The sequence below is a fragment of the Malania oleifera genome, chromosome 12, assembly GCF_029873635.1.
Source record: "Malania oleifera isolate guangnan ecotype guangnan chromosome 12, ASM2987363v1, whole genome shotgun sequence".
NCBI classification, from domain to species: Eukaryota; Viridiplantae; Streptophyta; class Magnoliopsida; order Santalales; family Ximeniaceae; genus Malania; species Malania oleifera.
The window spans coordinates 46,313,744-46,385,832 of record NC_080428.1 but is presented as its reverse complement, the minus strand read 5'-3'; the positions used below and the strand labels follow the sequence as shown (position 1 = coordinate 46,385,832).

Sequence of the window (72,089 nt, the reverse complement as noted above, 5' to 3'; positions counted from 1 at the left end):
ACATCAATAAAGCAAATACAAATAGATAACGGTGGAGAGTTCACCTCCAACCATGTTAAAATTTTTTTGACTGCACAAGGAATATTCCATAGGTTGACTTGCCCACACACTTCTCAACAAAATGGAATTGTCGAGCGGAAACATAGACACATCCAAGAAATGTGACTAACACTTTTAGCACAATCAAGTTTGTCCCCCAAATATTGGGTTGATGCGTTCCTCACTTCAGTGTTCTTAATAAACAGATTGCCTACCAAAATCTTAGATAATATGACACCTTATTTTTTACTTCATAAAACTGAGCCAACTTATATGGACTTACGTGTTTTTGGATGCGCTTGCTATCCACTCCTTCGGCCATATAACGACCATAAGCTGGCATTCTGAAGTAAAAAGCGTCTCTTCCTAGGCTATTCCAACTATCAAAAAGGATATAGGTGTATTGACTTAGCTACTAAATGGGTATACATCTCACGACATGTCATCTTTGATGAGAATCTTTCCCAGCTAAGGAACTAGCCAAGCTCAACACACCTCGAAGAACAAATCCTGCTACAGGTGAACCACTGATAATTCCTAGTCCAGTTATATCTAGTAACTTATTATCTAACATTTCTGTAGCTGTGCCATCTCCAAATGATCCTTCTCCCCCTTTAGTTCAAATTCCAATTCTTGCGGCATCCAACTTTGCCCCACCATCTCCACCTCCTGCAACCAATGACTATTTCCCTACTCCTACCACTTTAAATTTTGACAATCCCATTGAACCAGAAATTGTCATTCCACCAATATCTCCTTCTCCACAGGTGCCGCAAGAAACCATTAATATTTCCAACAATCCAATTGTCCAGCCTACCTTCACTCAAATTCAAACCCGTTCCAAAACAGGTCACTCTCGACCAAAATCATTTCCTGATTACAAATTATTCTATAATACCCGACATCCTCTGCAAGCTTTTTCTACAGTCATGGATACTCCTGAACCAACATCATACACTCAAGCAGTTTCAGATCCACAATGGCATGCTGCAATGGGAAGAGAATTTGATGCATTGATGGAAAATGGGACTTGGTCTCTATGTCCTCGCGCAATTGATAAACACATTGTCAGGAACAAATGGGTATACAAAATTAAGAGGAGATCAGATGGCAGTATTAAACGTTTTAAGGCCAGACTGGTAGCCAAAGGGTATGATCAAAAGAGTGGTGTAGACTACCACAAAACTTTTTCACCCGTCATTAAGCCAACTACTATTCGATTAGTTTTGGCTATTGCCGTTCATTTTCATTGGCCCATTCGACAATTGGATGCGTCGAATGCATTTCTACATGGATTTCTAGATGATGAGGTGTTTATGGAACAACCAAGAGGTTTTGTTGATGAAACCAAACCAAAATATGTTTGCAAATTACACAAGTCTCTTTATGGTCTTAAACAAGCCCCAAAAGCTTGGTTTCAACGATTATCACAACAACTTATTGAGCTTGGTTTGCAAGAATCCGTCACTGACTACTCTCTATTTACTCTACATACTGATAATGTCAGAATTTTTGTCTTAATATATGTAGATGATATTTTGGTAACAGGATCTGACGCCTCAGAAATTACCAAACTCATTTGACATCTGCAGAGTATTTTTCATGTCAAGGATCTTGGTTCTCTGTCGTATTTTTTAGGTGTGGAGGCTGATAGGAGCTCACAAGGACTGCATTTACGTCAAACCAAGTACATTTGTGATCTCTTAGACCAAACTCAAATGGCTGGTGCCAAGCCACTTGCATTGCCTACGGTAGCAACTACTAAACTGTCCAGTACAGAAGGAGAACTAATATCTGATCCTTCTACTTATCGACAAATCATTGGGGCACTTCAATACTGCACAATAACACGTTTCGATTTTTCTTATGCTGTTAACCAGCTATGTTAGTATATGCACTAGCCAAGAACTCCACACTAGCAGGCTATGAAGCGAGTTCTTCGCTAGTTAAAGGGCACTGTAAACCATGGATTGTTCTACACACCATCTCCTCTACAATTACATACGTACTGCGACTTGGATTGGGCAGGCAATCCAGACGACACAAGGTTTACTAGCGGCTATGGCATTTTTTTGGGCAAAAACCTGGTTTCTTGGAGCTCCAAGAAACAAAACGTGGTCTCTCGTTCGAGTACCGAGCCGAGTACCGTTCAATGGCCCTCGCTACAACTGAAGTATACTGGCTCATAATACTTTTCAAAGAATTGGCTATTGGCCTAGTCCACATACCAACTATATGGTGTGATAACATTGGGGCAATTGCACTCGCTTCAAATCCGATGTTCCATGCACAAACAAAACACGTAGAGATTGACTATCATTTTATTCGGGAGAAAGTATGCAACAATGATATTAAAGTCCAACATATCTCAACCGTGGATCAAATAGCGGATGTCTTCACCAAAGGCCAAACTGCACAATGTCTTCAATATCTAAAGAGCAAACTAATGGTCTGTCAAAACCCCATTAATTCGAAGGGGGGTGTTAGACTATTAGAAACTTCAGTAGAAAATCTAGGAGCATCTGTACCAATTCCTCACTCCATCCATTCTGTTACTAATTCAAAATAATCCAGCTGTTAGCGTGATTTTCTCCTACAAATGTGCATCTGATTATTTCCTTATTTTGCTCATAACTGTTAGCGTGATTTTCTCCTACAAATGTGTATTTGATTGTTTCCTGATTTTACTTATATTTGTTTCCTTATTATACGTTTGATAGTTCAATTGTACAACTATAAATATAATGGAAAACTATACGGCTAAAGTGTGTTAGCCAAGCCAAAGATATCTTGTGTTCATTTTTTTCTGTTGAATTATTAAGGTTTTACAATGAATTTGTCTGAACGCATTGATGCTAAGTATGAGTCTCCTTTAGATGTTGATTTTGATGTTTCTGATTTTTTTTTTTTAGGATCCTAGTGGTAAAATTGATCATTTGATTGGGGATGGAAATGTCTACTATTAAATTATCTTCATGTTTATATTATTTTGAAAAAATTAACTTATGTAATTTTTTATTAAAAGTTTTACATATAATATGTTTGGTAATATTTTTTTTTTTTTATCTTTCCTAATTTTTAAATTTTACTTTTCATTTACTAGATCATAAAAAATAAACTTGATAAAATGAAGGATGACATGTGTTTGGTTGACAGTGGCACGACTCACACAATTCTTCGTGTTAAAAAATATTTCTTGCAATTAACATTAGCTGAAATTAATATTAATACAATATCTGACTTTGCAAATGTAATAAAAGACTCTGGAAGAGTTCATATTATGTTTCCAAATGGGACAAGATTGTATATTGATGATGCATTGTATTCTAGTAGATCTCGAAGAAATCTACTAAGTTTCAAAGATATACGTTGCAATGGATATCATGTTGAAACCAAAAATGAAGGAGATATGGAATATCTTTTAATTACATCTATAGTTTCAAACCAAAAGATCATTGGAAAAATTTTCAAGTTTTTCATCTGCCCTATATTTCACAAAAATAAGGTTGGTTGAATCAAATTTTATGCACCAGAAGTGCTCTGAGCCTAGAAGTTTTATACTTTGGCATGATTGTCTTGGCCATCCTGATTCAATTATGATGTGACGAATTATTGAAAATACACATGGACATCCATTAAAGGATCAGAAAGTTCTTTTACTTGGTGATTATTTTTGTACTTCTTGTGCTCGAGTAAAACTATTTGTTAGACCTTCTCCATCTAAATTACCTTTAGAGTCTCCATCTTTTCTGCAAAAAATACAAGGAGATATTTGTGGCCCAATCCACCATCTTGCGGACCATTTTGATATTTCTTGATTTTAATTGATGCTTCCACTCGATAGTCACATGTTTGTCTACTTTCAAAAGTTAAAAGGAGATTGAGAGTATCTCGGGTGACTTTGTAGTCATAGCTACGGGGAGATTGGTGTTATCTCAAGGTGGCTATATAGACAAAATTACATGGAGATTGTGGTTATCTTAGGATAGTTTTGGGAATCAAGTGTTGGTGAGGTTTAACATAGTTAATGTTAAACTGGTCACTAGTACACCGTTGGTGAATTTAGGTAAACATAGGGTTCCGTTAGTTGTGAGGTTCGTAGATGGAGACTGCACAGGGGGCTTGGAAGATAGGAGGCTTACAACGGGGTACGTTGTGAGAAGGCCTAATTATTGAAATTTTGGGGTACAGTCTCAAGATGTGTTGGTTACAATTGGATCGAAATTCTTGGTAGAGGCTGAGGCTACCAAGGTAGCATTGTGGTTCAGAGGATCGTTCAAGGAGTTAGGTGTTCAGGTAGGTGGAGTTCTTGTTGCCACGGTCAAATTCAAGCGTGGCTTGGACTTGGTTTACGTCTCCAAGTATTAAAGGGGAGACGAGTCTCAATCTACAGGCCCAGGTGGAGTAGCGGTTATGCTTTCAGATTTCCAAGGTGGTGAATATTTGCCAAGGTGAAGATTGTTGGGGATGTGGCTCCTATTCAGAGCGGATCACATGCACCGAAAAAAGCTACGTGAAATAAGGGGCAATGACATAAGAGAAGTTTGCAAGTCAGAGGGCAAACCGTCGATAGATTGGCCAAATCGTCGACCGTTTTAGGCAGAATGTAGAGGGTATTTTTCTCAATACCAACCGTCGACAGTTTTCATCAGTGCAGATCATATAAATTCAAATCAGGGGCCAGTAGATTGGGCTTATTAGAGGGATTTCCCCTGAGGATTGCTACATAAGTGTTTTAGATCAACTATAGGTCTTTTGTGCGCTTTAGATTGCTATATAAATAATATTATGTAACCCTAGATGGGATTAAGGCTTGTAAGCTTCATCATTGATAGTGAAAACAGTTGTTGCTCCCATGGACGCAGGCAAATTGCCGAACCACGTAAATTCTTGTGTTTTGATTGTTGCTTTCATTGATTCTCACTGTTGAGAGGATCATATAGTTTATCATCGAGTGCTTGCATTAGTTGTTTGCTTGATTCGTGAGTGAGTGAGAGTGTGCTTTCACTGCGTATTCGCGAACATCAACAAGTGATTTCAGGTTCTAGTTGCTTGTCACAACAATTGGTATTTGAACTGAGTGCTTGTTGGTGGGAATCGAATCACAACATGATTACTTTTTTTTTTTCTATGCATGGGGTGTAGGGGTGTTAGTGGCTTTGGGAGCAGAACCGACTTTTGGAAAGTCAATTATGCCACATGTTGTTTTTTTTAATACTGAAACCGACTTTTAGAAAGTTGGTTAAATTTAAAACCGTAAATATAGGACCACCTATCCTATCTTTGTGTGTGTGTGTGTGTGTGTTTTTTTTGTTAATATTTTCATAAAAAACTCTCCTTTGTTGAGGTCTGGAAATTAATGTGGAATTTTGTAAATTGAAAAATTGTTCCCTCACTCTTTTGTTTTTTATTTTTACTTTTATATAAAAGTGTACATAGATAATATGAGACTACATAATATTTTAAAGGCTCACATTTAATGCACTCTGTATAAGGTAACTGCACAAAAGTTATTTCCTCAAAAATAAATATGGAGATATAATAGAAGGTGCTTAGCTCAAATTTGCTTTTATTATTGTGCAATTGAAAAACACAGAAGTGACACACTTATTTGCGTTTGCCAGTTTTTATTTTTGCAGTCAATAATCAATATTTAGGGTCATTTAGTTTTAGAAAATAAATTTTTATTTCAATTTTTAAGAAATTATTTAAAAATAAATAATTTTTTTTATCTTCACAATATTTATATGAAATAAACCAACAACAATAAATATTTTTCCTACTATTTGTTTGCATAAAAAATAATTTTATTTTTTATTTTTTATTTTTTAAATAATCATGAAATTTTTACGATGAGAATAGAACGTTATAATTATTTATTTTATATTTTATATCATTTAAATAAATATAAAAATGATATATTGCAGACTATTTTTTTAAAAATATCGCAAACTCAGTTTTCAAAGTTAGAAAATGGGAGGTGAACTCTTTCGCTAAAAGACTTTCCGTGGCGTGGTTGGTTACGTAACAATTGTGGCTTCTTTTTTTGAACGTATTGGAATGGAAACATGCATCATTATTTGGTTGACTTTTTTTTCTTTTTAATCCCTTTTCTTCTCTTTCTCCACCAAAATCATTAATTTAAAACTCAAAAAATATTAAAAAAATAATAATAAATCAAGAATCCACGCTTTTATGCTAAGAAAAAAAATTCATAAATAAAATTTTGATTTTACACATCATTAATGTTTAATTTTTCTTACTTTTTAATGACATTTAAACAAATTTTTAGTTTTGGTAATATTTAATAGAGAAGGGAAATTTAAGGGAAAATGAGTTTCCACCTTATTTTTATTTTCTTTTCTTAAAGAAAATCTTTGATCCCAATGAATTCTAAAATTTTTGGGTGTGTTCGGCACTTTGTGCAGGTTATTTTATTTTGTAATTTATTTAGTAGTTTTTATTACTGATTGATGACCATATTTGATGCATGTGTGCTTGATAAATTGAAATTTTTTTTTCACCAAGTTGATGTATAATTATAAGAAAGAAAAAAAATATTAGGTAAATCGAGTTTATCATGTTATTTATAGACTAACTAAATAAAGAAGTGACAACTCATATATTAGACAACATGAGTAAAGTATTATTAATATTCTTTCCAAAGATAACTAAAAAATTCAAAATTAATTTTCCTTCTTGTGAATGTTATAAAAAAAATCCCATAATTAATAATATTATTTAACAAAAAAATTGAGTTTGAATTGTCAATTTAGTTAGTGATTTTAATAGATTCATTAATTGTGCACTGAAAATGTTTATTTTTTTTTTAATAATTAATACTGCAAAACCACTAAGTTAATTTTTCACAAACAAATTCATGAATTTATTTAATTTTTAGATGTTCATAAAACTATTCAATCGAATGATTATTTAAAATATGTTATTTAGCCTAACCATAAAATTGTAGGATATAAATGAATTATAATGTTTTACTTTTCATACCAAAGAAGTATAGTTCATTATAAAATAATATTACATTCAATTAAAATAATATAGTTTATTTTTTAATGTAAAATTGATTGGACAAAAAATGAATAATAAAAATGATCGATTTAAAAGTATTTTGCACAGATCTCGACTAGTTAGAGAGAAAATTAACTATTTTTAACCATGAATTTTTATAAAATTTATTATTATTATTTAAAAAAAAGGGTAAAAAGAGTTCTAATTACTTTGAAATTCATTTTGGGAAAGAAATTTAATTATGAGTTTTTCTGTTGAAATTTTTATAGGAAGGAAAATTAGTCATAATTTTTTTTTTTTGTTTAGTTTGGAAAGAATATTAATTTTGGTTTAGTTATGTGATATGGTGCATGAGCTGTCACGTCTTTATTAGGTTATGAATGAGACGGTAGAAATGAATTTATTAAATGCTTGCTACGTTTAGATCAAGGACTTTCCATGGCTTACACTGATTGCACCTCTCTCCATTACATAAGTCTCGAGGTAGTAAAATCCCCTTAAATTTCTTAAGATTTATTTATTCAGTATTATCAAAGGATCTTGACTGTAATTAGTAAGCACAATATTAGTAAAATATTCTCAGAAAGAATCACGTTTATATATTTTTTTAAAATACATTAACATTCTTGATTTTGATATTTGTAAATCAAGCCAAGCAATTATAAATTTATAGTGGCATTGTTGATGACCACGACGAGTGATAAGAGTATAATTGTTCATCAGCTGTTTCTGCAAAGTCTTAATCTTTAAAAACATGGCTAATATCTAAAGCAATATGTTAAGCCATCATTATTCACCTCAAGCAATTGGGGGTTATTATTATTATTAGTAATTATATTGATGCTACAAAGTTTTCAAATATAAATAAAGATGGGATTGCCCCCCAATGGTAGCTCAGGTGGTAAACTCAATGTTCTTGTGGCAAATGACTAGGATTCGAGTCTTGGGGACTACGACTTTTCATTTGAGATAATATCTTGATATTTAAGTGGAGAAGGGTATAAAGGAGGACCCATTATTCCGGTGAATTAGTAGAGTGTCTAGAGGGTCTCAGCCACCATCATTTCAAAAAGGGCGAAAATTTTACGATTGGATTTAGGGTTTAGGTTCAAATTAAGCTCCTATTGTTAGATAAAAACATATTGAAAATGCAGCAACTTTTTTTGTTTAAATAAGAATATGAGAAAGAAGTCATGTGGTCCCACAAATATGCCCATAATGAATAGCATGATCCTTTAAAAATAAGTGTAGCGCCCCGACCCTATAGGTGGGTCCAGAGTGCCACTAAACATATATAACATGCATCTCTTTGATACCATACATATACAACCCGCCCAAACAAAGGAAAAATGGGTGTTCTATACTGATATGTATAAACATACACAACGAAAATACATATATCATGTAATACTTACTAGAGTCTCTAACTGTTTCCCATATACATCCATACATAACTAAAACATAATCTACTATTACAATCCCCAAAAGGAGCTACCATCTACAACTCACCGGCTCTGACAAAACAACCAACGATCAACAACCAACCCGGTGGTACCATAAACTCGATCCCTCGGAGGACTTGAAATAACATTTGTATGCTAAGGTGAGACACCTCTTAGTAAGACGGATTATATTATCATCAGTGTGTGGCTAGCATGAGATTTCGTTTGTACATATACTACTAACATTTAAATACATTTAATCGGCATTTTAAAATCTGTATTGCTCTGTAAATCTGAATATACATATTGCTGGCTCAATATAGCCCTTTTTATTGTAAATATGCCCATATATGCCTAGAAGATACAAGCTGGTCTATAGGACTAGAGTCGTCACGCCATCACATACACGTGCGACATGCTCCCCCCCATGACAGGTTGTGCATTCCTGAGGCTGGACCTAGCAAATGGCCGGCCGACTAATGCTAAGTCAAACATAAAGTAGTACGATGGTACCTACTCACTCTATACCCGAAGGCTGAGTCATCCGGAATTAGTACATCGAATGGAGCCTCATAATTTCTGCATCAGGGAGTAATATACCCAAGTCACCAATCACCTTTCCCATCCACACTCTATCTGAGACGGGTGGTTGCACCCCTACATACATATAGCTACGGTACCGTACTCTTACCATGAGATCATTATAACAAGGTTCTAATATTATATATGGCAATTTACATCGCATAAAACTATAATCATAATTCATTTCATAAAGCTGTACATAATTCTATGAAAATATCAGCTGGATACTATCCTGGTAAAAAATTGGCGTATCATATCTGTCATAAACTGTCTCGATAAAAATTGGCATTTCATAAACTCGGTGTTTAGGTGTCATATCTCATCTCTTGACATATAACCATCATATCTCATATCTTAGCATATAGTTGTTACATTCCAGTATTACACAAAACCTACTCGTTTAATGGCAATTAAAAATATACTCATGCCACCCAAGTTTTCATCTGGTAACTCATAAATAAATCATCTGCTTAAGAAAGTAAAGACTGCTGCAAAAACTAGGGTATGAATATCTCCGGGTTATTATTTTACTAAATATAGATATATAACTAAATACGGGAAAAATGGAGACAATCAGTCTTATTGTTTTTGGTTGGTTTTAAAAAAACTGGCCTATAGTTTGAAATAGCAACTTTCCAACTGGTGAAAATGTTCATAAAGTCTAATACTATACTTAAAAAATATGATACTTAAATTTAAACGGTTAGTTTCGAAAATAAAATCAGTTAACCGAACCCTAGGCCTAGAAACCCTAGAAAAGTCGTAACTGTTGATAACTGTTTTAACATTTCATTCCGTTAGAACTTGTTGAACCTATGGGTCATGCCCTGTTTTGATTATGACAAATACTCTGGTATTTAATGTCTATCTAGTTTGTGTGTAAGTTTATATTAGCAAACTAATTGATGGCACATGAAAGCAAAGCATGAAGACCCTGAAAATCAATGATTGTAATATGGGTCTGTAATAGTAACTAGGTATATGGTTTGTAATAATCTTTGCATATCATGCATGTAAGTTTTTGTAAGCTCAACATGACCATAGACTGACTTTAGGGTACCGAATGTCATTAGGGCACCCTTCGGTTGACCTTCGGTCGATTGATGCCGGATTTTTGGGACTATCTCAAAACGATTTCAGTAAGATCATAGTAAGACTTTAGGTCCCAACACTCACACATATCATACACAATATAAAGGTGTTTGAAAATGAGCTGAAAATTGAACATTATTAAGTAAATTGTGAGAGCTTGGACAACCAAACCACAGAAGTTCAAAACTCCTCGGGCACCTGAACTGTTGAGAAGTCAACAGTTGACTCGGGCTCTCAAGCGACCGAACCATTTTGTGCGTGCCCTCCATGGGCGCTCGAACCCTTTGAAAGGGACATTCCACCTACTCGAGCGACTGATCCATTCAGTTCAAAATGAGTCTTGAGAGACTGAACACATGAGTTTGCGTGACCGACCCTATGACCGGGCACCTGAAGTTATGAACAAAGGCTACTGACTTTGATTTGGGTCACCGAAACATGACACGGGCCACCAAACTTATTTGAATATCTTTTAAAGCTGTGTTTGTTGAGGCGACCGAACCACGGTTCAGCCACTCGAACCTCAACGGGTTAAAATTGTTTTAACTGCGGTAAAATCGGGTTAAGTTGGGTTAAGGGTGTTTAAACATGTTGAATCTTTTCTAATAATTCCCAAAAAATCCCAAACAGTTATAATTTTACCCCTGCCTATAAATATGGATTCATTTGTGAGGATTAGGGTGAGATTAGTCAAAATAATTAGTAAAAATCCTCTCTATCTCAAAATTCTATTTTGCCCAAAATACTCTCAAATATTTATTCCCTTGATATATCTTGATATTGTGAGAGTTTATTGAGCTGTCTTGTGTTTATTAGATAGTGCTAATACTCTCATTTAATTGGTTGATTGTGATATTATTTTTGGGGAGTTTGGCTTAGTTTTATCCCACAAATTTCAATATTATAAATCTTGTGTTGGGATAAACTAGCAAGCTTATGATATTTGCATTATTATTGCAAGTGTCCAATAGCTTGGTTTTTTTGTCATGCAAAGATTTTTCAAATAAGAAAAATATTTTCAAACTAGTATTGTGCTTATTTCATTGAGGAAAATATTCTTGAACTAGTTTGATTATCATATTCATATATTTGGAATATTGATTTGTTAATGAACTGTGCTTTGCTTTGATTCCAAGATAATGCTTGTTTTGAACACTCTTGAGCATATCGCTGATTATATCATATTGAATGTTGTTAGCACAACTATTTGCATCACTGAGCTTACATGACCTACATTGTTGATGTGTATGTGATTGCGCGTATTGGGTACATATCTACGTTATATGAAAGCATAATCATTGTACCATTTGAGTGAACATATTTTTGTATTTCCAGGCGTGGTCTGAGGGGGCAGTAATCCAGCCCGGTAAGGATTGTGTAAAGGTTGGGGTCAGCCCTAGGTTGAGGCTAGCCCTGTGCTAATTGACTTGGTTGTATTAGGTGCGGCTCCACCCGTTAAGTGAGCATTAGTGGAATCCTTGGGCTTGTGAGCTAGAGGCGGGGACGTAGGCACAGTTGGCCGAACTCCGATAACATATCGTGTGTCTATTTATATTTATGCACTTTATATTTACCACACATGTATGTTATTGTGTGAATGATGCGCATGATTTAAATTCCATATATTATACTTATCAGCACATTTGGGTAGACTGACCCTAGGTTGTGAATATACTGTTGTTGAACTAGTTGAACCTAGGGGAGAAATTTTTAAACATCAAATTCACCCCCCTTTTAGGAATATACCAAATCTAACAGAACTAAAAAACATAGTTGACATAATATAATCTCCTTACCTATTTCCTAAAAAATGAGCTGAGACGTTTTGAAAATCGAACCCTACCGTTTTTTTCGAGATCAAGAATCCACTCCGCTAGAATTGTAGATATTTGCTCCCTAATTCTCGTGTGTTGACTTGATAGGTCACACCCAGTTTTGATTATGACCAATACTCTTGGTACTGATGGTTGTACTAAGACTTGCATGCAGGTTCTCCTTGTGCGCGCTTTCGAACTAAAAGACATATCATGATGGTGTGCTGTGTTCGTGCCGAAGAATGAAGAATTGTGCTGTGTATTTGTATTCATTATTTTATTTCTTTATTTTGGGATGTAAATTAATTATGGACTATGCACTCCTATGACTTGTAATAATTTGCATCATGCATGGTAGGTAAGTATGCTCAAATCGACCCTAATTGGACTTTAGGTACCTACACAGACCATAGAAATACCTTAGGAAATACCGTCAACCGACACCGGATTTTTTCAGTGCACTCAAAAAGGCCTAAAATGACCCGATGACACTCACTCTTTCCATATATGAATGATCATTTGAAATGAGTGATTGAATGCTTAAAAAAGAACCGAAATGCACAAAACATGCATGTTTGGTAGACCAAACCTTCCAAATCAATATCACCCGGTCGACCGAACTAGGACTGGGTCAATAGGTTGACCACAACCTGGTCGACCGATCATATTTTGAATACCACCAACCTGGTCGACTGAGTTCCCACGCGTGGGAACTCAACAGTCTAGTCGATCGACCAGCTCAGTGCAAATTGACCCCGGTCGACCGAACCTCGCAAGAAGGAAAATAGCCCTTGGACTTACAAGTCCGGTCGACCGACTGAGTTAGTTCATTTTAGTCCTTGTCAATTGAACCTCGCAAAAAGGTTTCGAATTTACAAGTCCGGTAGACCGAACTCATAGTTCATTTTACTCTCGGTTGACCGAACCTCTAGAACTTGGGTCAACCGAACTTGCCCTAGTCGACCAGTGCTCTCGGGTTGCCCCTTATTTTTTACCACGGTTAACTTTTTTAAATGGGGTTAATTTAATTAAATAGCATTAAAATTTTTCTAATTATTCCACCTGTATCCTTAATGGTCATATTTTTGGGGAAGTCTATAAATACCCCCTCATTTGGAATAATTAGCAAGAGATTAGAAAGATTATTAAGGCCAAAATTCTCTTAAATCCAAAAATCATTTTATAGCCAATACTATTTCCAAACACTCATATACTCCACACTCTTGATCTCTTTAAGCATTGTGAGTATCTCTAAGGCTATTGTGCTCAATCTCTCCAGCTAGAACTCTCACTTGTATTATTACTTGATTGATTTTATTTGAGAGTTTAGCATTAAAGTTCTTCTACCGATTTCATTTGATAAATCTTGTGTGGGAAGACTTTGAACGTTATGGTTTTTGCATTGTCATTGCAAGATACCTAAACCTAGTTTTGGGTATACAAAAATCATTTTCAAAAAGCTAGTTTTTCAAGCAATTCCATTGTGTTTTGTATATTGAAATATCCTATTGAATTTGTTTGATTTAACTTGCTTAGCATATTTGAAACCCTGATATGATTTTATCTTATTCACATATTTTGTTTCAAATCTTGCTTGGATATACACTTTAGATCTAGACTGAAAATTTATACTTGATTGAGTGTTTAGCACACATTAGAGCATTGAGCATATTTACATATCGTTCATACTTGCAATATTGATAGAGCTGTATCAGTGCACACATTTGCTTGTCTAGAAGCGTATTTTCATGTACAGACTTTATATACATATTGATTGTATTCTAGACGCTGGTCAGAAGAGGGAGACTAACCCTGTGGAATAGTCCCGAATTGGCTTAGACCCGGTTAGGAAAATTAAGTGCGCTATCATGTTAAGGCGTGTTGGTTGAGGTTAGCCCCTTAAATTGACCTGGTTTGTATAGGTGCTGCTCCACCCGTTTAAGTGAGCATTATAATGGTAATCCTTGTGCTGATATGACCAAGGCGGGGATGTAGGCAATTTGGCCGAACCTCGATAACATATTGCGTGTACTGTTTACTCTCCACACTTTACATTTACTGCACGTGTAGTAACCTAGACAATGTAAAGTGTAGAAATACCCTAGGCCGTATTACACTATTGATAAATCCAGTTAACCTAGACAATAAATTTTAAATACCCAATTCACCCTCCCCTCTTGGGGTTTCACCAAAGTTAACATCGTGGTAACTTCCGATCGTCGAAACGGGCAACAATCGGAAAAAGATCGAAAAGAGAGAGAGAGAGAGAGAGAGAGAGAGAGAGAGAGAGAGAGAGAGAGAGAGAAGGAGAGATATTTAGTTTTCTTAATGAAAAAGCAAACAAAAATCCTATTTATAGACCCCTTGATCTAGTCAAATTTGTCGACGAAATGGTGCCTCATCGACAAACTACAGAAGGCTTTTCGTTGACGAAAGAAAGGCTTCGTTGACAAACTCTAAGCTTGATATTTTCGATCGTTCTGGATCTCTTCGTCTACGATGCTATGAATTTCAGCGACGAACCATAGAAGGGCCTTCGTTGATGAACATAGGATATACGTCGACGAAGCCTACTGAAATCCCCTTTTTCCTTTTTCTTATTTAATTTCCTTATTTTCCTAGTTCAGGTCTCTACAATAAGCGTAAAGTGTTAGTATTCAGTAGTATAATTAGAGTGTCAAGAACACCTAAAGAATTATAATTTTAAACTTTACTAAATTCAAAAACCCGATAAACACACTTACATTTCTCTTTATAAATCTTTTTCCAATTGTTGCATTTTTTCATGTGGCTGCAGATAATTTGTTTAATCAGTGGATTGTAGATAGTCAAATTTGTTCTTCAAAAATTTACAATTATTATAGGAACAAAGGAAACAAAGTCACGTGGCACAAAGAGGTTTAGAAATGTAGTAGCTTACCTAAACATGAGTTCACATTGTGGCTGGGAATAAAAGGGAAACTTTTTACAAGTGATAAACTGCTTGTTGAAGGAGTTGACCAGAATTGTGTATTTTGCAGAACTGATATTGAGACTATTGACCATATCTTTTTTAGATGTAAATTTTTAAAAATTTTGTAGGATCTTGTCCAACACTGGATGAGGTTCACTAGAATTATGTCGTCCCTGAAAGTTGCTCTGAAGTGGTTGCATAAGGAGGCAAATGACACAAGAATTAAATCTATTGGAAAAAAGATTTGCTTGGCTATTACTGTATACTTCCTCTGACATTTCAAGAACAAAATGAAGTTTGAAGGCAAATCAATTGAATCAAAGGGGTTGTTTAAGGTGATTCAGAGTCACACTTATAAAACCATTTATGATAAATTTGGATTGTACTCATTTGATTGAGCTCTGAATTGCTTGTTTTTGCTTTCGGTTGTTCTATTTCATTTGGCCTCTTGGTTATTGGGTATGCCCAAGTTGATCTATATCTAATCATTGTTTGGTTTTGATTTGATCTTCTGATTGGGAGTTTGGTTTCCCCTTACCTGGGTATGCCCAGTGTATATTGTACATATCCATTTTGATCAATACTATTTACCATTAACTGATAAAAAAAAAAAAAAACAAAAAGAGTTGACTAATGAAACCAATAGGCACTTGTATATTTTATTTGTACAATTATTTACGAATCACAAAAATGCGTATAAGAAATTGCATAAATGATTTATGAAAATAAATTACTCCTACAAAATTACTCATCTAGTAGTGTTCTCTCAACTCTTCTACTATTAGGCATAAAGTTTATACGAGTTTGTATTAGGAGTGAGCATAATTCGGTTTTAACCAAATTAATCAACCAAATTCGACTGATTTGGTTTGGACAATTTTTAATTCGGTTTGATTCGATATTATAATTTGATTAATTCAATTATTCGGTTTGGTTTTAACCGATTTAACCAAATTATGTAATTAATTAATAACTAAATATAAATTATATAATTTAGGGTTTCCACAATTTCCTAAATTCATAAAATTTTTGAATTATGTAATTAGTTATATAATTAAATATAAATTATTAAGTTAAATTTTGAAAGCATACAAATCATACAGTGATATTTTTTACCCATAAATAACTATAATTTGATTCGATTAAGGAGTGTAATTCGATCGATTTAGTTATAAAGAAGAGTTAATCTAAAAACGCCTCATTTTTTTCAGCGGCGAGAAAATAATTAGAGTACTTTAAAATCTGGGGACACGCAATTATTCGGGGTGTGGGTGTGTGCGCTTTTTTGTTTCTGTGTAAATTCTCACTTTGACAAGACTGTTACCTCAATTATTTGCTATTCTTTTGCCCTTTTGTATTTTGGGTGAAAGGGGTAAAAAGGTAAAATAAAAAATGAATGAACTTAAAAGCAATCTGAACTCCACGCAATACCAACCAACCCTTCAAGCAAATCCAATGTCCCCATTGCTTTTTTCATTGGAAAATGCCCCGAAATCAGATATTGCCCTTCCACAACCACACACGTCAAAGAAAGCTGCTTCTATACAGCGATTAGAAATTAAAATTAAATATGACCGGAAAATAGTATATATGTTGAATTAAAATCTTATTTATGATTTTAATCATTAAGAGGATTGGAATTAAAAGGTAGTAGATATTCATATATCAGATAGACAGCATAATTCATATTTTAAATTGAGTCATCGATCCAAATTTAATTTAAAGTTGATTTATAAAATCATATTTGAATCCGATATTCAATACTTAATACTTAATTTTACCACTCTTCTTATAAGAGTTAGAGCAGCTAAATTATTATGGGTCACTTAAACCTATGTATTGATCTAATTCTTAATGGAAACCATTTATTTCTTTTAAAAAAACATAATTCGTTAATTATGGTAAAAGTTGGGTGGCAGAAATCGGTAATTAGAGACAAAATGTCAGCCCCTTTCTGGTATGCGCGTTGAACTTTCAATGCGCGGCAAGGGCATCGAATTCTTTTATACCAAAAAGCCCAACCTCTTGTCCGTAATTACACAATCCAACTTTTACTTGATGAAGGAAACGACATCATTTCCAAGGGGGAAAGTGTTGCACATTTGGAATGCTTGCGAGGAAGTCAATGGGTCGGCCTACATTTTTCTTTCTACAAATGGATAGATAAAAAAATATTTGACGGATTTATTGCTAATATTTTTTTTTTCAAAAAAGCGAAAGCAAATTTGCCATTTTATTGTACATGAAAAATATGATAGATATCTCATATTTTTTTTGGAAAAACTGATTTCATCAATAATAACTGATAAAATTGACGTACAAATATTTTTTCTTGTATGAAAATTTTTATGAAAGTATTTCATTTATTTTTCTGCCATAAAAATTTTATTTTCTCAAAATACATTTTAAATTTTGGCCTAATTGTTTTATTTTTATAATTAACTCAGCCTCTGATAAAAAATAAATACTGGCTTTATTAGTCTTTTTGGAAGAGTCAAAGGCTCCTCCTTTTGACTAATTGATTAAAAGGATGAAAAATATATATATTTATTAATAAATTTAAGACCTCTTTTGTATTGTTTTTTATTTGTTGTTTCTATTTTTATATCGTCTAAAAACGCGTTTGTTATTAATCTCAGTCTCTTTTATTGTTAATGTTGTTGATTTTCAACAATTTGTGAAAACAATTAAAAATCAGAATTTATGATTTTAAGTTGTTCACAACTTGTGACCAGAAAATTTTAATGTTCATAAATAGTATTTTTTTATTAAATCATCTCTTTTATACACATATTTTAGTTAAAATTAAAATAAAATGTCATATGAATTTAAATAAATTGAAATAAAAATATCCATCAATTTTTTAAAATAAAAAAAATAGATTTCAATTATAAAATATTTTTACTATTTCTTAATTATCAGATATAATAAGATTTTTATTGTAAAGTGAAATTAATCGAAATAATTATAGTGATATTTTTAAAAAAAATATTTTACATATATGGTTAGAATAATAAAAGACTACTATACTTATCACTTTGCCCATTAATTTTCTCTCGAAACACTTCAAAAAATATTTAATTTTTTTTCTAAAATGGCTAATTTAAGATATTCTTCGAATATGAAAAAATACAGTAGATAATTATGCCTAGGTCTATGTTTTCCCATTATTTTGCTAAATTAAATTTTAGTTCACTCGAATTTATAATTTTTTTCTATTTAAACTCAAACTCAATTTAAATGGCTAAATTCAAAACACTTTTAAATATTGGTCGGTCCATCACTTAAATTTGGCATATATGGCAAGACAAGTCAAGAGGTTCGGTGAATATGTCCAAATTTAAAATATTTCGTTTACAAACAATTAAATAAAATACAAATTAATTAATTGCTCGGCACATTAATTGTCTCTCAATATTTAGAATATTTTATTTAAGAAAATTTTTAACTTCAAATGAAGCTATGAATAAATGAAATTTAAATTCAATCTATTTATTATTTTACCAAATAAAATTGGCAAGCCCAATTTAAAGCTTAAATGAAATAGTGAGAGGGCGTGACTTGGATTTACCAACCGCGCTAAGAATAGGGGAGGAAATGGATGGACAGGAATCTGGATAGTGGGGGAAATCCGTCAAGCACTGGAAAAGGAAGTCGTTTTCCCGGCGGCTGCAAAGAAATTCCTAGAGAGAGCAAAAGCAGAAACGGAGAGGAAAGGACTCTAAACTTCCTCCCGAGTTCGGCCCCCAAACGTTGGAAATTCAGACGTCTTTTTCCTTCTTCCCCTTCTTCTTCAACTACGCTTTCCGCTGTGTTCCGAAACGCGGCATCGGTAAACGCTTTGAATTTCATTTTCCCTGATATTTAATTCGTACTTCCTCTCTTCCTCTAAACTTTCAAACGACAACCACGAGAAGAACGGTAAGAGAGAGATAGAGAGAGACAGAGGTTTTCCTTTGTGGAGTTGAAGCTGCGGAGGTTTCGGTTTTTAGGAGAGACTTGTGCTGCTTCTTCTGAATTATTGGATCTGGTTTGAGAGAGAAAGAGAGGGTTGTGGGCTTTCTTTGGGAACAATCGGAGACGGTAGGCCTCTGTTGTGGGAAACTTTTGTCTCCTTTCTGGGTCAGATTAATTTCAAGCTAATTGCGGTAATCGGGCCTATGGCTTCGGCTGCTATATTCTCGTCTCTAAGAAGGAGGAGGTCGCCGTCGCCGGACGCATTTCTCGCGCCGGTGGACCTCAGCGATATCGCTCTTGTACAGACGCTCGCTGCTCTCTCGGCGGAGTTAATTTCGTCGTATTCGGATAAATCGTTTCCGTTTCAACGCAAGAATTCTCGTTCGCTGATTCGAAAGATTGAGGTATTTGCGGTGTTGCTGGAGTTCTTACGAGATTCGGGTTCGAGTCTGCCCTCAACAGCGATTCTCTGCTTCAAAGAGCTTTATTTGATTCTTTATCGTTCCAAGATGCTTCTTGATTATTGCACGCAGTCGAGTCGGGTATGGCTTTTGCTTCAGAACCATTCCATTTCTGGGCATTTCCATGACCTGAACCAGGAGATATCGACGCTTTTGGATGTGTTACCGTTGAAGGAGTTCGATTTGGGCGATGATATTAGGGAGCAGATTGAACTTTTGCAGAAGCAATCGAGACGAACCAGGCTGTTCGTTGACAAACGCGATGAAGCATTGAGGTTGAAGTTCTTTTGGTTTCTTGATGAATTGGAGAAAGGGCAGATTCCTAGCCCTGTTGAGTTGCGGTCTTCTTTCGTGGAGGGGTTGGGGATTCGCGACGCAAAGAGCTGCCGAAGTGAAATCGAGTTCTTGGAAGAGCAGATTGGTAATCAAGAGGGGGGTTTAGAGCCGACGGCTTCTGTGCTTAATGGGTTTGTGGCGCTCACTCGGTATTGCAGGTTCTTCCTTTTTGGGTTCGAGGAGGATGTATTGGAATTGTGTTTCGGGAATCAGAAAAGGTTGAGGAAGGGTTTGATTGCTCAAGAAATTGCGGACACCTTCATCACGATTCCGAGGGACTTTTGCTGCCCAATATCTCTGGATTTGATGCGAGACCCTGTGATAATTTGTACAGGACAGACATATGATCGAAGTTCAATATCCAGATGGATGGAAGAAGGCCATTGTACTTGCCCCAAAACCGGGCAATTGCTGTTTCATACGCGTCTTGTTCCGAATCGAGCTCTTAGGAATTTGATCATGCACTGGTGCACTGCTCATGGAATCCCTTTTGATCCATCCGAGTGTGTGGATACTTCCTCAGAAGCTTTTGCGGCAACTTCTGCAACTAAGGCTGCCATTGAAGCCAATAAAGCCACAGCTGCACTGCTTATTAAACAACTAGCAAGTGGGTCACAGGGTGCGAAAACTGTGGCTGCTCGGGAAATTCGTTTGTTAGCAAAAACAGGGAAAGAAAATCGTGCTTACATAGCGGAAGCTGGTGCAATCCCACATCTGAAGGCACTGCTCTTATCTGCGAACTCCATTGCACAAGAGAATTCTGTGACTGCAATGCTTAACTTATCCATTTATGACAAGAACAAGAGCCGAATTATGGAGGAACAAGAGTGTTTGGAGTCCATAGTTTGGGTTTTGAGGCATGGAAACACAACGGAAGCGAGGGAAAATGCTGCTGCTACGCTGTTTAGCCTCTCTGCAGTTCATGATTACAAGAGAAAAATAGCAGATGAGGAGGGGGCAGTTGAAGCTCTTGCAGGGCTGTTGAAAGAGGGGACACCCAGAGGGAAGAAGGATGCAGTGACTGCTCTATTCAATCTGTCGACTCATGCGGATAATTGTTCGAGAATGATAGAGGCGGGTGCAGTTGCAGCTCTGATAGAGTCTTTGGGAATTGAAGGGGTTGCAGAGGAAGCAGCAGGTGCACTGGGCTTGATAGTTAGGCAGCCGGTTGGGGCTGAAGCAGTGGGCGAGGAGGAAATGGCAGTGGCGGGGTTGATTGGAATGATGCGGTGCGGGACTCCAAGGGGTAAAGAAAACGCCGTTGTTGCATTGCTTGAGCTTTGCCGGAGCGGTGGGCCGGCTGCAACCGAGAGGGTGGTGAGTGCACCGGCATTGGCTGGTTTGCTTCAGACCCTGCTATATACGGGGACCAAGCGGGCAAGGCGAAAGGCAGCATCGCTGGCTAGAGTTTTCCAGAGGTGTGAAAATGCAGCTATGCGTTTTGGTGGACTGGGAGTTGGCTACGCATTCCCCAGCAACTCAGCTGCAAGTAGAGAGTCAGGTTTCAATGGTGATGTATCAGTGCCAATGTCCATTTCTGTGCCTGTTTTATAGTGGTGTTTCTATTGCACCCTTTGTGTTGTTGGCTTCCCCCATTTGTTTATGTTCCCATTTTTGTTTGAAACATTTCACATATTCTTTCATTGGGGTGTGAAGGGAAGGAGGAAATGAAATTATAGAAATACAACATTTGATGTAATTGGAAAGAATGATGGCTGTGTCTGAGCTGTGTATTGTTCAATGATCTAGAAACCAGAATATGAGATATTTCATATATATATATATATATATATATAAGAAAGCAAAGCTAGAAGGATCCGAAACTGTTAGGAAAACACATGTGGTGGTGTTTCCTATGACACCGTTGATGCATATATGAATTATTGAAATCTGCTTTTAGGGTGATGGGAGATTTTGTAGTTTGTGTTACTCCGTCGTCTAATCTGACATTGTCCCGAGCGATCCCTGTGTAGACAGTTTCAATTTTGTTTACTTGTTGCTGTGCTGTAATTTCCTAGACTAAACGATTGTGCGCGTGTGCGTGACAGAGAGAGAGGTGTTCTCTGATTTAAGTAGTTGTGAGGGAGGTTAGTGGAGAGTGGGCTAGCCTTTGATATTAAGCCTGCTGAAATGATGAAAGTGTTAAAGAGAGGGGGCTTTCTTTGTGAATTCATGAGTGCCGCAATTGAGTGACACAACTGTATAGGCCTAATTAAATGGTTTACTACTTCTCTGTGATAGGGCCCTAGGATTTATGATGCCATGGAACTGCCCATCCAGCAAATAAAAAAAATAAAAGGTGGTGTGGTAGCCGTTGGCTCAATGCCCCAAGGGTGCGTTTGTTTGGTGGATTGGACTTTCGGATTGAAATGGCTATACTAATTTTATCTCATCCGTGTTTAACCCCTTACTAATAACGGTTAGGTTAAGGACATGGGCCAATATCTTTTTTCTTCTTTTTTGCTTCTCTCATTTGCCTTAGCCTGACCTATTTGGTGGGAGAGACCAGCCCGGAGCTCGTATGCACGACACACCAAATGGCCTTGCCCGGAGCAGAATGGCCCAATAATGGTCTTGGGAGCCTTCCAGTCTTGGGCCCAGCAACTCTTTCAGAATGAGAATAGCCATAATGCTGTAATGGATTATTTTGTTCTCAAAGCCATCTCTGATTTCTTCTTGGAGTACTATGCTCTATTATCTTCCTCTTCTTCCAGCATGCAGAAACTTGAAATCCTTCTTGTTTTGGAGAACTCAAATGGTGAGAATAAAGAGGGAGAGAAAGAAGTAAAATATTTTCTATGGGAATATCAATAAAAAGGAAGAAGTGAAAATAAGAGAGACGACTTAGTTGAAGGAGCGTATCAAATTGCATGATTAGTTTCTTTCGTTTATAAGTTTTAGCTTTAAGCTCTGTCTCTGCTGCCTGCTATGCATTTTTTGGAAAGTAGTTGTAGTATGTAACTCATATTGAGTGAAACACATATATAGAGAAAGTATATTGAAGAAAACAAGGAAGCTGGTCTAAAGAAAAATTGTCAACGGTTTGCATATGTACATCGACGGTTTTGTTCGGCATTATTTTTGAAATTTGAATTGAGACGATCAATAGGTTGGGGATGCGGAGGCAAATCCTCCACGGATTGATACAGACGATCAATAGGTTGGGGATGATAGAGGCAAATTCTCTAATACCTTTGTACGTCTAGGATTAGTATAAATACAATGATGTAACTATAAAGGACATCATGTAGTTGTAACCATCTTGATTTCCCTGACCAGATTAATTGTATTTTATCTCTTGTAAATCTGCTATCCGATAGCCTAGGATCTTCTAGTTAAGTTATTTGAATATTTTTGATATTATTATGTGTTTGAATTTGTACTCGCAATACTCTGTACAATCCTTATATATAGGACATCTTTGTATCAATGAAAGTCACTTCCGCAATTTCTACATGGTATCTAGAGCATGTTCCTCTAACGAGTTTTTTTTTTTCTTCTCATGGCCGCATCCCCCGAGTCTATGATTGTCAATAATTCCAAGCCTACTGGCAGTGGTGACACTCATCTTATTGCCATCAATGCTGGCTCTCAGCTTCCCTCTGAAGTTGACCCCTTCCAACTTTCCTTCATGGCGCGCGCCCAACTGATGTCCTTACTCATTGGCTATGATCTCTCGGGCTATCTTAACGGTATCATTGTCTATCGATCTGTAACGCCTTAGAAAATTAATATGCATGAAAGTGTAAAAAATAAAAATAAAAATTAATTGAATAATTAAAATAAATAAATAATAATAATCATTAATTAAATAATATAATAATATATTAATATAATATAATAATATTATATATATGTTAAGTTAACATCCTGAAACTTCAAAGAAATTGAAATTGGTAGATCACGCCCCTCCAAATCTCGCTTCTCTCTCTCTCTCTCTCTCTCTCTTTCTCTCTCTCTCTCTCTCTCTCTCTCTCTCTCTCTCTCTCTCTCTCTCTCTCTCTCTCTCCTCAATTTCTTCTTCAATACTCGGCTAATCGAAAAAAAAAAAATACGACATTTTAATTAGAGCGAATTTATCGTAGGAGCGACGTAGGTACCACTCCTGGGATAAGATAATATCTCTCTTTCTCTCCTCAATTTCTTTCAAATCTCTAGTCAAATTGACGATTGAACACCACCATAGGATCCTAGGTTCGATCCTCATCATGTTAGCCCGAGCAAATTTTCGATTTAGGGATCTTAGGCTCTGTTGATCTTATAGGTCACATTCGATTTTGATAATGATAAATACCTATTGTATTTGAAGTATGTTTGAGGATATGAGCGGGTATACATTTGGCATATCAATGTGATGGCACAAGGAGTTGAAGTTGAAGCCTTGAAGACCTTATTTATGATTGAATTTAATTTCCATATTTATCATGGGTCTGTAATAGTAAATAGGGTCTGACTTGTAATATTTGTATGCATCACCTGCATGGTATCTAAGGTAAGCTCAAAATGAAAATGACCTTAGAAAGACCTTAGGGATTACCTTGACCGACGTCGAATTTTTTCGGTGTCTTCAAAAAGACTTAGAAATGACCTTAGGACACTCACTCATGTACGTATATGAATGATCATTTGAAATAGGTGATTGAATGCTTAAAATTGGACTGAAATGCACTAAATGTGCACACTCGGTCGACCGAACTTCCTTGTACAAAAATGTCCGGTCAACCGAACTGGTGCTGGGTCAATAGCTTGACCATAGCCTGGTCGTTCGAACTCTCACAGTTCATTTGACCCCAGTCGACCGAACTCCCTAGGAGTCAACTTTATTGACCACTTGGTCGACTGTGCCCATATTACATTGCAACGCTCTGGTTGATCGAGTTCCCACGTGAGGGAACTCAATGGTCTAGTCGACCGACTGAGTCAGTTCAAAATCTTCCCGATTGACCGAACCTCGCAAAATGGGAAAATCGCCTTCAGACTTTCAAGTCCGGTCGACCGAACTCACAAGTCATTTAATGCCCGGTCGACTGAACCTCAAGAACTTCGGTCAACCGAACTTGCCTCGGTCGACCGGTGCTCTCGGGTTGCCGCATATTTTTTACCACGGTTAACTTTTTTAAGTGGGGTTAATTTAATTAAATAATATTAAAACTTTTCTAATTATTCTACTTGTGTCCTTAACGGTTATAATCAGGGGAAAGTCTATATGTATCCTTTCATTTGGAATGATTAGCAAGTAGATTAAAAACCTGATTAGAAAATTCTTTCTCAATTCCAACTACTCATTTCTAAGCTCCATACACTTATTCTTACCTTGCCATATTGGCAAAATCCATTGTAAGTTTGATTTGAGTGTTGATTGTACATAAGGTTTGCTCTTTCAAGTTTATGCTTGATTGATATTATTTTGGTTGAGAGCAAAACCTCAAGTGTTCTTAGGGGACTTTATTAATAAGTCTATCCTAAGAATATTTCACTTGAGTTTCTGAGTATTGCATCGTCATTGCAATATCTTGAGAGGTTCTTATTTGATTTTGGCTGCAAAAATCTATTCAAATCATTTTCAAATATCTAGTGTGTTTCATCTTGAGAAATATTTGAAGAAATATTTGTTTATGTGGTAAAAATCTTTGTGCAATATTCATTGAGTGATATCATTTGTTGAATACAAAGATTTAATCTTCTTTGCAAACCAAATATATATATATATTTCTTGAGCTTTATACTTTGAGAAAAACTACTGGTTGAGATATATAAAGTTTGGCTAATATCTTTGTATGAACATTGAGATTGAATATATTTTGTGATACAAGGATCATATAGTCTGCACTCTTACGCACATATTACATCTATTGCAAATATATATTTGAGAATAGATATCTAAAACCACAGTGAGCTTACTTATTATATCATTTGGTGGTGTATGTGATTGCACGTAACTGGGTATATATATGTTTTACATGAAAGTATAATCATTGTACAAATTTCATTTTGAGAGAATATTGTTGTATTTCTAGGCGTGGCTTGAGGGGGCAGTAATCCAACCCGGTAAGGATTGTGTAAAGGTTGGGGTCAACCCTATGAATTTGACCTAGGGCCTTCTCCGCCCTGCAAGGAGAATTTGTAAAGGTTGAGGTTGGCTTTGTGCTAATTGACCTGGTTGTAATCGGTGCCGCTCCACCCGTCAAGTGAGCCATTAGTGGAATCCTCGGGCTTGCGAGCTAGAGGCGGGGACGTAGATATAGTTGACCGAACCCCGATTACATATCTTGTGTGCACTGTTTGTCTTTTTGCAATTTACATTTTTGCACATGTAAATTAAAGTTGGTGAATGTTGCGCATGATCTTAATTTACGCACGTTATACTTATTTGTGCATTTGAAACTGTATAGATAGACCCTAGGTTGCGAATATACTTCCGTTAGATTAAGCTAAACCTAGGAATAAATTTTAAAATACCAAATTCATCCCCCTTTTGAGAATACACCAAAATTAACAGACACAACTTTTGGGGTGAGGTAAGGCGAATAAATTATGTCAGTTGTTTTAAAATATTATTCGATTAAATTAAAGAATATAATTATATGAATATTATGTTGATTTTAATATGAGTACAATTTCATGACTTCGCTATTAAATTAATATTTATATGGGTGTGTTATGATAAACTAAAACTCAATTGCCACACACTGATTATAATTTATTCCATTCTTACTGAGAAGTGTCTCACCCTATTATTATCAAATATTTTTCAGATGTTCTGTGGAGTATGACAGGAATCAGAGTAGCGCATTGAATATCAAATGTTTGTGTTTTTGTTTTATGCAAAATCATTTGAAACCAAAACCCTAGATTCTCCGGTTTGTTCTTGAAAAATATTGTTTGGAGAAAATCTTTTGTAGGGGTTGAATCTTTGAAGCTTTTTATCATGTACATTCTTTTCAAAGATTGAAAAATCATTTTTAGAAAAACACCCTTATTCTACTGAATATAACTCATATCATGTTAGAGTGCATGTTATAGAGCTTTCATGTTGTACATCTCAACTTAGTTGTAGAAGTATTTTTATATGTACAAAAATATTTTCAAGGTACTGGTTGGGATCAGCCCAGAATTGAACTGGGGAGTCTTAACTCCGTAAGTGAGACTGGTTGGGTTCAGCCCAAAATTTGAATTGAGGAGTCTCAACTTCGTAAGTGAGACAAGTTGGGCTCAGTCTTGTAATTGAATTGGGGTTTTCCTTACCTCGTAAGAAGAGGATGTAAACGACATCTGCTCTGCCCGTTAAGTGAGTAGGGATAGTGTAATCCTTGGGGGGGATGCTCAAGGGGAGGACGTAGGCTGGTTTGGCTGAACCTTGATAACAAATATCGGGTGTCTCTCTATCCTTATCTCATTTACGTTCCGTACTTTAATTTTAGTATGTGTTTGCTTATTCATGTTTTGTTAAATCATTTTGCATGCATACATAATTAATTTAAATGAGATATACTGCACACGTGTATGTCTGTACTAATAGTTTAATCATTTTATATACACGTTTGTATTATGAATGAGATATGAACTGTGGTGAATCGGTGTAATTGTTTAAATTAGCGAAAAAAATTTAAATGTCCAATTCACCTCCCCTCTTGGGATTACACCAATTCCAAGAAGTTTATTCTTAAGAGCAAACAATCGATGCAACACTCTAAAGCTGTCGTCTGTTTCTTCTACACACCAGTTTCTCTGTTTTTCTACCATATTTGCTTTGTGCATATGTTCCACTCTATATGAACCACATATTACAACACTATACATTCACAATTTAATTTGTTTGGCAATCAATCCTCATCAACACTAAGAGCATGTAGAGTACATACATCATGGGGTTAGATAAAATGTTTAACGTCTCACACTATTTGTCTTTTCTAATTTCTGCTCAACAAACTCTCGATTCTTCTCAGTGCACCATCATGAGTTTGAGGGGAGATGTTAGATAATATCCTATATATTGTAATATTTTACTTAAAGGACACTTTATTCTTTGTATCATTATTAGGGTTAGGTTTATTTATTAGTTTAATTGTATTCAATATATCTATAAATAGCGTAACGGCAAACGCTACTTTGACCTCTCTCTCTCTCTCTCTCTCTCTCTCTACTTTACACAAAATTGTTGAGATCAAATTTTGAAGAGCTTAGCAAGAAAGTACCCTTAGATTTTAATTTTGTTTTAAAATATTATAATTAAGAGGCTCCTGAAATCAAAGAGGGCTCCAATGAACAACAAGAAGCAAGTGGCTTCAGAAATAAAAAAATTTAATTGTTTGGGCACATGTGTGCATGTGCCTTGCACATGGGCAAGAAAGCAATCCAACCATTGCCATCCCCTTCACCCAGTTGCCTAGATTTGGGCCACTTTGACTTGGCTCCGGGTTATTTGGGTTGGGGTTTTAGCATTCAAAATTTTTTAACAAAATTTGAAGCAGTTTTTGTGCCTGAGAATTTCAATCTTACAAGATTTAATTTTGAAATCAGTAGCCAAGTTTTGATACTTGATGAAGAAAACTAATTCAAGATTTGGAAACAACTTTTGTGGTTGTAAATTTCCAATTCGAAAAGAAAAAAATTTCTTTCAAACTTGTCCAAAACACACTAATTTAATTTCACATATTATCAAGTTATCTCACCAATAAAATTTTACAAAGAATTTCAAAACCATCTATATCCCTGATTAAAAGTTTAAAACATTACACAGGACAACAATTTATCATTAAAATTGCACTTTAAGTTGTATCATTTATGCAATATATTAAAGTCAAATATTTTTTATGTACCTAACCATGAACAATACAAAAAAAAAAAAAAAAAAAAAAATGCAAATAAGGCTTTGATTCCAATTATAATATATATTGCAAACAATAAATTAAAACCAAGAATCTCCTAATCAACCCACATGCATATGAACATGACATTAAATAATTGTGGTGGGATGTGTATCTTGCACCATCAAATCCATGAAGTGGCTTTTGTTTGAACACAGTTTTTTTTTTTTTCTTTTTAAAACTAAAGAAGGGCGACACCTTCTAATTATTTATTGATATGACCTCACTTTTGATTGGAGGAATACCGTGGTTACAAAACAAACATTGAGAGATTACAAATAAAAAATTTAAAGGTTTTTGTTTGAACTTGTGATCATACGTTCATCAAATCCATGGAGTGGCTTTTGTTTGAACTTGGGATCATACGTTCGTAGAAAGCGGACTACCTTCAGAGTAATCTCCTCCCTTCCCTAGTTACAACCGAAAGTAAAATTTTCACCATCGGGGAGAAAAAAATGCCTAGACTTAAAAATTACCTATTTGTAAAGTTGATTTTTAGAGTAGTCATTGCTTTTCAACTAATTTGTTACATGTTAGTCCTTCTTACTCCAAAGCTGATGACCCTCGTACTAATATCATTTTGTTCCCATTTTAGTCAAGATATTTACCCTAGAACCTATGTATTATTTTTTAACTTCGTGCATTATAGAAAAATAAATTATAACAACTACGTATTAAATTTGCTAAAGCTTGATATACATTGTTAGCTCACAATTTAATAGCTTAAACTTTTAGGTAATGTAATAATTTAACATGATATCAAAGTCGGTTTTGAGGAGGTCTTGAGTTCTAGTCTTGTTGCCCACTTTTTTTCAAAAAAAAAAAAAAAAAAAAAAAAAGTATTTCCTATCTTAGGTGTTATTTATTATGTGTTTATCCCTAACCACTTAACCCTTTAGGTAAATCGGTAATCAAACAAAATTAATAAATAAAACAGGACATCAGCAGGGGACGTTCTTACCTGGGTTCCAAGTGTAAGACATTAATTGCCTCAAATGAAATTATGATCATATTTGTTGAGGTAATATAAAAGGTCTTTAAATAAAATATTGTTATCAAAATTGTAATTATGTTTTCTAATTAACGATCTCAGAATTTTGTAAAACTATGAAGACATCTCGGAATATGAGAAGTCTATAATTATGAAATAATTATGATACATTATTAATCACTTGATGGAAGTGATTATAAAAGAGAGGTTAGGGGCTGGTCCTATCTCAACCTATGATGCTTATGCTAAATATATCCATCAAATTAAGTTGAAGCATAAGGAAGAGCAAGAGTTGTGAGATAGAAATACAGTCTGAAATATATATATATTTGGAGGTCATGGACCAAGGTATGTTTTATTTTAATGTTAATGATTGTAAAATTATGAGTTTCGAAGGTCTTAAAATTATGATGTATGAATAATGTTTATCATGTCTTATTTTTTTATTTTTTTATTTTTTTTAAAGAAGGGCGGTACCTCCATTTTTATTGATAACCCCTCACTTTTGGCAGAGGAATACCGTGGTTACAAGACAATCAATGAGAGATAACAAAAGAAAAATGTTAAAAATCTCCCAAAGAACAATACCAACATCCAGCCAAAATCAGGTTACAAGTCCAAACAAAACAAAACAAATTGGACCTACAAAACAAATCTCACATAACATAACAAAACAAAAGAAAAACAGCAAAAAACATGAGCAAAAACCAAAAGAAAATCAGCTAAACATATCTCATATAAGCCATACCCATCTTTTCCAATTTATACAAACCATTGCTAACTTTAGAGAGTTGACTACTATTTGTAAACAAACTATTCCTCCCCATAACACCTTGTCGAGCCAAGGCATCTGCTACTTTGTTCCCTTCTCTATACAAATGATTTATCAAAAAATCCACTCCCTCTAATAAACCAATAAGCTGCTCCCAAAAATCCCACAAATACCACAATGAGCACTTCTTGACTCTAATCCAATTAACTACAATATTCGAATCACATTCAATATCGATACAGGTATGACCCAACTGTTTGCAAATCTTTATTCTTTTCAACACAGCTCTCAATTCAACTTCATTATTTGAACAAGAACCAAAATATTTTGAAAAACCAAATACAAAAGAACCTGTATGGTCTCTAAGGATGCCACCACCACCTGCCGGCCCTGGGTTCCCCAGGCTGCTCCCATCCAAATTTAGTTTCAACCTCCCTTACCTCGGTTTTATCCATCTTACACTTTGCATAGTTTTAATTCTTTTATTCACAATTTGCACTTTCAGATTCTGCAAAACCCGAAAATGAGCATCCTTTAACCGAACCATTTCTGTCATATTCCTACTTAAAACCCCCACCCAATACTTAATGGAGAGCCACACATCAGTATTACTTTCTAATTTTCCTCCCATTCTAGCCACACATCTTCTTCTCCATAGCCTCCAAACTACTAAACAAGGAATCAAACCCATCAATGAACCCAGTTGAGAGAACCTAGAAGCCCTATTAAACCACATTTGGACTCTTTCTTTCCAACTTTGTTGCCTAAGGAAAGGAACACCTACCTCCACCGAAACCTTCCTCCAAACCTCAGAAGCAAGGTCTCCCTTATTTAACACATGCTCCAAATCTTCAGATTGCCTCATCTAACAACAATTACATGCCGAAACCAGAGAAACCCCCACCCTTCTTACCTTTTCATCAACACTTAGGCACTCAAAAGCAGCCTTCCACATACAAATAGAAATTTTCTTCGGTAACCATTTGTTCCAAACCCACTTAGCCCAATCAAATTTTGGAGCTCTAACTCTGATAACATCCCATGCGGATTTTGTATTAAAGTAGCCATCCTTTTCTGGGAGCCATAACAGAATGTCCGAAAAATTTCTAAGATTTCCCACCTTTTCCATCACTTCATCCGCTTTATTAAACCCCAGAATCCTCTGCAAATTTTTCACATCCCACGCATTGTTGATAACCAAATCTTTTAATTTGATATGAGATTGTGCATCATTTGGACAATTTGCATACAAAGGTCCCGAATCTAGAAACTTATCATACCACAATTTTACATCTCCTTCTCTAACCTTCCACTTAGATTTACTTAACAGATCAGGCATACCCTACACTTTCCTCCAAAAGGAAGAATCTGATCCATGCGATCTGCAAAGAGCAATATGTCCTCCTTTCACATATTTAGCTTTAAAAAATCTAGCCCATAAAGAATTCTGCGTTAATAAATGCCAACAAAACTTCATGAATAAAGACCGTCGCACTTCCGAAATGTCCCTTACTCCAATGCCTCCCTCCTCCACAGGAATACACAATTTCTTCCAAGCCCTCCATTTTATTTTTTCTTTTCCATCCTTAAATCCCTAGAAAAAAGAAGCAAACATACCTTGAATCTTTTTAATCACCAGTTTCGGTACATTTAGAACAGCTAACAGATGTAATGACATACTTGAAAGCACATGTCTCAACAAAACAAGACAACCTCATTGAGACAATAGTCTACTTTTCCAGCCCTCAACTCTCTTACTGATTTTTTGGATTAAAGGGTCAAAATGACAGCCTTTCAATTTACCATCCACTATTGGCACACCCAAATACGTAAAAGGAAATTTACCCTCAATAAACCAGTCTCTTGAAGAATTTCTCCTTTCCTCTGAACACCCAACTTGTTTGAGAAAAAAAATAGCTGATTTATCTTTATTCACCATTTGGCCAGTCCAGTTTTCATACTCCTTAATCACCTCCATTAACTGACTAATAGATTTTTTTCCAGCATTAGCAAAAATAATAACATCATCCGCGTACATTAAATGCGATATAATAGGTGCACCACACGGGTGTGCAAATGGTAAAATCTGCTTCTCAGACAACTTTTTTTAATTAATTTAGAAAGAATTTCTTCCATGATGATGAAAATATACGGCGACAACGGATCCCCTTGCCTCAAACCCCTTTTTGACTTGAAGAAACCTCTATAAGTGCCATGCATCATGACAGAAAACCATGGAGTGGAAATACAATTCTGAATCAACTTACAAAACCAGTTTGGAAAACCAAGAGCCTTAAAAATCTGATCTACCACCTGCCACTCCACTCGATCATACGCTTTGCTCATATCAATCTTTAACATTATATTACCTCCTCTCACCCGCCTATGTAATAATTTTGTCATCTCTTGAGTAAGCGTTATATTTTCAAAAATACTCCTCCCTTTCACAAAAACACCTTGTTCTAAAGAAATTAAATCACTCATCACCAACGAAAGCTTACCAACAAGGATTTTAGAGAAAATTTTATAGATTACATTACAAAGACTTATCGGCCGAAATTTATCAAAAGACTGAGGATTCTTTACCTTAGGAATAAGCACTATGTAAGAGGAACAAAAATACCGAGGCAACATATCACCTCTGAAAAATTCTTTTACCACATCCATCACATCATTTTTAATAATCTTCCAACAGGTAATATAAAAAGAAGACCCAAACCCATCAGGTCCCGGCTACTATTCACAGAAATAGACGAAACAGCTTCATAAACCTCCTCCTCGGTCGGGTCTTCACTTAGCTAACCTATAGACTCCTCAGAAACTACCAACTGGATAATATCTTCCAGGTTTGACCTTTGCACCGAACTATTTTGCCCTAAGAATTGCTCAAAATACTTCACAGCCTCATCATGTACCATTTGCCTATTTTCTAACACCGAACCATCAGTAAGCGTCATTGAATTTACACAAGAATTTCGTCTCTTTTGCGTCATCACAGCATGGAAAAACTTTGAATTTTGATCCCCGTCTATCAACCATTTCACCTTTGCTTGTTGTGCCAATCGAACCTCTTCCCTTCTATACCAAACCTCCAATTTAGTTTTAAAAATAAGGAACTCTTCTTCAACTGATTCTGAGTATTCTGTCTACAGTAAATTCTCATAATTTTCCACCCTTTCCTCCAACTCTCGAATAAAACTACCAACATGACTGAAGATCTGTTTGTTCCACACCCTGAGCCTTTGTTTTAGCCTTTTTAATTTACCCACCAATTTACACAATCCTGAATCTGCCATAATGTGTTCTCTCCAAGATGATTCAACCATTTCCAAAAAATCCCTATGTGACGTCCACATGTTCTGAAACCTAAACGGCACTAGCCCATACCTCTCTATACTTGCACACAGCTGTAATAAGATAGGAGAATGATTTGAAGTATTTCTTTTCAGCAAAGAAGTCTTAGCTTCACCATATTTTATAGAAAAAACATTATTAATCAACACCCTGTCCAGTTTCGCCCAACTTCTTCTCAAGCCTTGTTGGCCATTACACCATGAAAATTGACTTCCTTCGAATTTGAGGTCCAATAACCCACAACTATTAATACAACCATTGAATTCAGTCATAGACGAACCCAAGCGAGGTCTACCTCCCACCCTTTCCTCATCTGACCGAATTACATTAAAATCTCCCATAACAACCCAAGCCACGTCAACACTCGACATCCCCTGAAGCTGTTCCTATAAATCTCTTCTCTCAATATGATAACATTTAGCATATACAAAAGTAAGAAGCAAGGAGTCTCTATCATCTGTTACCAAAACTGTCACACATTGATTTGAGGTACCCACCCAATCCACTTGAACATCATCTTTCCAGAACAACCAAATCTTTCCACCTTCCTCTACATTAGAACAAAAGTTAGTAAATTGCAAATACTTCGCCCACCTTTGTATCTTTTCTATATCTTGAAAAGGTTCTGAGACTGCCAAAATCGAAACTTTCTGATCCTTCACGATTTGTTTCAATCTTCTCTTCGACGTGCCCAACCCTCTTATATTCCAAAACATAATTTTTTCAATCATAGGTTCAACTTTTGAGGTATTGCCTTAGACCTCTTAGACTTTCTCACTTGTCCATCATCTTTCTTTCTTCCTTCTGAATCACCCACTGTCACATTACCTGGATCAGAATAATATTCTTTTTGAGTATCAATGCAAAGCTCCAAATCTCCCTCAGATACCACATCATAATTATCCCTCCACAATCCACCCTCCACTTCACCCTCTCTCTCATCCACCTCCTCCACTAAAATCAACTCTTCATCCTTATCCTTTTCAACTTTTCCCCTCCCCCCTTCATGAACAACTCCGATTTCCTGAACAGACCTAGAACAATCTCCCCGTTCTACCTGCACCCTTGACTTCTGGTCTTTACAACGATCGAATTTCTCTTCACTATTTTTCTCTACTAAATTAACTTCCTCCACTTTTTTAGTACCCACATTATTAACCTTATTCACAATTTCTTTATTTTTCTCCATCACCTTCGACGGACCATTCACAATTCCATCATTCTTCTCCTCTATCCGTTGTTCCTGACTCTTCAAAATAGGATCTTCCTCTTCAACTATCATATTCTCTTTTCTATTCACTTTTTTCCAAACCATCTCATCTACCTCCTTTCTCATACCTACCTTCCTTTTATCCTTAGACTTTACTCCAAACCGGCATACTACTTCAGTGTGACATTGTCTACAACATTTGCTACAATAGAAACCCCTCTTCTCATATATTACCCTTTGCCAATTTTGTTTTTGCCCTACCACCAACGGAAAACCCTCCACAGGATCCTTCTGCAAATCCACTTCAACGCATAATCTCGCACCCGTGGCTCGTGTTCTATATAACGTGACATTATCCGTTCCCAAGAATCTACCAAATCTTGTGGCCAAACTCTGTAAACAGTCCATTCTATATAAATGTAAAGGCAGACCCGGTAAGAAAATCCATTGAGGTGCGATTGATGGCTCCTTGTTGACATCAAAATTCACGGACCAATTAAAAAGCCGAAATTGACACCCTGCCACCCATCTTCCTTCTCGTGCCCATGCATGAATGTAATCCTTTTCGTTTACCAAATGCAACAAAACATGGTAGTTATCCATGAAACTTATCATGGGGACTTCAGAGAGACCCCAGGATTGGATAATATGCCTTCGAAGGACATCAATAGACGGCCTTGCAGAAAGAAATTTAAGCACCAATGCAAACTTCAGATCCTCCGCAGCCTTTTCCATCTCCACATCCGAGAAAACAAAACCTAATTCTCCATTAATTAGTTCCGGTTTCCTCAATGGGATTTTGAATTTTGAAGATGGAATTGGCCTCTTCAAGGCTTCCGCAAACGATTTTCCCCCAACGAAACCTTCCCCCTTTTCAATCTTAATATCCCCCGAACCACTCCCTATCTCTCGTATACTAGCATCGACACCTCCCCTTAACCCTCCGGTAACAGTTACCGAAGATGGTTCAGTCATGTCTAAAAAAATAAGTTACCTATTTTCCATATTAACCACCAACAAGCGAATACAAATAAAAATAAAAATAAAAATAAAAATAAAAATAAATAACCAAACCTGCAGTCTAGTAGATCTTCGTCTGCCGTCCCCGTATGTTTCTTGTGCAAATTCGCTGTCACCACTACGTATTTTCCCCAACACTCCTCGTAGCAACGCCAGAGCCGATCGCTGCCAACGCCAGAGGCGAAAATGCTACCGTTGCGTCCTAAAACTCCGTTGCTAGGAGACGCGGAATGCCACTTCTGCAAGGCCAAATCTGTGATCGACACAGGCACTGGTCGCGGGACGTCGTTACTGCAAATCCCACTGGCGATGGCAAGGCCGTCCCACCCTAATCTCCGTTCGGAGATCCACTTTGACGACGCGACGAAGCCACGCGAGCGAACAAAGTTTACGTCTGGCGACGACGGCTTGCAAGAAATGCGAGCAACAGTCCCACGAAGACCAGGCCAGAACACGCGAGCGACAAAGACATCCGGCGATGGCGGCTCCCAAGAAACACGCGAGCAACAGTCTGGTTGAGGCGGTAGGCTAGAACACGCGAGCGACGAGTTAACGTCCGGCGATGACAGCTCGCAAGAACACGCGAGCAACAGTTAGGGCACAATGTTTCTCAGAGACGTTTGGTGATGACGGCTCGCAAGACCACGCGAGCAACAGTTAGGGCACAGTGTTTATAATGTTTATCATGTTTAAACTTACATGTGGTATTAGAGTGAGGTTGTAGAAACTCATGATTTTTGATTATGATTAAAGGTTCATGTTTCGTTAAATTTTAGTTTATGAATCAGGGCATAGTAATCTTCAATTTTTTTTTTTAAGGAATAATGGTGTAAGTATGGTACGTCTTGGTTAATAAAATCTGACAATGCTGCACGTCTCCAAACTTGTTTTATGTGCACTGTGTTTAATTCTGTTTTGCTATGATACTTCTTAAAATCTATGTAATAATGATGGTGCAGAATGTCCGATGTGATAGTAAATATATATAATGATAATATATGTTAATATGAATTTACAAGTATTTTGCCAACATGTTTATGTCACTCACAATATTTTAACATTGTGATGTTATAAAGTATTTTGATTTTAATCACCAAAGTGACTAAATCATTAAGTAAATTACTCATATGTTTGATGCTAGAATGATATAAAATTATTATATGACATCAAAAATCACCCAAAGGTCGATTAATTGTTCTTATAATATAAGGATAATGTTTTGGTAATATTATTATGTATTATTATTTTATTTATTTATCCAAAGATAATAGATACTTATAATGAGTACATATAATGTTACCAAAGTAATGTTAAAATTTAAAATTTAATTAGCATCATTTTAAAGCTCTTTACATTAGGGTTTTTTCCAAAGGAAAACATTAATATATTTATGTTTGTGATCTTATAAATGTTTCATTCAAAACATTAAGTATGGTTAATTATTGCAGTATCTATGCCTGAATCGTTACACTTGCATGCTTCATCTGTTCCAATGTTTAATGGATTGAATTTTGCTGATTGGAGTGAACAACTTCAATTTCATCTTGGTGTATTGAATCTTGATTTGACATTCTTAAGTGATCAGCCTACTGCTATTATTGATTCTAGCAGTGCTAAAGAAATAACCTATTATAATAATTGGGAAAGATCAAACAAGTTAAGTTTGATGTTTATGTGAATAAGTGTTGCAAATAACATCAAGACAGTTATTCCAAAAATTAAAAGTGCTAAAGAGTTTTTAAAGTTTGTGGGAGAGCATTCCCAAACAGCAGATAAGTCTCTTGCTGTGACATTAATGGGTACGTTAACCACCATGAAGTTTGATGGTTCACGTACCATGCATAAGCATGTTGTTGAAATGACAAATATTGTAGTAAAACTTAAGACTTTGGGAATGGATGTGAATGGAAATTTCCTTGTTCAGTTCATTTTAAACTCATTACTGACTGAGTATGAACCGTTTCAAATGAACTATAATACCATGAAAGATAAATGGAATGTGCATGAGTTGCATAGTATGCTAGTTCAAAAGGAAACACAACTGAACAATAAAGGAATTCGCTCTATTCATTATGTGAACAATCAAGGAGCTGAAAAGAAAGTAAAGAAGCATGGAAAGGAGAAAGGATCTTTAAAGGATAATGAATCCTCTGCTCATATCTAGAAGAAGGTATCAAGTAAGGACAAATGTCGTTTCTGTGGGAAACCTGGACATGACCAGAAGTACTGCTTGAAATGGAAAGCTTGGTTTGAAAGGAAAGGTAAGCCTATTGCTTAAGTATGTTTCGAATCAAATTTAGCTGAAGTTCGTTATAATACTTTGTGGATTTATTCTGGATGTACAAATTTATGTTTCTAATATGATGCAGGGATTTCTTACAATCCGGAACATAAACCCAAATGAGAAGTTTATCTTTATGGAGAACAGAATAAAAGTGCCAGTTGAAGCTGTCGGGACTTATCATTTAATCCTAGACACTGGTTATTGTTTGGATTTATATGAGACTTTTTATGTTCCTAGTGTTTCTAGGAATTTAGTTTCATTATCTAAATTGAATGTTTATGGATACACTTGTAATTTTAATAAAGGATGTTTCAGTTTATTTAAGGATACCTATATGGTTTGTTGTGGTATGCTTTGTGATGGATTATATAAGTTAAAACTTGATAATTATTATGCTGAAACACTTTTAACCTTGCATCATAGTATTGTCACTAAACGAAGTTTAGTGAATGAACGATCTGCTTACTTGTGACATAAACGATTATGTCATATTTCCAAAGAAAGATTGGAAAGATTAGTAAAGAGTGAAATACTTCTAGATTTGGATTTTACTGACCTTGACATTTGTGTAGATTGTATTAAAGGAAAGCAGAAAAGACACACAAAGAAAGAAACCACAAGGAGCACTCGGCTTCTAGAAATTATACACACTGATATATGTGGACCCTTTGACATAAATACCTTCAGTAATGATAAATCTTTCATCACCTTTATCGATGATTTTTCACGTTACAGATATGTCTACTTGCTACATGATAAATCTCAAGCAGTAAATGCTTTGGAGATTTATGTAAATGAAGTTGAAAGGAAATTAGATAGAAAGGTGAAAATTGTTAGATCTGATAGAGGAGGTGAATATTATGGAAGGTATAACGAAATTGGACAACTACCCGGTCCATTTGCTAAATTCATTGAAAAATGTGGTATTTGTGCTCAATACACAATGTCAGGTACACCAGAACAGAATGGTGTATTAGAAAGTAATAGGACTTTGATGGATATGGTTAGGAGCATGATAAGAAAAAAGTCTTTACCCAATTCATTGTGGATGTATGCTTTAAAAACTGTCATGTACGTATTAAACCATGTTCCTAGTAAGGCAGTTCCAAAGACACCATTTGAGCTTTGGACTGATAGGAAAGCAAGTTTACGACACCTGCATGTTTGGGGTTGTTAGGCAGAAATGAAACTCTATAATCCACAAGAAAAGAAAATAAGATGGATGCAAGAACAATCAAAGGTAATTTCATTGGTTATTTAGAAAAATCGAAAGGGTATATGTTTTATTGTCCTAATCATGTCACAAGAATAGTTGAAACTGGAAATGTAACGTCCTCAAAATCCTTAATATAAAATGTAACATAATAAATAGAAAGGTCAACTCGAACCCGTGGGTAATGGGGACACCTGTCAATCACAGCGAAAACCTAAGCAGCAGTAAATATAAAATCTCAATCATCCAACCATAAAACATAATACCAGAGTTTACTATATCATTAAAATACTGTATTTATATACAACATCCAAAACATCAAAATAACCCTAGGATCATACAACAAAAATCTCCTCATCCTAGATCAAAATCTTACCCTCAGAGTGAGGTAACTCAATAAGTTAAACGGCGGCCACGACCCGCCGGTCTCTTAGGGTTTCCTGAAAATCATTTAATATTTAGGGGTGAGACACTTCTCAGTAAGGGAAAATAAACTAAATACATCTGTGTGGCAACATGAACATTTAAGACAATTATATATATATAGTACATTTCATATTTCTGTAAAAATTCATCATTTCATACCAAGTAATCGTATACTTTCATATTTGCTAATAAATCATATCGTACATAAAACATTTGTTATAACTGATAATACTGAAAACATACCCAGAATGAATAGCTAGTTGATGTCATGCATTACCCCCCATGACGATTGTGTAGCTCGAAGGCGGGACCCAACAATGGCTGGCCGACCACTGCCGAGTCAAAAATGTCTGTTAGTATGATGGGCCCACCACACCCTGGTCCGAACTGCCAGGTGGACGTTCACACTCTACTGAAGGCCACATCGACTATCCATCTCCCACCCCCTCATGGGATGGTTAGCACTAATCTGATCATAGATATATGATCTATAAGCTACGGTACCGTGCTCCTGAACTGAACTAAACTAACATTCGGGTTCTGATAACATATAATACATGATAATATAGCATCTTTCATAATTTCATAAATACGGCCTCGCGCCGAATATTTCATAAATACGGCATCGTGCCGATCGTTTCATAAATACGGCCTCACGCCGAAATCATACATAAATCCAATTTCGCGCTGAAATCATACATAAATGTGGCCTCGCGCTGAAATCATTTCATACTCATATACGACCTTGTGTCAAAATCATTTCATATATGTATATCATTCTGAAAATAATCAATTTATCATGTATTTTCAACATCATAAGGTACTATATTCTTTCATAATTTCTCAAAACATACTTCATTCATATCATTATCATATCATGATATTTTTCCACATAAAATAATATTCATGCCACACATTTGCTGTATGAAACCATACATTGTATTCTAAAATCATAGTTTTTGACATCTCATACAAACATATTCATTTCAATGTATTAGCAATATTTTCCCAAATATGCAATTCCTTCGTAATATACAGACATAACATATGCTTTTCTAAAAATAAATTTACTCATAAATAATAATAATTTGCATGAAAAATAACTGTTTTAGTTTATTCTCTTACTTGACTACTGAGAAAAGCCCTATAAACTCCGGTCTCACACCTGTAGGATTTCCTAATCAATACCCTGAAAATGAAAACTCCCAGTACTAAACTTCAGCATTTTCACGTGTATATCATTTCCTATAACTACCATAAGACCAAATTTGGTTTAAAAAGCCTTACCTCAACTCAGGGATGATTTCCAACTTACTTTCACCAACGATCCGCTCTGGTAGATTTGGAGAGAACTTCCCCAAGAGCGTCGTGGTGACTTCAGATCGTCGAATCGGCGGAAATCTGGCCCGAAATTGAAGAGAGAAGAGAAAGAAACCGTAAGGAGAGAGAGAGAGTGAGATTTTTTTCTTTATTTTCACGTTTAACTCTGGAGTTCTACTATTTATAGGGTCAGATTCGTCGACGAGACGCGTCACCTCGTTAACGAGTCCTTCAATAATTTCGTCGATGAAACCCACTCCTCGTCGACGAAATTCAGACTGCTCAAAACCTCTCTCGGTATTTCCTCGTCGACGAATCCTGTCTTCCTCGACGAGGTTCTTTTATACCCTCGTCGACGAATCCCTTGTGTTCGTCGATGAGGCCGATGAGAATTTTTCTTCTTTATTTAAATTACATTATAATTATTCTGGTCGTCACATTCTCCCCTCCTTATAAAATTTCATCCTCGAAATTTACTATTCATATAATTCATGATCCCTTATTAGGCAAAATGGTCTACTTATTTTATTACTTACCCTCACTTATGGTGGAGGAATACCGTGATTATATTTCAAGTTTTGGGAGATTACATATATGAATAGAAAATTTCCCCCAAAACTAAAATACCTCTTACTACTAGAATATTACATGTACCTGCAAAAGAAAGATTACATATTTACTCACATTTCTTATTCACATATGGACTTCTTAGAATAATTGCTGGTATTTCTGTCTGATCTGTTCCTCAAGCTCCCAAGAAGCCTCTTCTACTACATGATTCCTCCATAGAACCTTTACCAGAGGAATCTTCTTATTACATAGTTCCTGTTCCTTTCTATCCAGAATCTGCACTGGTACCTCCTTATAAACTAGCGAATCACTGAGCTCTAACTCACCATAGCTGATAATACAAGAAGGATCTGTGACATATTTTCTCAACATAGATACGTGAAATACATCGTGTATCCTGGATAGTGTAGGTGGTAAAGCTAGCCTACGGGCCACCGGCCCCACTTTCTTTAAGATCTCAAACAGACCAATAAACCTAGGGCTAAGTTTACCCTTCCTACCAAACCTCATAACTTCTTTTAACGGAGCTATCTTTAAAAATACGTGATCACTCATATCGAACTCCAAATTCCTGCGGCGATTGTCGGCATAACTCTTCTGTCGGCTTTGAGCTGCATTGATTCTCTCCCTGATAAGCCAAACTTTGTCATATGCCTGCTACACCATCTATGGACCTACAACTCGCCGCTCACCCATCTCATCCCAATACAAAGGAGATCGACATCTCTTGCCGTACAGAGCCTCAAACGGTGCCATACTAATACTGGACTGGTAACTATTATTATATGCGAACTCTACCAGCGGCATGAACTGTGTCCAACTACCTCCAAAATCTAATACACATGCACGGAGCATATCTTCTAGTATTTGTATCATCCTCTCAGTATGTTCGTTTGAATGAGGATGGAATGTCGTGCTAAACGATAATTGAGACCCCAGAGCCTCCTACAAGCTCCTCCAAAATCGTGGCGTGAATCGCGAGTCTCGATCTGACACAATAGATACTAGCACCCCATGTGAACGAACTATCTCCTAAATGTAAATCTTCACTAAACGGCTAAGGGAATAACTGATCTTGATAGGGAGAAAATTGGTAGACTTAATCAACCGGTCTACTATCACCCAAATCTCATTCTGGCCATGTGATGTTGACGGCGGCCCTAAAACAAAGTCCATGGATATATGATCCCACTTCCACTCTAGGAAAAATAACGGCTGCAACTGGCTTACTGGCCTGTGGTGCTCAGCTTTTACCTGTTGGCACGTCAAGCACTGGGCTACATACTCAACAATCTCCTTCTTCATACCACTTCACCAGTAAAACTCTCGTATATCTCTGTACATTTTCGTACTATCGAGATGAACCGCATATAAGGATCTGTGAGCCTCTTCTAAAATAGTCCTCCTAATGTCAGCATTAGTAGGAACACATAATCTAGAACGGAACCGTAAAGCTTTATCATCTGAAATGCAGAATTCCTCTCCTTGTCCATCCTGCACTCTATCTATCACCTCTACTAATTCTGGGTCTTCTTTCTGAGCATCTTTAATTCTTTCCTGCATAGTAGGCTGTACCACTAGGCTGGCGATACATACTGGAGTATTACTCTCCATCAATTCAATGCCGAGTCTCTCTAGATCCATCATGATCGGGTGCTGGATCTCCATAGCTGCCAATGCTGATTCCCCAGACTTCCTGCTCAGTGCATCACCTACCACATTTGCTTTCCCTGGGTGGTAACTGATAGTATATTCAAAATCCTTGATCAAATCTAACCACCTTCTTTGTCTCATATTCAATTCCTTCTGGGTGAAGAAATACTTTAAGCTCTTGTGGTCGGAGAAAATCTCGCACTGCTCATCGTACAAATAATGTCTCCAAATTTTCAATGTGTGTACCACTGCAGCCAATTCAAGATCATGGGTAGGGTAGTTCTTTTCATATTCTTTCAACTGTTTGGATGCATATGCCACCACCTTGCCATGCTGCATCAGCACACAGCCCAGTCCCTTCAAGGATGCATCACTGTAGATAGTATACTCCTCACGCCCATATGGGATGATCAGTACTGGCGCTGTGACTAACCTTTGCTTCAGTTCATGAAAACTTTGCTCACAGTTGTCATCCTATTCAAATCTAGCATTTTTCCTAGTCAGTCGTGTCAGGGGTCCTGATAATGCTGAGAACCCATCGACAAAACGACAGTAATATCCAACTAACCCTAAGAAACTCATGATCTCCTAGACGTTCCTTGGTTTAGCCCAATTTACTACCGCCTCAATCTTATTGGGATCTACAGAAATTCTGTCTCCTGAAATAACATGCCCCAAAAACACAACTTTCTCGAGCTAGAAGTCACATTTTCTGAACTTGGCATATAACTTTTTTTCCCTGAGCATCTGCAAAACTTGCCTCAAATGTATCTCGTGCTCCCCATAGCTCCTAGAATAAACTAGTACATCGTCAATAAAAACAACCACAAACTAATCTACAAATGGATGAAAAATACTATTCATCAAATCCATAAATATCGTAGGAGCATTCGTTAGACCAAATGGCATAACCAGGAATTCGTAATGCCTATACCTGGTCCTAAAAGCTGTCTTTGATACATCTTCTGCCCTCACCTTTACTTGGCGGTAACCTGATCTGAGGTCAATTTTAGAATATACTCGTGTACCCTGGAGCTGATCAAACAAGTCATCTATATGGGTTAGAGGATACTTGTTCTTGATAGTCACTTTATTAATTTCTCTGTAGTCTATACACATCCTCATAAACTCGTCATTCTTTTTCACAAACAGCACTGGAGCTACCCAAGGAGATACACTAGGTTGTATGAAGCCTTTATCAAGCAAATCTTGCAACTGATCTTTCAATTTTGCCAATTGTGTTGGCGCCATTCGGTACTGTGCTTTAGAGATCAGCGCTGTACCTGTAAGTAGATCAATAGGAAAATTTACTTCACGATCAGGCGGCAAACTTGGTAATTCATCTGGGAACACATCCATAAATTCTTTCACCACAGGTGTATTGATAAGTTTTAATTCATTTTCTGACATTTCCTTCACAAAAGTCACAAATCCCAAACAGCCACTTTAGAGCAGTCTCCTTGCCTGAATAGTTGAGACCATCTGAGGTTAAGATTGCACTCGTGACCCTGTAAATTTGAATTCTGGTTTCCCTGGAGGTCTGAATATCACTTCCCTTGCATGATAGTCTATAATAGCAGAATTAGCTGCTAGCCAATCCATGCCAAAGATGATATCAAACTCGTGCATATCCAGCACCACCAAATCAGCAGATAGAATCTTCCCTTGAACATCAACCGGACAACCAAAAAGCACCTTACTACATCACACCGCTGACCCGGTCGGTGTAGCCATTAATAACTTGACATCTAGTGATTGTGTTTCAACTCCACACAATTTAACACACCCCAAGGAAACAAACGAGTGTGTGGCACCAGAATCAAAAAGTGCAATAACTTTAAATGAAAACATATTAACCGTACCTGTCACCACGTCGCCGGCCACCTCAACATCTCCCTGCATCAAAGCAAAAACCCTAGCTGGGGCCATATTCCTTTGATGGCTTCCACGTGGCACCTGGTAGCTTCCTCGAGTAGGTCTAGGAGCAGGAGCAGCACCAGTCTATGTCGGACACTCCCTCATTATATGTCCTAGCTCCCTGCACCTATAGCAGACACCTCGCCCGGCACGACACTCCCCCAAGTGTCTCTTTCCGTAAGATGGGCAAGCTGGAGATGGCTGCACACCCTAGAAATCACAATTCTCGATTTCCTGTCTCCGATCTCTATAATAGCCACCTCTCTTCCACGAAGCACGACTGACTCCCTGCTGGGAACCAGAAGGTGCGGATCTTTTCTTCTATCTCTGCTCCTCAGCCTTTAACCGATCACCAATTTTTGCTATAGTGGCTCGGTCAACCAGCTCAACAAAGTCCTACAACTTTAGTATTGATACCTGCTTGTATATTTCTCTCCTTAGGCCTCTTTCAAATTGTCGTATCTTCTTGACCTCATCTAGAATGATGTATGGGGCGAAGTGAGATAGCTCGATGAACCTCGCCACGTACTACTGCACTGATAACTGTCCCTGCTTCAGATTTAGGAACTCCTTAATCTTAGCCTCCTTGGACGAGGCTGGAAAATACCTGTCGAAGAATATTTCTTTAAAAAGCTCCCACGCCATCTCCACAGATACAGTCCTCTGCTGCTCTAATAATCTCATTGCCGACCACCATCTCTCGGCCTCTCCAGTCAGTTTATATATGGCAAATAGTACCCGCTGTTCCTCAGAACACTGCAGCACCGCAAATATCTTCTCGATTTCTTACACCAAGTTTTTAGCGACTGCAGAATCTGTTCCTCTTGAGAAAGCTGGAGGATTCATCTTAATAAATTTCTCGATTGAGCTACCGTGGCCTGTGGATGGACCACCCTGTTCCTTCGAACTCCTGGCAATTTATGCCATAACCTGCTGTGCCACGCTATGTAAGACGACATCTGAATCACTACCCGTAGCGCCTAAGGGTCCAGCACCCTCACTCCCACTAGCATGGGCACTATTGCCACTTGGGTCCATCTTGAAAAACAACTAACTTAACTCAGAATCCCTTCACTACATATATCCCCCAACCAATATAGTATTTATTCCCAAATTAATTCATCTCTCTTGATCTTAATTCAAGGTTCAATCTTGTAACCTAGATACCAAACCCGACAATAGTTTACCATGACTTCCCTAAAATTGTCACCCCAGGAAAATCACACAAACCACCACGGAAGTCCTGCATCTAGACTACAAAACCAAACCTCAAATCCCCTTATCCTATACTCTAGTATTATTACTGCTGCACTCTAGAGTCTACTGAACCTAGTATCCTAGGCTCTGATACCAAAATGTAACATCCTCAAAATCCTTAATATAAAATGTAACATAATAAGAAAGTCAACCCGAACCCGTGGGTAATGGGGACACCTGTCAATCATAGCGGAAACCTAAGTAGCAGTAAGTATAAAATCTCAATCATCCAACCATAAAACATAATACCAGAGTTTACTATGTCATTAAAATATTGTATTTACATACAACCTCCAAACATCAAAATAACTCTAGGATCATACAACAAAAATTTCCTAATCCTAGATCAAAATCTTACCCTCCTAGTGGGGTAACTCAATAAGTTCAACGACGGCCACTACCCACCGGTCTCTCAGGGTTTCCTGAAAATCATTTAATATTCAGGAGTGAAACATTTCTTAGTAAGGGAAAATAAACTAAATACAGCTGTGTGACAACATGAACATTTAAGGAAATTATACATATACAATACATTTCATATTTCTGTAAACATTCATCATATCGTACCGAGTAATCGTATACTTTCATATTTTCTAATAAATCATATCGTACGTAAAACATTTGTTATAATTGATAATACTAAAAACATACTCAGGATGAATAGCTAGCTGATGTCATGTATTACCCCCAATGACGGGTTGTGCAGCCCGAAGGTGGGACTTGACAATGGCTGGCCAACCATTACCGAGTCAAAAATGTCTGTAAGTACGATGGGCCTGCCACACCCTGGTTCGGACTGCTAGGTGGATGTCCACACTCTACTGAAAGCCACATCGACTATCCATCTCCCACCCCCTTGTGGGATGGTTAGCACTAATCTGATCATAGATATCTGATCTATAAGCTACGGTACCGTGCTCCTTAACTGAATTAAACTAACATTAGGGTTCTGATAAAATATAATACATGATAATATAACGTTTTTCATAATTTCATAAATACGGCCTCGCGCCGAAATCATACATAAATCCAGTTTCGCGCTGAAATCATACATAAATGTGGCCTCGCGCCGAAATCATTTCATACTCATATATGCCCTTGTGTCAAAATCATTTCATATATGTATATCATTCTGAAAATAATCAATTTATCATGTATTTTCAACATCATAAGGTACTGTATTCTTTCATAATTTCTTAAAACATACTTTATTCATATCATTATCATATCATGATATTTTTCCACGTAAAATAATATTCATGCCACACATTTGCTATATAAAACCATACATTGTATTCTAAAATCATAGTTTTTGACATCTCATACAAACATATTCATTTCAACATATTAGCAATATTTTCCCAAATGTGCAATTCCTTCATAATATACAGACATAACATATTCTTTTCTAAAAATAAATTTACTCATAAATAATAATAATTGTATGAAAAATAACTGCGTTAGTTTATTTCCTTACTTGACTATTGAGAAAAGCCTTTATAAACTCTGGTCTCACACCTATAGGATTTCCCAATCAATACCCTAAAAATGAAAATTTCCAGTACTAAACTTTAGTATTTTCACGTGCATATCATTTCCTATAACTACCGTAAGACCAAATTTGGCTTAAAAAACCTTACCTCAACTTAGGGATGATTTCCAACTTGCTTTCACCAACGATCCACTTCGGTAGATTTAGAGAGAACTTCCGTAGGAGGGTCATGGTGGCTTCAGATTGTTGAACTGGTGGAAATCCAGCCCGAAATCGAAGAGAGAAGAGAGAGAAACCGTAGGGAGAGAGAGAGTGAGATTTTTTTTCTTAATTTTCACATTTAACTCTGGATTTCTTCTATTTATAGGGCCAGATTCGTCAAGGAGACACATCGTCTGATCGATGAGTCCTTCAATAATTTCGTCGACGAAACCCACTCCTCATCGATGAAATTTAGACTGCTCAAAACCTCTCTCGGTATTTCCTCGTCGACGAATCTTGTCTTCGTCGACGAGGTTCTCTTATACCCTCATCGACGAATCCCTTGTGTTTGTCGACGAGGCCCCTAAGAATTTCCCCTCTTTATTTAAATTACATTATAATTATTCGGGTCGTCATAGGAAATGCTAGGTTCATTGAGAATGATGAAACTAGTGGGACTATAGTTCCATTAAATGTGAAAATTAAGGAAATTACAACTCCCGCTATTCAAAGTAAACCTATTATAGAAAAACCACCAAAGGTTGCATTAAAACGATCTTAAAGAGAAAAGAGATCTGTTATCTCATATGATTATGTGGTTTATCTTCAAGAGTCAGATTTTGACTTAGGAATTGAAGATGATCCAGTTTCGTTTTCACAGGTCATTAGCTGTGATAATTTTGATAAATGGATGGATGCCATGAAAGAAGAGTTAAAGTCTATGAAATAAAATGAAGTCTGGGATCTTGTAGAATTGCTAGAAGGTTGCAAGAGAGTTGGATGTATATGGGTTTTTAAAACCAAATGAGACTCTCGTGGTAACCTTGAACGTTACAAAACCAGACTTGTTGCTAAAGGCTTTACTTAGAAAAAATGGTATTGATTATAAAGAGACTTTTTCACCGATCTCTAAGAAAGATTCTTTCAGAATTATTATGGCTTTAGTAGCCCATTATGATTTAAAGTTACATCAAATGGATGTGAAAACTGCCTTTCTAAATGAGAATTTAGATGAAGATGTTTATATGGATCAACCATTGGGTTTTACAGTTGAAGGGAAAGAAAATTTGGAACGTAAACTTAAGAAGTCAATATATAAACTTAAACAAGCTTCCCGACAATGGTATCTTAAGTTTAATAATACCATTGGTTCCTTTGGATTTAAAGAAAACACTGTTGATCGGTGTATATATCTGAAGATTAGTGGGAGTATGTTTATATTCCTGATTCTGTATGTTGATGATATTTTTCTTGCAACTAATGATCTTAGTCTGTTACATGAGACTAAAGAAATTCTCTTTAGAAACTTTGAAATGAAAGATATGGGAGAGGCAAAGTATGTGATTAGAATAGAAATATTTTGAGATCAGTCCCAAGGACTGGTTGGTTTGTCTCAGAAAGGTTATATAAATAAAGTTTTAGAGAGACTTAACATGAACAAATGCTCAACTTCACCCATTCCAATTCAGAAATGAGACAAGTTCAGTCTCATACAATGCCTTAAAAATGATCTAGAATGGAGGTAAATGCAGTGTAATGACCTGAGAATTTAAAATACTTAGAAAATATAATGAATAAAATGGATTAAAGGAAAATAAGGGGAAGAAGGGAAAGAAATTAGAAGGAAAAGCAGGTCTCGTCGAAGAATGTCCTGTATTCGTCGACGAGTGTCCTTTTAAGCTTGTTCGACGAAGTCTGTTTCTCGTCGACGAAGGAATCTCGAAAGAGCATATTTGGAACTCTGAATTTCTTTGACGAAGGTCTCTTCTCATCGACGAAGTCTCTATAGCGCCTCGTTGACGAATCGACGTGTCTCGTCGACGAAGCCTGCCTATAAATTGAAATTCTTTCATTTTTCAGTGAGACAACTTGGGAACCCTCTTTCCTCTCTCTCTCTCTCTCTCTTTAGGACGGCTCCCTCACCCTTCCCTCCTCGACCGGTTTTGACCCGATTTGATGATCCAGAGCCGTTACAAGGTTTGTAGGATCATTTTTTGCAAGGTTGTAGGAGCTGATCGTTGGTTTGAGGGGTTTGGGAAACGTCCCAAAATCAGGGTAAGTGAATTATTTTGAGATTTTCTTAAGGAATGTTGTTATTTGGAGCTTAGGAAATAGTAAATAAGTAGTTTTCTTAAGATTTGAGTTAATTGAAATTTATTTTAATTAAGTTAGGATATTTGGATTCAAGGTCCAAGTGAACGCTGCAGGTATCGGCTTGGGGATCCTGCTAGAGTAGTTTAAAGTCAGGTAAGGGGGAAATTTATATATTAACTCAGGTTTTTCATGAATTAAAAATGGATAATTTGTTATTTATGTATATATGTTATATGTGGGTTTAAAATGCCAGCCATGAAATTATGTTTTCTGAGCCTAGGAATGTTTAAATAGTTATGTATATGTGAAAGTAAACGAATGGAAGTGGAAAGGAATTTTCTAAGGAATTAACTAAGTAATGAAATTTATTCTCAGTATATCAATGTTAATCATGGGTTGCCTTATTTTGTAAGAAATGTGTATGAATTCTACTGCTAAAATTGTGTGGCATGAGATTCTGTGCAAATATATGTTAGATGTATGGGCAGGTTAAGTAAGTAAAACTTATGAAGAAAATATGATATGGACAATGTTGTTTGTGTATGTTAAATGCAACCATGTAAATGTTAGACAACTGAAAGACAACCATGTTAGCAGATTCTAGTGCATTTCTATGTGGAAACTAACTCATGATGGCTAAAGACCAACCAACTGTACTACGAAGGAATGAAATGAAAATGTTATGCAATGAAATGACAATGCAATGAAAATAAATGTGAAACGTGAACGATACGAATGTGAAAGAGTCACTTAAAGTAAAACGAAATGTAAAGCCAAGTTATGAACATAAATGAAGGTGTATGAATGTATAATGACAAAAAGGAATGATGTATTATGTTATTAGAAGTATTTATGTATGTAGCACATGTTAGGATTAAGTAAGGCGAACTCTTCGCGTGAGGGCTTGCTGAGAAAGACGAGTGCACTAGTTGCTTCAGATGTGATAGTAGCTGCATAACGTACTAGTGCAGAGGGAACCTACTTGTATGGGCGAGTAGAATTTCCTATCCTTAGGGTCTTTGCAAAAAAACTATTGTTGAATGCGTGAGTATGAGATCAAGTTAACACTTGAGGGCTTACTGAGTAAGGTGAGTGCCCTGGTATGCTTTAGTTGTAACCTTAGGGTTACCTAAGTATTAGAGCAGAGGGGTGCTACTTGTATGGGCGGGTAATTACCCCTATCCTTGAGTAATCTCGTGGGTAAATTTTTGCATGTGATTGTTAGGTTCAGAAAATGGTTTTGATATTATGATAATGATTTGCAAATGTATTTAAAATGATATCTATACACCTTATGTTAGCCACACGTTGTTTTAATATATATAGTTCTTCCCTTACTGAGATGTGTCTCACCCGAATATGAATGTTTCTTTTTCAGGACATCCTCGAGATCGGGCTTGGGGAGCTCGAGGGTATTATTAGAGTTTATGTTTTATGTTATTACGTTTTTAGGTTTATTGAGAACGGGATGGTTGTGAACATACTAAATGTTTTGAAGATGTATGAATATATAGAGATTATGATGGTTGGTTTTTATGGATTTCTAGTTAGGATATAGTAAACTCTAGTATATTATGGTATGATGGAATGTTGGTATTATGGTCTATGTTGTATGGAGATTTTGTTTATGTTTTCCGCTACGTATGTATGTTAATGATTTATGATTTAACAAGATAGTATCAGGTATAATGCACCAGACCCAAGTTTAGGGGTTCGGGGCTTTACATTTTGGTATTAGAGCAATGATTTTGGGATTTTGAGAGATTAGAAAATGATTTATACCATAGTATAGGAAATAATTAGGATGAGGATACTAGATGAATAGGTTAGGTATTGAGAAGTAAGTTTGGTGTAGGGAAGTATAGGATGGTGTTTTGCGATTTAGAGGAAAAATTACGTCAACGATTTCTTGTGACTTTTCTGAAGCAGTCGACGGCCTCAGAAAATCCACGGTAAACCTTAGATGTTTTTGTTTCTGAATTGTGAGATTGGTCCTTAAATGGAGATTTAAGATTTTATTTAATGACTATGTTATTTGGAGTTTTAATATGGAAATCTTATCTCTTTTTTGTCCTTTTTTTCAGGATGGATTCTGGAGATGAGAATATAGAGGCTAAAGGAAGGGAGGATTCAGTGACCTCTAGTGAGGAGGAAATAGATACCTCTAAGGTATTGCGGGGTATCATTCATCAGGTTAAAACGGAAATGAAGAATGATCCAAAGAAACAGAACTGTCCACCTGCAGGATAGGGTTGCAGTATAAAAAAGTTTATGAGAATGAACCCTCCAGCCTTTACAGGAGGACCAGATCTAGTGGCAGCAGAGAACTGGGTAGAGGAGATAGAGGAGATTATGACTGTACTCGACTGCACGAACGAGCAGAAGGTCTGTTATGCCGCTTTCAAAATGACAGGAGAAGCGAAGCGCTGGTGGCTTTCTGCGAAGCTTCTGGAGGATCAGAGGGTCGTAAAGATAGCTTTTACCTGGGAGAGGTTCAAGGAGCTTTTCTTTGATAGGTATTTTCCTTCATCTGTCAGAGAGGAGAAGATAGAAAAGTTCACCAATCTGACCCAAGGAGACATGACAATTGCGAAGTATGAGGCTAAATTTGTAGATTGTCATGGTTCGCTCCATTTTCGGTCCCAAATGAAGCAAGGAAGGCCAGGAAATTTTAGAAAGGCTTGAAGCGTAGAGTTTACGAACTGGTGGTCGGGTTTCAGGTTCAGAGTTTTTCAAAAATAGTTGATAAGACCTTAGTGTTAAAGAAGAGTATCTAAGGTAGCACCGAGCCTTCAGAGCAGAAGAAGAGACCTCCACCATCTGGATATCAGTCTGAGGTCAGTCAGGGATTAGCGAAGAAAGAGAAAGAAGCAATGAGCTCTTTATGCCCGAAGTGTGATAAGAGGCATAGGGGCGAATGCTAGTATGGCACTCCGAATTGCTACAAGTGCGGTAAGTTAGGGCACCACAAGAAAGATTGCCAAGAACCCTTGCCTATCGTGGTTGCTCCAAATCCGGATAAGGGAAAGCAGCAGATACCACTTGGAAGAGGTGGTCCACCTCGAATGTACACACTCCTAGCTGAGGAGGATGCCATCAGAGAAGCATGTATGAGATAATTTAATTTAATGAATGATGATTAAATGACTTATGTGATTATATGCATGTTAAGTTCTTATGATGATATTTAGTAAATGAGTTTAAGTCATGTAAAAGGATGATTAGATAGTAAAACTTCGAGGATGAAATTTCTTAAGGAGGGGAGAATGTAATGACCCGGGAATTTAAAATAATTAGAAAATATAATGAATAAAATGGATTAAAGGAAAATGAGGGGAAGAAAGGAAAGAAATTAGAAGGAAAAGCAGGCCTCATCGACGAATGTCCTTTTAAGCTCGTCGACGAAGTTTGTTTCTTGTCGACAAAGGAATCCCGAGAGAGCATATTTGGAACTCTGAATTTCGTCGACGAAGGTCTCTTCTCGTCGACGAAGTCTCTACAGCCTCTCATCAACGAATCGACGTGTCTCGTCGACGAAGCCCTGCCTATAAATTAAAATTCTTTCATTTTCAGCAAGAAAACTCAGGAACTCTCTTTCCTCACTCTCTCTAGGACGACTCGCCCACCCTTCTATCCTTGATTTTGAGCCGATTCTGACCCAATTTGATGATCCGGAGCCGCTACGAGGTTCGTAGGATCATTCTCTACAAGGCTGTAGGAGCTGATCGTTGGTTTGAAGGGTTTGGGAAATGTCCCAAAATCAGGGTAAGTGAATTATTTTGAGATTTTCTTAAGGAATATTGTTATTTGAAGCTTAGGAAAAAGTAAATAAGTATTTTTATTAAGATTTGAGTTAATTGAAATTTATTTTAATTAAGTTAGGATTTTTGGATTTAGGGTCCAAGTGAACGCTGCAGATATCAGTTCGGGGATCTTGCTAGCATAGTTTGAAGTCAGGTAAGGGAGAAATTTATATATTAACTCAGGTTTTTCATGAATTAAAAATGGATAATGTGTTATTTATGTATATATGTTATATGTGGGTTTAAAATGCCAACCATGAAATTATGTTTTTTGAGCCTAGGAATGTTTATATAGTTAAGTATATGTGAAAGTAAACGAATGGAAGTGGAAAGGAATTTTCTAAGGAATTAAGTAAGTAATGAAATTTATTTTCAGTATATCAATGTTAATCATGGGTTGCCTTATTTTGTAAGAAATGTGCATGAATTCTACTGCTAAAATTGTGTGGCATGAGATTCTGTGCAAATATATGTTAGATGTATGAGATGCAGGTTAAGTACGTAAAACTTATGAATAAAATATGATATGAACAATGTTGCTCGTGTATGTTAAATGCAACCATGTAGATGTAAGACAAATGAAAGATAACCATTTTAGCAGATTCTAGTGCATTTCTATATGAAAACTAACTATAGCGGATTCTAGTGCATATCTATGTGGAAACTAACTCATGATGGCTAAAGACCAACTGTACTACGAAGGAATGAAATGAAAATGTTATGCAATGAAATGACAATGCAATGAAAAGAAATGTGAAACGTGAACGATACGAATGTGAAAGAGTCACTTAAAGTAAAACGAAATGTAAAGCCAAGTTATGAACATAAATGAAGGTGTATGAATGTATAATGACAAAAAGGAATGATGTATTATGTTATTAGAAGTATTTATGTATGTAGCACATGTTATGATTAACTAAGGCGAACTCTTGGCCTGAGAGCTTGCTGAGAAAGACAAGTGCACTAGTTGCTTCAGAAGTGATAGTAGCTGCATAACGTACTAGTGCAGAGGGAACCTACTTGTATGGGCGGGTGGAATTCCCTATCCTTAAGGCATTTTCTGGTAAACTATTGTTGAATGCGTAAGTACGAGATCAAGTTAACACTTGAGGACTTACTGAATAAGGTGAGTGCCCTGGTATGCTTTAGTTGTGACCTTAGGGTTACCTAAGTATTAGAGCAGAGGGGTGCTACTTGTATGGGCGGGTAATCACCCCTATCCTTGAGTAATCTCGTGGGTAAATTTTTGCATGTGATTGTTAGGTTCATAAAATTATTTTGATATCATGATAATGATTTGCAAATGTATTTAAAATGATATCTATATACCTAATGTTAGCTACACGCTGTTTTAATATGTATACTTCTTCCCTTACTGAGATGTGTCTCACCCGAATATGAATGTTTCTTTTTCAGGACATCCTCGAGATCGGGCTTGAGGAGCTCGTGGGTATTATTAGCGTTTTTGAGGACTATAAGAAATAGGGTATATGTTGATAATATTTTGGGAATGGAAATGTTTATGTTTTATGTTATTACGTTTTTAGGTTTATTGAGAACAGAATGGTTGTTAACATACTGAATGTTTTGGAGATGTATGAATATATGGAGATTATGATGGTTGGTTTTTATGGATTTCTAAATAAGATATAGTAAACTCTGGTATATTACGGTATTATGGTCTATGTTGTATGAAGATTTTGTTTATGTTTTCTGCTGCGTATGTATGTTAATGATTTATGATTTAATAGAACAATATCAGGTATAATGCACCAGACCCGAGTTTAGGGGTTCGGGGCGTTACATGAAGGATGTTCCTTATGCATCTATTGTTGGGAGCTTAATGTACACTCAAACGTGCACAAGGTCTAACATTAGCTTTGCAGTTGGAATGCGTAATCTAGGAAAGATTCACTAGAAGGCTGTAAAGAAAGTTCTAAGATACTTGCAAGGAACGAAAGATTACAAGCTTACGTATCGAAGGTCTGATCATCTTGAGGTGGTTGGATATTCGGATTCTGATTTTACTGGATGTGTGGATACAAGAAAGTCCACAGTTGACTATGTATACATGCTAGCCGGAGGAGCAATTTCATGGAAGAGTGCGAAGCAGTGAATAATTGCTGCATCCACTATGGAAGCTGAATTTGTAACTTGCTTTGAGCCTACAGTTTAGGCTAATTGGTTGCAGAACTTTATTTTAGGACGTGGAATAGTCGATAGTATCGTCAAGCTGCTGAAAATTTATTATGATAATTCTGCAGGTGTCTTCTTCTCTATGAAAGATAAGTATTCCAAGGGTGTTAAGCATATAGAATTGAAATACTTTACTATTAAAGAAGATGTACATAAACAAAAAGTGTCAATTGAACATATTAGAACCAATTGTACGATAGCTGATCCATTGACGAAAGGATTTCCGCCCAAAACATTTATTGGTCATGTTGAAAAGATGGACATTATTGAATCTTAATGTATGTTGTTCAATTGATATTTGAGTTCGATAATAAAAATGTTTCTGTTATTTCTGTTTTCCATTTTGTGTACATAATTGTTATGGAATAATGATAACATGATTAAATTTGGACCTAATGTATGCCTCACAACTAAAAGATCATTATGTCTAGTGGAACTTGTATTGTAGTGTATGAAAGGAACTATGTTAATAAAGATGATATGGAACCGTCATGACTCCTACAAGTTTTTTACATCTTAATGATAACTAATGTATGCGCATTATGATCAACTACGTTAAGTAATTTCACTTGAGCCAAGTCGGAGAATATAAGACATTAATTGCCTCAAATGAAATTATAATTATATTTGTTGAGATAATATGAAAGATTTTTAAATAAAATATTATTATCATAATTGTATTTATGTTTTCTGATTAATGGTCTTAGAATTATGTAAAACTATAATGACATCTCGGAATATGAGAAGTCTATAATTATGATATAATTATGATACATTATTAATCACTTGATGGAAGTCTATCTCAACCTATGATGTTTATGCTAAATATATCCATCAAATTAAGTTAAAACATAATATATATATATATATATATATATATATGTGGAGGCAATGGATCAAGGTATGTTATATCTTTATGAATAATGTTTATCATGTTTAAACTTACACCAAGATCTTCTCTACCTGGGTCCTGATAGAACTGCTGGCAATAATGTTTCTGTAGCAGCATCCAGCCCTGACTCTCTCCTACTCCTTGCTGCCACTGCCTGCCAATTCATATGGCTGTAATCCATCTCAACCTTCACATCTGCAGCACCCTCCAAGAGCTTCACCACCAAGGCCATTGAGGGCCGCCTAGTGAAATCACTCTGCAGGCACCAAGCAGCAATCCTCAGCATCTCCACAGCATCCAATATATGCAACTGCATATCTTCATTGCAGGTGTCTACCATGTCTGCCAGCTGATCTTCCTGTGCCTTTTCCATTAGCAAATTAAGCAAATGCCTGCTCTCTTCGGGCTGTGACCAGTCCAAATTTTTTCTCCCGGAGACCATCTCCATAACGACAACTCCAAAGCTGTAAACGTCCACCTTTTCCGTGATAACCGAGCTCAACCATTCCGGAGCCAGATAACCCGGAGTCCCTCTCATAATGGTCACTACATGGCTCTGCTCCCGGTCCATCAGTTTGGACATCCCAAAATCAGAAACTTTTGCATTAAAATTTGCATCCAACAAGATGTTCTGGGGCTTGATATCAAGGTGAATTATTCTGTGTCTGCATTCTTCGTGGAGATAGACCAACCCCTTTGCTATGTCGAGGATGATGTTCACTCTGGTTAGCCAATCAAGAGCAGAGTGCCCTTGATCCTTATGGAAAATCCACTTATCCAAGGACCCATTAGACATGTACTCATACACCAAAAGCCTGTGGGACTTCTCAGCGCAAAATCCAATCAGTCTCACCAATTTGACATGATGAATGCTTCCAATTGTCTTGACCTCTGCCAAGAATTCCTTCTTCCCTTCGCCTAACACATTCAGCCGCTTCACTGCAATTTTGTCTCCTGTCCACAGTTCCCTTCGAAAATGATCCAAATCTCCCTCTCGAGCTTAGTCTGAAAATTACGGTAGCTACGTTAAGTGGGTCGTAGGAGAATCTCGTCGGCATCCCGCGTAATTGATCCAAGCAATCCTCCTCATATGCCTCTCCTCTCTTTCTTTTCAACCACCGCAATGCAGAATCTACCACCAAAACGCAGCCGGCAAAACCGCCAGCACTAGATATCACAGCGATCATCCAAACGTGTTTTTTAGATGGGCGAACCGACCCCTTCCCATTTGCTACTTCGCAGGAAAAACTTGATGAACGCTGATGAATATAGGGGCACACTGGCCTGTCCAAGAGTTTTGAGTGAAAGACCGGATGAAGCTAAGAAGCAAGTCCCATATGAAAACTCTGAAAATACTGGAAACATAGCAACTTTGCCATGAACAATTTGTAAGCTGCTGTTTGCAGCTTCCACATCGGTCCCTTTCAGGCTAGCAGCTGTCTGTCTTACATAATGAAGTAATAAAACATCCGAAAGCTGCAGCAGATTCAAGATTGCGGGATTTTGGCATGTCGTTGGGACTATCTCCTTGCACCCATTGACACTTGGGCATTGGATGAAAAACAGCAGGACAGTTGCCAAACCCCCATTGAGCAGATCCCCGATTCCACAAACAGTGGGATAATCACATTCAGTTCAAAACTCCGCAAACAGAGCACCCCGACCGCCCCAATCCCACCAGAGAGTCTGAGATGCCCATCAGATCTAGCCTTATAAGGCAGTGTCTGCTGTAAGAGGCTTGAGAACAAAAACGGGCTCTTCGGACTCAAGATGCTGATATAAACAGCGCTAGGGTGCCATCAAGATCGAGCATAGGCGGGTTCAACGCCCTCCATGGTGTCGCGAAAGTACAAAACTGAAGTACATAGCAGATTATCCAGCTGACTGGTAATAGCAAACAGACCTTGGAGGTGACAGACATGGAAAAGCTACCTTTGCCCAATTAGTTTGAAAACAGTGCTATAACTTCTGGTCCGGAAACAGTTTCTGCCCAGGGAGCAATGTATCGAGGGTGATCGAAACGATGCCAGATAGTCGTATTTTGGCGCCACAAAGCACAAAGGTTCCGGTCTCAGTAATCTGCATCCCAAACCACGGACTTGTTCAATGTGTGGGTAGAACCCACACCGAGCTCCATCTAAATCCTCAAGACCAAATTAGACATCTTAAGAACTGTAGAAGTTGCATTCTCGCGAACAGGTTTGTTCCGGTTGCGAACCCAAACCGAGATCACTCGTGGTCCAGTGGTCTTGATGGTCATAAATATCTATAGCTATAAACCAAGGCACATGGCGAGAAGAAGGATTGATTTTCTCCATTTGAGACGAATCCAAAGGCAAAACGTTTCGTTGTGTACTTTTCAATAATATAATTCGCATTGGAAAGCTCCACGACTTTATAATAAAACGATGGGAGAACGTAGTTGTCGACAAATGAGGTGGCTACTTGTGCTGTGGAGTAATCGTGGACTTTGCGCAGAAAGGATGGGTGCAGAGTATAGTATGATTAAAAGCTGCTGCTGAAGGCAATTTGACAGGACACTCTCTTTATCATGTGGCCATCCTCATTGTGAGTTAATGAGCAGAAGACACATTAAAAAATGAAGCAGTACGACGTCAAAAAAAAAAATGGAGAAAAGAAAAAATAATTGAAGCTATATGAGGATCAAACATATCATTCATTTGATCATAATTCTCATAATGAGTGGTGTTGATTCCCAAGTCATAATGGCAGCATCCAAAGGCAACGGGTCAAACTGGCATTCAAAGCAATTGAGTTTTTCCGTTTTATAATAAAAAGTAAATAAAATATAAAATAAATACTCTGAACTGGGAATTTTTTCAAAATAATTGCTCACGTAATCTAGCAGCTTATGCTTGCCGAGATTTTTAAACTGGTGGCCACTCTGACATCGAGCGTGGCAAAGAACGAAAGCAGGGGTAAACGTGAAGCGTGGCGACGGGGAAGGAAATCGCGCAGGTCCAACTGGCGAATTTTCAGATGCGAGCGAAGGATGAGGCGACAGTGGGAAATCTGCAGATCCAACTGCGAGATTTAAGAAGGCAACGTACGGAGGCGACGCGTGGCTGGTATGCGATCGTGACACGCAGTGAATCTCGCAGGTTGGACCTGCGAGTTTTAAGAAGGCAACGTACGGAAGCAACGCGTGGCTGGTAAGCGATCGTGACACGTGGTGAATCTCGCAGGTTGGACTTGCGAGATTTAAGAAGCGACCGTACGGAGATCCTAAGGAATGATTTGAGGATGAACTTGGAGTCTTTTTCCCGTTTCTATTAAAATAAATAAAATATAAATACTACTCGAACAGGGGTAACTTGTACTATTGCATCGTAAATATGGCTGCCAAGTATTTTGCCAAGATTCTCTTAATTAATTGGGATTAAATAGTTAAATTTTTTTTTTATATTTTTAATAAAAAAAACACTAGTATGATAGTTGTAAATTCATCCTAATAATGATATAGTCACATTTCAATAAATCGTCACTAATTAGCGACTATTAGTGCCGGTCTCTAAACTCAGTAATATAGTTAATAATTTGTATATTTTTTAAATAAAAAACTTATTAGAACAGTTTATAAATGCGTCGCTAGTAATAGACTAAAAGCGACGGTTTGCATAAATTGTCACTAATAGATTTGATTTTTTAGGGCAACAAATGCATTATTAGTGACAGTTTATAAAACGTACTAGTACAAGACTAATAGGGACGGTTAGAAGAATTGTGCCTAACTATGTAGTATTAGTGAAGATTTCTTAGAACCGATACTAATAGTGTGGACTTTTCTTAGTAACTATTATTATTAGTAACAGACTTAGGCAACGGTATTAATATGATGCTATAGTGAAGGTTAATAAACGTCACTAATATACCAAGAAACGTCGCCCAATATTTTTGCGGGATAATTTCCGCGCAAAAGTGGTTTCCCACCATGTTTGAGGAGGGGAAAACTGGTTGTTAGTACGACTAAGTATTAGTGACAGTTTGAAATCTCACCAAAAAAGTGCATTCTATATGGTTTTAAAAACCGTGACTATATGCGCTTGTAATAACAAATTTAGAACCGTCACTAATACTGTCGTCACTAAAAAGAAGTTTTTGTAGTGATTATGAATACAATAAAAACAACAATTTGCTACAAATTTAAAAATTGTGAACAATTTGAAAGACATACAAAATAATAGCATGTTGTCACAAAAAATGTGTTCCATGTGCGGAAACACTTAATGGATTTCATGCACACAATTAAATGTAAGAGAAATGAATTTGAATACAATTTTAATGCTGAGAAAGGGAAGAAACATTTGTTTTTATTTTCCCTCCACTCTTATGCTTATGTGTCTCTCTATAGTATCTTACTGATGACATTATTTTCTTTAGAATATAAATGTCTAAATGTGAAACGTATCCAAACCTGCTCAAGTTGTTGAAATTAAAATGAAGTAGCCGTGCAGAGCTATGCTCACGTTGTCGTGAAATAAAATGAACTGCACGGCATATGCTATGCCCTCAATAATATTAATAACAACAACAACCAACAACAATAATAATAATAATAATAGTAATATAAAAAGGAAAAAAAATACTAATTTTTATACCTTTCCATATAATTATAATAACAATTACGGTAAAAGAAACGAACCTACCTGGAGGTTTGGCAAAACGATAGGAGCCTCCCTAAGTTTCCAAAATCCTATTTATTTGCCCTAAAGTTCAAATTTGTTAGACCTCCCTTGAGAGTTACTAAAAAGATAAATCTTAGTTTTAAAGACTTATTTTTTACGAAACACGAGAAGAGGTACATGTTTTTTTAATAAAACCCGCAAGGAGGTCGTCATTAATTCTTGAAAAGCTCGGGAAAGGTCCTTAGAATTGTAAAATCTCAGTGAAACTAATAAATTATTATATTTAAGTGATATAATTTAATATCAAATTCATTAAAAATCAATAACAGCACGAAAAAAATTATAATAAAAACTATTAATAATCACTATTAAAAAATAAAAAATAATAATTATAAAATTATGGTTATTATGCTTTAGGGGGTATTGTATTAAAAAAAAAAAAACTTAGTTTTTATACATTATAAAAAACATTGATAATACCAAATGTTGGAAAGAATCAAAATTGATTATTACTCCATGTTAGTAATCAATGCAGTAGTGCATTCAAAAAATAGTTCAAGGCCTTGCCTTAATTACCATTACTCCTTGAGCATATCCTTTGGTAAGGTTCAATGAAAATATTATTCACTTGGAAATTCGTATTTTTGAGGCCAATTGCGTTCACTATGTGATTGATGGACATCAACGATTACTATAGAATTATTGACACATGCGAGCGTTTAGAGTGCTTAAAACACGTTTGCATCTGACGACGCATGTAAATGCATGCATACATACAATTTTTAGACAATATGAAGTTTGTGTAAAAGATAACTGGAATTTCAGGAATTAAAATTAACTAGACATGGCCAAAATTTAGACGATACGAATTATGTGTCAGTTTTTTAGATTTGGCCAGTATTGAATTCTTTAGAGATACTGAATGATTAAATGATATATACAAAGAAAGAAAAAACGAAGTAATTAGATACAAATGAATTCAAACAATCATGATATACATACAAATAAATGCAATTAAAAGTAATGCTAACCTACTCCGTGCGCAGCGAGGTGTCTCCGGGGTTTGTGATGGTGCACGTCTGCTTATCTACCCTTCCCTGGCTCGTTCAACATCATAGGTGTCCTGGCCAGTTGTGCTGGAATTGAATCCTCTCCCCCTAGAGGCGCATCATCATCATCAGTCATGAGTAGCGACAGCGGTTGAGAAAATGATACGATGGTCTCGGGACGAGGAGAACGAGGCGGCCAGAGGGGCATCGACCGCGACCCATCGAAAAGATCGTCCATATAAAAATGACATGGATGGGGTAGAGTAGAGAGATGGGGCATCAGTCGGTCTGCGATGGTCAGGCAATATTGAGCGTAGTGGAAGGTGCATAAGGCGACTGACGGGCCATAACAAGTACTCGGCCTGTCGACTGGGCTGGCGGAGGACATGGGAGTCCCTAGACGACTAGAGGAAGCATGTGTCCTCCGCGTATTGGAGCTGGCGAACCTCTAGTTGCGGTACATCAGGTCGACCTTCCGTTATGGGATCCGTCGACCGTCCTCGTGGACGAGGTCAGTGCAGCACGACATCAATCGGTGGAGTCGCAGGATCCGACGGATCTGCGTTGCCTCAATGACTATGTCAACCTGCAGGATATGAACATATTTTATTAACGCATCAAATTGGAAAGTATATATAAAAAAATGAGTTGTGCATTAATCTTCTTCGAGGCTCAATATACAGCGCGGTCCTGTTCCACGACAGCGCGTGTGATAGACTATCCAAGTGAAGTATGGCTCATCTGGACGCAATCGGACTGTGCTCCGCCACTCCCTGATGATGTGTCTCGACAGATGCTCCCAAGCCAGTGATGAATATCGCGTGCGTACTCGACCAGGTTGTGACCCCTCGACCGAGTTTTCTCATCCATGCCGTGGAGATCGTCCCCAACAATTATCTATCCCCGAAGTATAAATGGGGCCTTTGGGAATGGACCTATCGAAAACCCGAATTGTCGCATGACTCGATTGGGGAGATACCACTCATAATATGAAAGCATATTGAGTGGCCTGCACGCTACCCACAGGCCCCCGCATGCTGCATAGGCAGCGGCATGGCGACTAAAAATCTATCCGTGTAGGATCCATTTTATAAACTGCAGTTAGACAAAACCACAAAGTTATGCGGACGATACACAACTAAAGTCAAGAAGAATGCTTTCAGGTGCTATTACTTAACTGATTTATACCTCATGCTCCCGGTGCATGTCCAACTCGAACCTGTACCAGGGCAATGTGTGAAGCGCAACCATCGATGCCCTCAAGTCATCCCTCCATCTGTAAAAGATGAAATCTAAGTTCCCAAATGCAAGACTACTACATATTACGAATTAGTATTCGTAATAGTTATTGAGTGAATATAAAGGGATAGATAAAATAGGTACTAATCGATATGCGAGTGGGAGAGGATCAACCAGACGACCGTCCTGACCCCTCTCAATTTGCAGAAACCTCGCTGCGTAGGTGCGAATGAAGGAAATCTCTCTCAAGCCCAAACCTGGAGTAAGCGAAAGGGGCCCGCAATCTGTGTCTTTGAGTGGTGCGCTGCGCGACACATCTCCCTGTACAACCACGCCAAAGTGGCGGACCCCCAATTGTACGAGTGACACGCTCCGAAGTCCTCAAGAAGTGGAAGGAACATAAGATGCACATAACTGCCGGAAACATCCGAGAAGATCACCCCACATATCAAACGCAACAAGTGGGCTCGTGCGTGGCATGCTATCGTCTGAACATCTACAAGTGCCGAGAGCTCACGAAACGCATCCCCCTCAAGGAACCGCATACGGATGCGTGCACCAACCAACTCGCTGTCAGGCGGAACAACGCCTAACAAACGCTCGCACATAGTACGCAGGGCGAGTCGACCCTGACGGTCTGTAGGTCCCTCCACTGGTCCGGCAGTGCGACCAATGACAGCTCGCCCATCAATCGGCAACCCGAACAAAACAGCTACGTCCTGTAATGTGACGGTAGCCTCACCATGAGGTAGGTGGAACGTGTGCGTCTCGGGTCTCCATCGCTCCACCAATGATGTGACAAGATGCCAATCAAGCTGGATATGAGCAATCTGATAAATGCCATAAAACCCCGCATCGCGTATCAGCTGGACAATGCGGGGGTCGACCTCTAACCAATGCTCGGGGAACTGCGTGCCCCCTCGGCAGCACAGTGGCTCCGCATGCCCCTCAGCACACGCTCGGCTGGCCCTGTGATGATCGCCCATCGTCAAGACGCTCGGATCGGACGGCCCTGGATCAATCCTGAAAATGCACCGTTGCATCCGAATAGGTATAAATAAAAAAGATACGGTGTGAAATTATAAAACTGCATACGAAATCAACGGGACGGTCCCGCTACATCTCCCGAGTGGGTCCTTCTCGAACACCTTGTGCGATTATGCCCTTCTTGATGACATATACTGCATGTGCTCCTTTTCCTACCTTCCCTAGCGTCCATCTCATTGTGTATACGGGAGCTCCTTGGACGACCTTTATGTCAAGCATATGCTGGATTTGCCTGTATAGTCAGCAACGACGATGCTGGCCAGTACGCCTCGTGCATAATCGGCTGAAAATTCGCCGCATATGTCGTATAATGTTTGGCGGTGCTCCAACAAGGCTCAACGTACTGCATGGCGTTAAGTCGTGTCTCCGCACATGCAGTGAGAAGGTGGGAGCATGGAAAGTGTAAGGCTTGCCACTTCCCACACGAGCAGCCGTGTAAATCCTGAATGCGAAGCCTTTGCATGTTGTTTCCTTTATGAGGTCCCAACTGCGCAGTCGTAATGCTGAAAGTACCTCTAGACCGGTTGAACGTCGTCACGCGATGTCCGGTCGCCTTCAACTTCCTTCTTTCCATCGCAAGTAATATATGAGGAGTTAATGCATTTCCTCCTGATATAGCATTACAAGCAGCCTCACGTCGGCTATTGAAATAATGTGCAACACGATAAAATGTTAGTTGCACAAGGGCAGTGATTGGGAGGCTACGAGCACCCTTAAGGACGGCGTTGAAACATTCGACGAGGTTTGTCGTCATGTTCCCATACCTTCTGCCCCCGTCGTGGGACTGAGTCCACATATGAGGAGCGATTTGATCGAAGAACGTCTTTGCGGGTTCCCCACCCTCATCGAAGATCTTCTCCATCCACATGTTAAACTTTCTAACCTGATGCTCCCTTCCCGTGCGCTCAGCCATTCGCTTAAGATTGACACCGTGCACTTTCGTGCCGAAGTTGCTTACAACGTGTCGAAGACAGAATCGGTGGTGCGCACGCGGTGGCTACCAATCGGGATTGTGAGACACTGCAGAAATGATCCCTGGATGCCTATCTGATATAAGGCAAATGTCGTCCCTATCGGTAATGGAACGAAGACAACACAGAAACCAATTCCATGTGTCCAAACTTTCCTCTTGCACAATAGCGAATGCAAAAGGAAATATTTGCCTATTTGCATCCGGGCACGTCGCAATAAGGAGTTTTCCCTTGTACTTACCGTACAAGTGTGTCCCATCTATACAGATCACAGGAGGACAGTGGGGAAAACCCTGAATAGATGCTGCGAACGCCCAAAAGACTGATACAAATGTTACGGTCTGATCGCTGCCCCGTATAGGGTTCCACCTCCACTTTACGACAGTACCAGGATTATAAGTGCACATTGCTTCCATCCACCTAGGCAACGTTTGATAAGACTTCTCCCAATCGCCGAATACTTGGGCAATTGCCTTCTGTTTGCGTAACCAAATTTTCTTATATGAGATGGAATAGCCAAAACGACGATCTATGAATTCTTTCAATGTAGCGATTGAGGTCGACGCATCACCCCTTATCATATTGACAACCTCACTAGCAATAAGGGACGACGTGATTTGGCTATGGTCTTGCTAGAGGAGTTCATTGAAGCATGTGTGCAGACCACCATATTGAGTAATTTCGAAGAATCGATGTTTCTGACGATACATCGCACGCAGTCTCCAACTGCATTCAGAGTTCTTACACCTAACAACCCATAATAGTGGGGTCGACTGCAGGACGTAGAAGTCATGGTGCGTTCGAGCGTGGTATATTCGCCCAATAGCTATCAATTGATCTTTCGACTCGAATAGCATCCCTTGACTTAGTTCTGATGATTCATCCCAACGAGTTACCCGTATAGGAAGCTCGTCACCATGGGACAAATCTGCAGCCTCTACGTTAATTACACTATACATAGGAGGTTCGTGCATAAAATCTGCCGTATCCGTGCCATCGTTCGATTGACGGGGGGGTCGGTCAACATCATCGGGGAACTCGTTCATCCCTTCACCAATTTCCTCCTTGTACGTGTCATCTTGTAAATGAACATCGTTTGTGATGTTCATCCCCACGTCCAGCGCGTTGTTCGCTACTGCGAACAACGATCCTGGTTGTTTTGCTGAAACATCTTCGCAAACACCATGAAAATTCGTATGGATAGTAGTTCCTTCATACGTCTGCGCCTCAAATGACGATCGTGGACATTCATTCATATCCACAACAGGCATCCCACCAACATCTGCATCTTCTTCCTCCGCTTCAACCACGTGCTCAATAGACATTCCCGGCTGCCCATGTGCGGCGACACCCATTTGAGGAATGAGTTCAACATACAGTTGCATAGTCAAATATGTCGTCCCTACGCAGTGTGCATCCAACACCATGTGTAAACCGTAATCACTAGTTATGGGAACAACCTCATAGAAGATTGTATCATGATGCCCCTTAATCGGGTATCTCGTGGTTAGCCGCAATGCATTTAGATTTGGATCAATTTGCAAATACTTGTATATCTTCGTATGCAATTTAGTTAATTTACACCTACGACCAATTCTAATAGGTTGAACCGGTGGAATACTATAACTAACACCGGTTTGGCCGGTTATAATGTTACCCCCCATGTACAACAATACCGGAACCGGAATACTGCTTGAACTTCTTGCCATCTAGATTGACACCCGGTAAATATAAACGACCTACGCAAAACAATAATTTTATGTATAAGTTGTATGCTAAGTGAATAGTGAACAAAAATAATTTTCAATACATTAATATGCACATTATATTCTTTAAATGGGTTAGGGTACACTCATGTAATTATATGGGTCATAAATGGGTGACCCATTTAGACCCAAGAATTAAATTAATAGAACGGGTCTACCCACTTAAACCATCGGCCCATTTAAATTTTCAACCTAATCATTTATAATAGTAATTTATTTAATGTATCACATTTAAAACTATACTACGAGCAAGTAACTAGTATAATAATTAAAATCTCTACGTGCATAACATAATTATGGATTGTTCAATTCGAACATTTATACAATTACATAAACAATTATGAACATAGTTTGACTTCGTTCGATTTTCTCTTAATTAATATGCATGCATATTTATAATTGCATCATTCGTTCAGTTTAGATATGCTCGTAATTATGTTGGTTTTTAATTCTACTATTGGTTATACCTATTATTTGTAATTAAATGACATAATTAAATAATTAACATTATAATATTAAAATCTACATGCATGATTTTATAATTATGGACCATTAAAATATAATATATGCATAATTACACAATTATGTGTATGCATGTAATTTTATTTGGTTCGATTTTCCAAATAAAAAAAAAACTAATAAGCATGCATGAACATACATTACATATTTGGTTCAGCTTAGATATGCTTAAAATTATGTACCTAATTATAATATTGGCTACACCGAACTAATGTCATCCACAAAAGGACAATTACATGTACTGCTTTCATGTCAAGTTAAAGAAAGATAAGAAAAAAAAACACATAAAGGGCATGCCTTAATCAAGTGAAGACATTTTGGGGTTAACAAGATCTTTCTTTGGGTCTTGGAAAATGAACAAATAATTGGCAAGATGGATGTCCCTCACAAGAGCCATAGGGGACAACAGCCCTTGACATGTTCCAATCAGGGACAAAATCAGCATTTCTCATATTAAGTAGTGGGCCACTTGTGTAGTGTTTATCTCTAACATTGTGTGTGAACTTGTAATTCCTGTGTCAACATGAACCGCTTGCTCTGCTGAGTTTGAGGGCAGCTTGAGGCTGATGGTTTGATGCTTTGCTACTAAAATAATCTGAAGGGTAGGTTGGATAATTAAAGCATATTCAAGAAAATGAAATCCCTAACATATGGAAACAACATGAAAATTGAGAAGGCAGGGCAGGTATTATGCATTTCTTACATTATAATATTAAAATCTACATGCATGATTTTATAATTATGGACCATTAAAATATAATATATGCATAATTACACAATTATGTGTATGCATGTAATTTTATTTGGTTCGATTTTCCAAAAAAAAAAAACTAATAAGCATGCATGAACATACATTACATATTTGGTTCAGCTTAGATATGCTTAAAATTATGTACCTAATTATAATATTGGCTACACCGAACTATCATTTGAAATTAAACTACATAATCACGTAATTAACATAATAATTTGAAAATATATGTACCTAATTTTTTAATTATGAACAATTCAATCTGAATATGTACGTAATTATCTAATTGGTTTGATTTAGATAAGCATAATTAATAGTTTGGTTCAATTATCCAAACCATCTAACATGCATGCATGTACGTAATTATATAATTGGTTCGATTTAGATACATCAAAAATATGTAGGTATGTAATTATAGTAGTAGGTACATATCATTAGAAATTAAATTACATACATAACTACATTATTAACATTATTATTTAGAAATCTAACCACATACATAACTACATAATTAACACTATTATTTATAGATCTATGTACATAATTTTGTAATATGAACAATTTCGTCTCAATATGTACGTAACTACACAACTATATAAATATATATATATATATATATATATATATATATATATATATATATATGTACGAATTGGTTTGATTCAGTTTTCCAAACTATTTTTTTCATAAAAAAATAATTTATGTTTAGAAAGAAGAGAAGCTACAATGTGCAGGGACAAGAGCCAGACACGGATCAGCATAGGATAAATCCAAACTATCCTTCCAACTAGCATGGATCAACATAAGATAAATCCCCTATTTCATCACAGCAGATAGACACCTACCCATATTTTTTTGGAAATCTATCTAACAATAACCCCCAGCACAATCAAAATCACTATTGTCATCACTTTCTAAATCTGAAACCTCCTTTTAGCTTTTTCTAATCTCATTTGAACCTCCTTTTTTATTTCAAATTTTCAGATTATATTGTTAAAAATTTAAATGATTATGCGGAGTATATACAAATACTATTAAAGACATAAACTATAATGACATTATTAATAAAAAAAAACTAACCTTCCTCTAGATGCAGCAACGAACCAAAATACTCGGAACGCGGCGTGTGATATCAAACCAACAGAAAACATAAACAATTATCTCATGTAAATCTAAATAAAATATTCACGTTATTTTTCAAAATATTAAATAACATAACCCATCTTCGGCTCTTAAATAGTCTCGCCTCGCCTTCGCCCAAGCCCGAATGGTCACCTGCACCTCCAACGGTCACCTGCAGCACGCAACGGTCATCTGCAATCGAAGGAAGGTCTGCAACAGGTCTTCGAGTTCTCCTCTGCCTGAATGTGTTCTGAGAAGGCTCAAGCAGGATTTTAGACGCAAAACAAATCTCGCAGGTTGGACCTGCGAGATTCACCACGTGTCAAGTTGCACATCATTTACTAGCCACGCGTCGCCTCCCTGTACGTTGCCTTCTTAAATCTCGCAGGTTGGACCTGCGAGATTCACCACGCGTCGCCTCCCCGTACGTTGCCTTCTTAAATTTCGCAAGTTGGACCTGTGAGATTTACCACGTGTCGCCTCACCGTTCACTCGCATCTGAAATCTCGCAGGTTGGACCTGCGAGATTTCTTCACCCGTCGCCACGCGTCACGTTACCCTTGCTTCGTTCTTTGCCATGCGTCGATGGCAGAGTGGCCACCCGTTTAAATCTCGCAGCATGAAGCTGCGAGATTACGTGAGCATTATTTTGGGAAAAAATTCCCTGTTTAGAGTATTATTTTATATTTTATTTACTTTTAATTATAAAACGCGAAAAAACTCCAAAGTAAGGGGAGGTGAATCATTATCGATAAGAGTAAAATCATTAACAAGGACCCAAATACTGAGGTCAGGAATGATTTTCGAGCTGGGTTTCTTCCGAAAAAAAGTAAAAAAACCACTAAGAAGTCATCGAGCTACATGGTGCAGTTTCTCTTTTCAATTAGAGGTTAGAGAGAAGGGACTTACACAATCATGGAACCTTAATAAATTAATTAATTAATAAATAAAAGATTCAAGGAACTGACAATGCTACGCTTAATTAAACTAAAGCTACAGGTGCGAGAATGTGCGTGGAGGTAAATTTATTGGCAGATTAGGTGGATGCTTTCTCAATTGTTGTTTCTATACATCAGAAAATTTGGCAGGAAGTGAGGTACGAAAAGTAAGGATTTTATTGTGAAAAATGTCATAAACAAGGAAATTCAAAAGTGGTATGCCGAGTGGGTGAAAGGAAACAGAAAATTGGGAATAGACGTAAGGATACGAAAAATGCTACACAAGAAAATTGACAAAAAGTTTGGCGTGTGAAACATTTGGATAAAGGGAAAGAAATTTAGATAGAATTGATAGATCCATGCATTGTTGAAGAACCTTTAGAGGTGGATCATGTTCAAGAGGGTGCAATGACATCACAAATTTTGCCAGTGGTTGAGATAGTTTCGCAAAGTGAGATCGAAGAGGGGGAGTTTGTTCCTAAAGAACCTAGGCCTGAAATGGGGATTTTGCAGATGAACACAAAACAGTATGAGATTGAGTAGAGGGAGGAGATTGTTGAACCAGTCTTGGGTGCTCTCGACGCTGATATTTTGATAGTGGAAGATGTTATAGTAGTGCATGATCAGTTATTGACATCTTGTAACATGGTTTCAAAAATATTGGAACAAGAGTGTACAATCATGCCTAGGTATGTCCTATATAATTGTGAATCGGATAGGGAGGTGAAGACAAATACTTTGGAGAAACTCCTATTGGAAGAAGGCTATTGTTCAGATGATGATTTACATGTTCCACTTGTTAAGTTG

At 37.1% G+C, this 72,089-nt stretch overlaps 1 protein-coding gene and 1 pseudogene across 1 annotated transcript; one reads left to right on the top strand and one right to left on the bottom strand.

Moving 5' to 3' along the window:
• Positions 1 to 18,384: 18,384 nt before the first annotated feature.
• On the top strand, positions 18,385 to 21,411 carry LOC131144192 (U-box domain-containing protein 17). The gene has a single exon (XM_058092659.1). The coding sequence runs from the start codon at positions 19,109 to 19,111 to the stop codon at positions 21,254 to 21,256; it is 2,148 nt and encodes a 715-aa protein (XP_057948642.1). The 5' UTR covers positions 18,385 to 19,108; the 3' UTR covers positions 21,257 to 21,411.
• An 18,256-nt stretch (positions 21,412 to 39,667) lies between these two features.
• On the bottom strand, positions 39,668 to 58,292 carry LOC131145096 (G-type lectin S-receptor-like serine/threonine-protein kinase SD2-5; annotated as a pseudogene).
• Between the last annotated feature and the right edge of the window lie 13,797 nt (positions 58,293 to 72,089).

Excerpts from the sequence above, each read along its gene's own strand:
- LOC131144192 (XM_058092659.1), top strand. The coding sequence starts at position 19,109 with ATGGCTTCGGCTGCTATATTCTCGTCTCTAAGAAGGAGGAGGTCGCCG.